Below are 72089 nucleotides of genomic sequence, written 5' to 3'. Positions count from 1 at the left end.
GAGTAGAGTTTCCTGGGTAAGGTAGGGGGGAAAAGTAAGTTAAAGAAGCATATATAAAAGAGGAAAACCCCAAGTACATTAAGACAGGACAAAAATGTTCACAATGGGAGAAAGTGGAACTTTGTTGCAGGTAGGTGAGTTGAACTGTGTTACACATAGCCTTCAGTGATTGGGGATGGTCCCCAAGAAGCTTGTTTCAAAACTTGTGGTATATAATAGTCTGGGTGACCCTAATAGAGGGAGCTTAGCAGAATCATTAGCCTGAAGTCCACTGAGGTCTACTGAAGGAAGGAACATGCCTTCTGACCTGCCATCACCACAAAGCAATTCCATTTGGTTGTACTACATTAATCTGAGATCTGTGTCTAGATGTTATATTAAGAGAGAATCTATTGGGCAAAAACAAGCAATTAGTAACAACCAAGAGAAAGAGAATTATTCTTCCCCAAGGATTATCCTGTACCAAAGATAGAACTGTATGAATGTATACATATATCAATGAGAACTCCTGGAAAGAGCTGTGTCTGCAAAGACTGGCTATGAAAACTTCATTGATATGGAGAGATTGCAATGTTGTAGTTTGTGAGGCTCATTGCCATCATGTGGGCTACCTGCAGCACCCTGAGTAGCCATTTCTTGGACATCTCTGTGGTTAAGATGATAGCTACATTGATATCTCTATCTGTATCTATATCTATATATCTCCTATGGCTGATGAATAAAGTCATTTTAGAATGTAGTAACCAAGCACATTCCTGGCTTTTGCCAATCTAAAAGTCAAGAATGAAATCACATAGCCATCTTGGGCCTGTATGATAACTTGCCCCATTTTGCTGTCAACGACCTCTCTGAGGTTTCCAGTGAGGTATTGGATTTATAGTTTTCTTTATTTATTCCGTTACTATGAAAAATACATGAAGCTGCTTCCACATTGTATCATGGAATTTTGGATAACCTAAAGTGTGTTCACAAACTCTCAAATTTATTAAAAAAGAAATTCTCTCTTTTTTTCTCATTTGAGCTGATGGCTTATGTTTTTCCAATCACATAAAAGCAATACTAAAGTCTAAAGAATTGATTATTTAGTTGTATCTGTATACTTATTCATTTATATTTGTGTGACCGGAACTCCACAAGAACATCAGGGCCAATCAACCAGGGCCCAGAGGGTCCAAAGGAGTCTGATGCAATCTCCAAGGACAATGCATGGTCTCAACCTAGGTCCTCTACATATTAGTACCTGATGTGCTGATTAGGCTTCATGTGAGCCCCCTAGTTAGTGGAGTGGACATGGACTACATTTTGTTTGTTGATCACTTTCCCCTGATGGAAATGCCCTAACAGATCACAGGGGAGTAACACAAATTCAGTCATCATAAGACTGTAGGAACTGGGGTGTGTAGGTAGGGGCAGAAAAGTGGAGGAGGATATGGAAGAGAGAGTAGGATTGGGAAGAGAAGAGGGTGGGGCCTATGACCAAGATGTTAATTTAAATAATTAATAAAAGTATTCAAGTGAAAAATATGGCACTAAGTTAGATGCTCTCCCTCAAAGCCCTCAGGGAGTTCTGTTGAGTATGGATATAAGGGATGTAATGAAAACCATTTCTCTGCCAGACATTTTTAGTTGATAGCTAAGATAGACAGAAATGGTGTTTCCTTTGATCATATTTCAAATGTGGTAATGCTGACAACTGAACCATGAATTGCCACATGCTTCACCCAACAATAAATCCCTGCCCAATCTATGGACAATATTGAGTTAAATGCTCTACTCTGCCTGGCCAAGGTAGGTTTCTCATCCCAAGTTCCTGATCCTTAAAAAATATCTCAGGCCTCACAAGTCTGATGTTTGGAGGCTCATGATGCCTTGTGTGGCAGCTGGAGACAATGTTGTTTTGTTTGGCATCCAAAGACTCTCAACCCCTGCTCACTGCAAAGTCTTTGAGAATGCCATGGAGAACCCCAGACTGGGTGCCCAGTAAGTCTCTGTCCTTTTGACTGATATAGAGACCATTTGTATTATACTTCCTGCTCAAATTTACCCCTCTCAGATCTCTTGTCATGTTCACAGCAGGTTGTCACTATAGAAGTTTAGCAGAATTTATGAAATTTTAGGCAGCTCCTATGAACAATGCTGCAGCTGCATGGTCAGTCCATATCATACATGAAAGTCAAACCTTGTTCTTTTCCACAGATACTAGATTCTCTGCTGAAGAAGGCATTACCTTTCTGGCTTCACACTGAAAATGCTAATCTCACAAAATTAGATTTAAATGAAATTCAAACTGATATCTACTAATACCTAACTAATACCTTACATTTTATGGTTCTTTCATTTAAAAGAACTTGCTTGTCAATCATTTCTCCCAGTTAGCAGACAAATCTTTCTCCTGGTAAATGCATGGAGACAAACAGTTTAAAGTTGATGGAATTTTTGAATGTCTAAGAAAGGGATTTAAGGTATGTAAATACAAGTTGTAAATGTCTGAGGAAGTGGTTTAAAGTATGTGAAAATGAGACTTAAAGAGTTTAAAATTTCAGAGTTTTAAAATATTAATCAGTGGAGTTTTGTTATGCTATGAAAAACACCAGGTGAAAGCACTGGTTAATCTCATAGCTACAGGATCAAACTTTATAATGTCCTTTCATTCCTGCTTAAGATATACTTCAGTGCTTCTCATTGTGCTGAAAGCTTATCTGTCATTACGTATTCAGAAAGAGGAAAGGCTGTTCAGTTTTTAGCTCAGAACCATCCTTTTTTGGTGCCCCAGCTTATCTGTAAAGCATCAGTCTACTCCAACTGTTTACAAACACTTGTTACCTATTTTTCCTACAGTAAGAATTTCAGTGTAGATTATGGATTGTGGTCATGTTCATATATTTAAAACTTTCATATCATTGTGTAAACTTTAAAAACTATGATTTAATTTCTTGAGACTTGATCTATCTATCAAAGGTCGAACAGCATCTAGATTAAGACATTGCACGGCGCGGAGGCCGAGGATTTCGCCTGGGAGCCTCCGACCGAAGCTGAGACGAAGGTGCTGCAGGCGCGACGGGAGCGGCAGGATCGCATCTCCCGGCTCATGGGCGACTACCTGCTCCGTGGTTACCGCATGCTGGGCGACACGTGCGCGGACTGCGGGACGATCCTCCTCCAGGATAAACAGCGGAAAATCTACTGCGTGGCTTGTCAGGAGCTCGACTCAGACGTGGATAAAGACAACCCGGCCCTGAACGCACAGGCGGCCCTCTCTCAAGCTCGGGAACACCAGCTGGCCACGGCTGCAGAGGCTGCCACGGCCTCTCGGCCCACATCCCAGCCCCCAGTCCCCCGCCCAGAGCACTGTGAGGGGGCTGCAGCGGGCCTCAAGGCATCCCAGGGGCCTCCCCTTTCTGCTGCAGCTCCGAATGCAGATGTGGTGGCGTCCACACAGTCAGCCCTCCTGCAGAAGCTAACCTGGGCTTCCGTTGAGCTGGGCTCTAGCAGCTCCTTGGAGACTAGTATCCAGCTGCGTGGGCTCATCCGGGCTTGTGCGGATGCGCTGGGCAGCCTGAAGCAGCTGGAGCACTGAGACCTATCCCCCCTCCCCCCACCCCCTTCCCCCGAGAAGAACCCTCTAGAAAAAAAAAAGACATCTGTCAATTAATAATTCAGTCATTTCTGTCTATTGTCTATTTCTGAGCATGGGCTATTTTCTTCCTCTTATGTTGGGATTCCTTCTCTTTCTGGTGCAGTGGGCTACTAGTTTCTCTATCTTGTGAAATCATTCTAAGAGTTCTTTTCTTTCAGAAAAAATTAGACATCCTGTTTTTTTTTTTTTCCTATTCAAGTACTCCATAACAATACAACTACCAGGACCTTAGGCTAGTATGTTTGTTTCCTGCTAAGAGATGAAATATGTATTGAGTTTTCACGAAGGTACTTTTCAGCAAAGGACTAACTTAATCCCAAAATTCATGTTCAAATGAACATATGTACCTATTATAGCATCAACTGGAAAACAGTAATATCAAAAAGCCTAATGAGTCCTCCACACTATCATAAATAACAACAACCTAAATCACAGTTTCTCAGAGAGATAAAATGGCAGATGGAAACTTCAGAAAGTAAAGAGATGAACAACAGAAAAGAAAACAGAACAAAGCAATGAATTCAACTAGGCACTGAGACAAGAATCAGCAGTCTCCAGCAGAACTTGGATGAGGGGGGATATAACAAACAGCTGTACACAGGAAAGACTGAGTACCATAAAAGACAAAACTGAGATTGTGAGGGAGAAGAAAGATATATAGAAAGGCTGCAAATGAAAATCATAAAACCTCCTGTCTAATAACAGAACACTGGGTTTCCAGCAGAGCTAACTAAGCAGAGGACAGAAAATGGGCACGAATGACATGAATTTCAGAACAGCACATTACAATAATGACGATAAATAAACAAGTTATAAGTATGACCACAGTGTCTAAACTCTGAGTTAATTTAAAGATACTAAAGCCAGAACACATGAAACCAGAGATTCTAAGATTTGTACTGAGGGCATAGGGATATTCAAGTTACTTTAGCAGAAACTCTCCAAGTCTCTGGAAAGAAACAGATATTAAAGCAAAAGACATTCAGATGGCCAAATAGATCTGAGAGGAATGGAAACTTATCTTGACATATTAGCATCAATATGTTAAAAATTCATGTCTGACCATGGAATCACACCATGGAGCAGACACAAAAGTTGGTGGTTTCTTTCCCTGATTTATTTCTGACTGGAAATACAACAAAGAGAACTGGAAATGTCTGTAGCTGCACAATGAAGCTGGAAAATGTGAAACTATTTTTCACATTGTTCTGTAATTAGTTCATCATTCTCAATGGAATTACACGTGTTTAGCAGATCATGTACTATCTTGTAGCCAGAACAAGTACTCACAGAAAGGTGTTCCATAAAGGAGTTGATCCTTTGACAAAAATGTTCTGGACCTCTCTGGGCTGAACAAGTGGGATGTGAATGGGGATAAATGTACCAAGAATAATGTCTGCCTCCATGTAAGTGCTGGGCTTCCAGTAATGATTACAATTGAGCAGAGACATCCCCATTGATGTATACACAGGTTGCAGGAAGAGGCTGAGGCAAAGCAAAGGAAGGGACATGTCAGGCTCTTCACTAAACAGAGACAGTCCCCTGCATCCAGGTTGATCCAAGGAGATTATTGGCTGAGGTCTGGAACAGGCTCAGACCTCCACATGTGAGGGAAGACTTTGAATGCTACAGCTGCTTCCTACAGTTGCTTCAGGCACTCAGGCTGTGCATATCCAATGATTCTCATGACAGGCCAGCGCACACAATGCAGCAAGTCCAGAAAACTGGGGGTCACAGTGCTGAAATATTTCTGTCACTGTAGCCAGCCTTGCTCAGAATTTTCTGTCTTTTCATTGTTCTATTTCCCTTTCATCCATGTGCTCTGGGGAATTCCATAGTCCTGGAGCTCTGCACCTGGTTCCTCAATGTGGGTGAAAAATATGTTTGATTGTTTTGTTCTTTCCAAACCTGTATGATTTCATCATGGTCCACAGTGACTTTGGAGAGCACCATAGTCTGAGACAGAATTATAGGTCATCAAAAAACAACTTGTTTGGTTGGGATTGCTATTGTGAAAGGTAGTTTGAACATCTGTTTTCTCCTACTAAGGGATCAGGGGAAGTCACTGGCATAAACTTGATTGTGTATCCCTTGACCACTTCCCCCAGTCGAGGTGGATTTACTAGGCCACAGTAAAAGAGGGTCCAAACAGTCCTGATGAGACCTGATAAGCTAGAGTCAAGTTGTAGGGGAGAGAGCCTCCCCTATCAGTGGACTAAGGGAGGGACATTGGGGGAAGAAAGAGAGAAGGTGGGACAGAGAGATGAGGGAGGGGGCTACAGCTGGGTTACAAAGTGAATAAAATGTAATTAACAACAATGATGATGATGCTAATGAAACAAGTCAACAAAACAGAATAGATGATTGTTAACAAAAGCCATAGCTGCATTCCACAGCACATACTTAAAATATTCAATTCAGTGCTTTTTAAGAAGCGGAACTGGTAATATCAGTTTCTAGTGTCTGCCATTCAGAAGTACTCCCTTGCAGCTATAATAATAAAGTTGTAAAAAAAGTAAATATATTATAGCCAAGTACAGATGATGATTTTCTACCTCACCCTTTTACAATATTATGAGTCTTAAGCCTTCGTCTCACAATTTGTGTTCTGCTATTAGTATACTCTTGCACCAGCCATTCCACATTCTCAATAATACACAATAATACACAATGTTGGGGTCTGAAACACCAAAACAATTTAAGAAGTTGCAAAAGCCCATCAAAGCAAGAACTTTATTTGAACTAGGGGGCAAAAACTGACCAGTCATGGGCAGTAACACAGATTTGGGCACTGACTAATTCTCTGAATATTTATCTTAGTAAATGTTTATGCAATGACAAAATCTTATTGTACTCAGGCTGCTAGGGATTGGACAGGTCCTCAGAACAGATTTGAGAGCTGAAATACGACCTTAAAGTGAAATTCTACAAATTTTTTATAGGATGGAACCACAAGTCAAGGGGAAGCAGAGCCGGTGGTAGCATTTTCCAATAATACTTTGACAGGAGGTTTTGACTGAGAAAGTAAACACTGGTGACTCAGCCTTATCCAGGACACCTGGGCTTAAGGTTTTAACTCAGCTTTTGCATAAAATCTCCTCCTGGACATCTGGCACCAAATTTAGAATTACACAGGAACAAAAGAGGGGGAATGGTGATCAGAGTGAATTTAAGTCATGACAGGAAACACATTCACAACTTCTGTGCTTTAGTTTAGATGATCAGCAACTTCATTCTTTACATTTTTTCCTGATTAACAGCAAACATGAAACACATGAATAATCAGGATAGGAGAAGGTTCTGGGGACTGTGAGTATGAAATTAGTTTTGAACATGGCAGCAGAAGTCCCGAGATGGCTGGACTCAGGCAGATGTCTCCTAACAACAACAACAGAATAATACTTCATCTATATGCTTTTTCTCCTCTCCTGTAATACTATTTCTTATTAATACAATTGATATGTATAATATAATTTATATAATTATGGTATTATATATTATTGTTATTATAATACAAGATATACAGTATAATGCAAATTAAATTTTGATAACTTGCTTTTGAAAAAGCCATTCATGAAAACATGGCCATGAATTTCCAAAACAGCAAAAAGTTCAAGAGGCTTTGAAGGGAGGAACATGAAAAAAAATGATGTAATGATTGCGTACAATATAAACAAACAAATGAAATAAAAAAATTGACATCTTCTATGTATTATCTTGCAAAATTTTGGTTAATGGAGTTTTTAAAATATATACAGATAACACACAAAAACATATCTATCTCTCTATCTATATATCTCTATACATATATACATATATATATATATATAATTTCAAACATAAATATGTATATATAATTTATATCATAAATATTATATAACATATATTATTATTATAAATTATTGTTTTATATAAATTATTATTTTATAAATTGCTATTATTCATAGATTATTATTATATTTTTATAAATTATATTATATAAAAAATACATATGAACACACTGAAATTTCTATGTAGGCTTGATTTCTCTATGTTCAGTGTGTTGCATAAGTATTGTATTCAGCAATAAGGCCTTGCAGTCAATTTGTGGAGAGCGACCTAAAATCTTGACAAAACCTGCATTGTTTGGGCATTGTAATAATACTCCTTTAGCCAAAACCTCAAGTAGATATAACCCATTCCCAGTATTGAAATCTTCATTTGATTAAAAGTAAAATCCTGTTGGGACTCTCATATTATTTCATCAAATGACTTTCAGAAATGTAAATATTTTAGGAAGCTTCTACTGTATTGTTACTACAGTAACATTCAAATGACATTTAATTTTACCTGTGTTTCCTTGTATTACATTCCACATTGCCCTCTTCCCTCCCCACTTCCAACTGATTCTTCTTTTTGAGCCCAGCATCCATCTATAAATATATTTTTTATTGTCTTATCCTAGGGAAAGCCATTTGCTTCTTTTTCTTGGCTCCCAGTTGGTTGGAATACTACATGGTTTTATGTACTGTAGCATGCTTATCATTCACTTTACAAGTAATGTTAACATGTAAGTAGATACAAGCCATATTTGTATTTTTGAACTCAGACTGATTTTTTTTCTAGTTTACCTGTAAATACACATTTGCTTTGAAATTATATGATTTACTTTTTAAAATGACTAAGTAATATTTTATTGTGTAAAAGTACCACATTTTCTTTATCTAGTCTTCTGTTGATGGGTGTCTGGATTATATCCAATTTCTGGTTATGTGGATTAGAGCAGATATAAAGATGTTTGAACAAATGTCTCTGTGGTAGGATGAAGCATCATTTGTATATATTCCCAAGAGTTGTATAGCTAGTTCTTGATGCAGAACAAATCCCATCCTGGTGAAGAACTGACCCAAGCATATCCTTAGTGGCTAGACATATTTGTACTCCTATTAGCAGTGTATGACTATTCTTGGTCATTGTGACTCTTTCTAGACTATATCTCAAACTACTTTTGATTTCAATTTTCTTGATATCTAAGGATAATGAACATATCCTTATCTTAAATGGACAGATCGTCAAGACAGAAACTAAATGTGGAAATAAAGAAACTAAGATATATCATGAATCAAATGGACCTAAGAGATAGCTACAGAACATTTCTCAGCAGCTCATGGATCCTTCTCCAAAATTGAACACATATTCATTCACAAAGCAAGCCTCAGCAGATATAAGAAGATTGAAATAAACTCTGAATCTTATCAGACCTCCGTGGATCAAAGCTGGACTTCAACAACAAGGGAAACAATAGAAAGCCTACAAAATCATGGAAATTGAACAACCCTACTGGTTCAGGGAAGAAACAAAGAAAGAAAATAGAGACATTCTAGTGTTCAATGAAAACGAAGACACAACATACCCAAACTTATGAGACACGATGAGTGCAGTAGTAAGAGAAAAGCTTAAGGATTTAGTGCCTTCATAAAAAAAATTGGAGAGATCCCATATGAATAATGTAGCAGCACTGTTGAAAGCTCTCAAACACATGGAAGCGAACACACAAAGAAGGAGTAGTGGACAGAAAATATTCAAACTCAGGATTGCAATCAATAAAATGGAAACAAAGAGACTGATACAAAGAATCAATAAAACCAATAATGGGTTCTTGGAGAAAATCAGCAAGATAGACAAATTCTTAGCCAAACTAACTGAAAGGCAGAGGGAGAGTATCCTAATTAACAAAATCAGAAACAAAAAGGGTGACATAACAGACGATGAGGCAATACAAAAAATAATTAGGTTCTACTTCAAAAGCCTGTATTCCACAAATTGGGATAAAGAAACAGATGATTTTTGATAGATTTCACATACCAAAACTATATCAAGATCAGGAAACAGTATAAAAGGTCTTATAACAGCTGTGGAAATAGAAGGAGTCATCAAAATCTCCCCCTCCCCCCAAAAAAGCCCAGGTCCAGACAGTTTTAGAGCAGAATTCTACCAGACATTCAAAAAAGAGCTAATACCAACACTCTTCAAAGTATTCTGCAAAATAGAAACAGAAGCAAAATTGACAAATTCCTTCTAAGAAGCCACAGTCACCCTGTTACCTAAACCACACAGACTCAACAAAGAATGGAATTTTCAGACCAATTTCATGCATGAACAGCAAAGGAAAATACTCATTAAAATACTCACAAGCTGAACCTAAGAACACATCCTATACATCATCAACATGACCAAGTAGGCATCATCCGACGTATGTAGGGATGGTTCATTATACAAAACTTCATCAGTGTAATCCACCATGTAAACAAACTCAAAGAAAAAAAATCACATGAACATCTCACTAGATGCATAAAATGCCTTTAACAAAAATCCAACATCCCTTCATGATGAAAGTTTTAGAGAGATCAGGGACACAAGGTCCGTATTTAAACTTAACAAAGGCCATATACAGCAAGCTGATTGCAAGCATCAAACTAAATGCAGAAAAACTCAAAAGTGATTTCAGTAAGATCAAGGACAAGAGGATATCCACTTTCTAGATACCTCTTCAAAATAGTAGTTGAAGTTCTAGCTAGAGCAACAAGACAACTAAGGGAGGTCAAGGGCATACAAATCAGCAAGGCAGAAGTCAAAATATTGCTATTTGCAGGTGAGATGGTAATGCATGTAAGTGAACTCAAACACTCCACCAGAGAACTCCTGCAGCTGATAAACAGCTTTAGCAAAGTAGCTGATATAGGATTGATTAAAAAAAAAAACTTCAGTAGCCCTCCTGTACACAAGCGAGAAATGAGCTGATGAAGAAATTAGGGAACCTACACCATTCACAATAGTCACAAATACTATAAATTATCTTGGTATGACTGCAACCAAACAAGTGAAAGATCTGTTTGAACAGAACTTCAAGTGTCTGAAGAAACTAAATAAGATATCAGAAAATAGAAAAATCTCCCATGCTCCTGGATCCAGAGGATTAACACAGTAAAAATGGCCATCTCACCAAAGTCATTCTACAGATTCAATGCAATCACCATCAAAATGCCAACAGAATAGCTTAAACAATCCTATACAATAATAGAACCCCTAGAGTTATCTCCATCCCTGACTTCAAGCTATAGTACAAAGCAATAGTAATAAAAACTGTGTGGTACTGCAATAGAGATAGAATGATTGATCATTGGAATTGAATCAAAGATGCAGGAATAAACACACATACCTTTGGTCAATTGATTTTTGACAGAAGCCAAAACCACACAATTAAAAAAAAAAAAGACAGCATCTTCAACAAATGGTGCTGGTCTAACTGTTTTTCTGCATGTAGAAAAATGAAATAGATCATCTTTATTTCCCTGCAAAAAATCCCTGCCCAAGTAGATCAAAGACCTCACTATAATGGCAGATACACTAAATATGTTATATTAGAAAGTGGGGAGGAGCCTGAATTCATTAGCACAAGAGACAAATTCCTAAACAGAATATCCACTGCTCAGTCTCTAAGATCAACAACTATTAAATAGGATCTCATGAAACTAAAGTAGGTCAACTAAAGGTGATCAAGGGCATACAAATCAGCGAGGAAGAAGTCAAAATATTGCTATTTCAGACTCATAAAAATTTCATGATATTGGCACTATCATGAATCAGAATATGTCAGGCTATACATATCATAGAAAATCACACTGATGAATTAAATGTTCAATTAGTAAATAAGAACACAAGCTAAAATGTTGATTGTCTTCCTCCCCGATGATCAGCGGGATTGCATCAACCCTAACCCTAACCCTGGCCCAAGTCAAGAGTATCCAAACCCTGAGAGAAACCACTGCCTGCCCATGTCAGTGACTTTCCTGTCATTTGAGGATCCTTTGGGCATGGCTCTTTCATTTATTCATATATTATTTATATATTAAATTATAAATAAATCATTTTTCTTTCACTTTCCTCCTTTCAAAGCCTCCTGAACACACTTTTTGGACTTTTAAAAATTCATGGCCACTTTTTCATAAACTGTTTTTATATAAGTAACATTTCAAAATTTTGTTTATCTTATAGTAACAGTAATATATAACCATGAAATTAGATCCAGCATATTTATGATAAACAGTATTAAAGAATAGCAGAAAAAGTATAGAAGTAAAGTATTATTCTTTTTAGTTGTTAGTAGATGTTTTTTTAGATCTTATTTACTAATTGAACATTTAGTTGCCAGAGTCAAGCCATCTCAGGAACAACCTGCTTCTTACTGGCAGGGTGAAAATTGAGTTCATGTTCCCTGGCCCCAGACCCAACTCTTAACCTTCTTCTTCAGGTGTTACCTGTTAATAGGTAAAGAAAGTAAAGAGGGAAGTTGCTGATCGTCTAAACTGAGGCACACAAGTTGTAAATGTGTGCCTGTCATGACTTAAATTGATTATGAACAGCTTTTCCCCTCTTAGTTCCTGTAAGGCCAGGAGGGGTTGTGATTGCAAAAGCTTAGTCAAGAACTCAGAAAGCATGTGTCCTGAATAGGGCTCAGTCACCAATGTTTATTTCCTTGATCAAAGCTCTCTGTCAAAATATGATTGGAAAATGCTACAGCCTTCCCTGCTCACCCTTGATTTGTAGTTCCATCCTATAAAAATTCTGTACAATTTCACTTTAGCATTGCAGTTCAGCTACAAAGTCTGTTCTGAGGCCCTAATTGATCAGTGGCCTGAATGCAGTAAGATTTTTGTCATCTGTTTGCATATTTACTATGAGGAATGTTTAGAAAATCAGTCAGTACACAAATTTGTGCTTTTGTCCCAGACTGGTCAGTTTTTGATGCATAATTCAAATAAAGATCATGTTTTCCTGGATTTTGTGATTTTTTGGATTGTTTTGGTGCTTCAAAATTCAACACTGGATTTATTTCAAAAAATGTAATTGTGGAGTACATGAGTGTGCTATTAGCAGAGCACAGATTGTGAGATGAATGCTTGAGTATCTTAATATTATGAATGGGTGATATAGGAAATGATCATGTAATATCTTTACTTAATGTAATATCTTTACTTTTAAAAAATTATAATTACTGGTGAAAAGAGAAGACAACAGATCAGGGAGTCAAGATAGACACATGGCTATTTTGTTTTTGAATGGCAGACACAGAGACTGACACCACCAGTTGCCAATCTTGAAATATTTTAAGTGCAGAACACAGGTATGAGAGGAAAATAGAACAATGAAAAGCCAGGAAATTCAGAGTGACTCTGGTTACAGTTAAAGAAATATCTCAGCACTGTGACCCATATTCTAATGTCTGGACTTTGCTTCAGTTTGTGAGTGGGTTTGTCAAGAGAACCATTGGTTGTGCACAGACTAAGAACCTGAAGTAACAGTAGGAAGCAGCTGTAGCATATAAAGGTTGAGGTCTTGGACAAGGTTGAGGTCTGAGCCTGCTGCATGACCGAAGCAAATAATCTCCTTGGATCAACATAGATGCAGTGCATTGTCTCTGTGTTGTGAAGACCCTGACATGTCCTTTCCTTTGCTATGTCTCTTACTACTCCTGCAGTCTCTATTTACATCAATGGAGGGGTCTCACCACAGCTGTATTGAGTACTGGCAGCAGCCCAACACATACATGAAGGCAGATGTAATCCTAGGTGCATTTATCCCCATTTACACCACAGTAGAAGCACCCATCAAATTCATGAATATTTTTGACAGCGAACCAAGTCTTCTATGGAAAGTCTTTCTGTGAGTACTTTGTGAATGTACAGTGGGTGTTGTGGCTACAAGACAGTACCTGTTCTTCTGTGAACATGTAATTTCTTTGAAAATATTGAACTACATACAGAGAAATGTAAAAGACAGTTTCAAACTGTCCTCCTTCATTACACATCTACAAATATTTATATTTCTCTTCCTTTTATGTCCAGAGAGGAAGAAATCAATGAGAGTTTCCACCACCCTTTATGTTTGCTCCACTGTAGAATTCCATGATCAGGCTTATATATTTTTGACACATTGACTCTAATACGTCAAAGTAATTTTCAAATCTGTCCACCTTTATTTGGGCATTTAAGTATCTTTTGCTTGAATGTTTATTTCCCCAGATTTGGCAATTTTCAGCTAAAATGAAGTTGAGTATCCCCACCTCCTTAATACAAATCTGAGCATCTACTGTTTCACATTCTCTGGCATTAGTTTCTTTAAAGTGTCTCAGAGTTTGGACACTGCAGTTATAGTTATGGCTTATTTATTTCTCACTGATACTTTAATGCAGTCCTCTGAAAGTCATGTCCTTCATGCATGATATTCTGTTGTCTACTTAGTTCTGCTGGAAACAGTGCCTTGTGTTGTGATTGGGGTCTTAGTAGTTTTCATTTCCAATATTAACATTTGTCCTTCTCCTCTAGAATCTGAATTTTGTCATAGGATTTGTCGTTTTTGGTACTGAATGTTTTATTTGTATTCCTCTTTTTGATCCCTCATCCACGTTCTCCTGTGCACTGTTAATTCTTGTCTCAATGCTCAGTCAAATTCACTGTTTGTTTTCATCTTCCTTTGGGTTATTCACCTCTTTACTTTCTGATGTATTCATTGGCCACTTTATCTCTCTGAGTACATTTGTGTTCATTTGTTGGTTATGTATGATATTATGGAGGTGTCATTTGGGTTTTCCATATTTCCTGTTTTTGAATTCATGGTATACTTGGCATATTTGTTCACTTGAGTAATGAAACAACTGAGAGATAGGTATGAAATACGAGTTCAGACCTTAAGAGAAGAGTTTATAATACTAAGTAAAGAAAATGCTCAGGCAGAGGCAAATGATAAAAACAAGAAAGCCAAACAAAAGTAGTTAGAAACCAAAGTTAACTAACCCAGTCAGTATACAGCAGAGATCAGCAGATGGTGATCATCCACAGGATTATCATAAAGCTGAACTGTGCTTTATGGAAGTGCTAGATCTGAGGAAATTTAAGGAAAGTATCACAAATTTTGGAACGCATTCACCATTTGTAAAACAAATGCTGACTTCCTGGTCAATCAGAAGTAGAGTAATGCCAAAAGACTGGGAGGATATGGCAAAGGCATGATTGCAATGGCTATCATGGAGAGAAAACAGGCTAGAGAGATATTACACAAAAAATAGAGCCAGAGGTGTTGGTATTTCTAAGGACCAGCTTCTTGGTGATGGCCAATATGCTGACATAGAGATAAAAGCAGAATATAATGAAGAAACCATAGCATTCTGTCTCCTAGCAGACTTAAATGCCTGGGACATATAATATGATAACCAAACAATAAATGAGGGTTGAAGCCCGGTGGTAGAAAAGTATTGTGTAGAAGCCTGTTAGGTTGAAGCCTGCTAGAATTTGATTTATCCATGAGTATTATATATGTAAATATATCCATCTGTCTGTATCATGTAATGTTTTACATGAGGGTATGCTATTTTTTTGTATGTAAGAGCCCCATTTATATTATCCATGTGATGTGTTTAGGAATATGAACAGTTCTATATGTCTGATCATTTATCTATGTGTGTGGATACTTTGGAACCAGCACCCTGAGCTTGCTGCAGTTTCTACAGAGGAGATGCTAGCTAAAATCAACATCGTTGTCATATGTAAACGTGAAAATTTGTTAAAACTGAACTTTAAGATTTTAATTTTATTCACCCTTTCCATCAAGCATATGTGCATGGATGCTGTTTGTTTACTTTCATCTTTCCTTTGTTTATGAATTCACAAATAAGTGGTAGATTTAGGACCTAACTATGAAGGTCTCGGCAGAAGCCTGTTCCTTCAGAGGAACTAATCTCAGCTCTGCTTTGACTAGAAGCTGCTTTTTACAATTTTTGTTAGAGTGAAAAAAAAATGTAGTCAGTTTTAGTTTTCCTCCTTAGCAAAAGTGTAGCTAGTCCCTAATCTTAGAAAATAAATATTGGCTTTCTCACCCTTACCCACTTCTTTTTCCTTTCAATTATCCTTCCTGGGAAGTTGCATGGTAACCCAAGTGATAAAGCGCACAGGGAATCTTTATCCTGTCCCAGATCATAACCTGAAACATGCCAAAGCAGAAAAAGAGAGAGAGAGAGAGAGAGATTAGCATGTGAACTTTAACAGTGTATTATACTTAAAATATTAGAAACACAAAAATATTATTAAATTTGAATTGAGAAAGATCAAATAACTTACAAAAGTGAAAGCCTATTAAAATAATACCAAAATGTTTGAAATAAACTTTAACATCAGAAGGAAATCAAAAGATATACTTTTACTCCTGAGACTTCATCACTGTTAGGCAAGATGTTCGAGTCAGAAAAGGTATGAATCAAAATTGATGGAGGAATAATTTTTGTGAGTTTATGTGTACAAAGACAGCTGTACAGACAAAATTAGCTGAAGCAATAGGATAACTAAAGGAACTTAATGGGATATAAACTGGAAAATAAGAAGTCAAACTATTGCTAATCACAGATGATATGATAGTATACACAAGTGCCCCCCCCAAATTCTACCAGGAAATTCCTACAGCTGATGAACACCTTCAGCAAAGTGGTTGATACAAAATTAAATTTAAAAAACATATCAGTACTCCTTCTGTATACAAAAAAATAACAGGCTGGGAAAGGAATTATGGAAACAGTGTCCTTCATAATAGACAAATAAAATGAAATATCTTGCTGTAATTCTAACCAAGCAAGTGAAAGACATGTATGACAAGAACTTTAAGTCTATGAAGAAAAAAAATGGAAGTGGGAACATTTCCCTTGCTCATGGATCAATCCTTAGGATTAACATAGCAAAATTGGCCATTTTACCAAAAGCAATCTACAGATTCAATGAAATTGTTATCAAAATTCCAACACAATTCTTTATAGACCTTGAAAGATCAATTCTGAACTCCATTTGGAAAAATTAAAAATTCACATTAGCTAAAATAATCCTATACAATGAAAGAACTTCTGGAGGTATTAACATCTCTCATTCTAAACTTTACTACAGAACATTAGTAATAAAAACTGCATTATACTGGCATAAAAATGGAGAGGTTGATCAATTGAATTAAACTGAAGACCCCCAAAATAAACCCACACAGCTACAGACACTTGATATTCGACAAAGAAGACAAATCTATAGAGTGTGTGTGTGGGAGGAACTTCAACAAAAGGTGTGGGGCTAACTGGCTGTCTGCATGTGGAAGAATGCAAATATTTATGCTGAAAAAAACTCGATCTAAGTGGATGAAAGACCTCAACAAACAAAGAGATACATTAAGTCTAGCAGAAGAGAAAATTGAAATAGCCTTGAATGTGTCAGTGCAAGAGGCAAGCTTCTGAACAGAACACTAACATCTCAGGCTCTAAAAATAAGCAATTAATAAATGGTTCTTCATGCAACGGAAAAGCTGCAGGTCAAAGGACAGTGTCAAGAAGACAAAATGGCACCCTACAGAATTGGAAAATATATTCAACAACTCTACTTCTGACAAAGGGCTAATAACCAAAATACATAAAGAACTCAAGAAATTAAACACCAGCAAACCAAATAAGCCAATTAAAAATTTGGTACAGAACAAAATACAGAATACTCAACAGGAATTTCTAATGGCTGAGAAGCACTGAGATTCCATCTTACACCTGTCAGAAACTACAATCAGGAACTCAGGAGACAGTATATGCTGGCAAAGATATGGAAGAAGAGGAACACTCATCTGTTGCTTGTGAGGATGCATACTTGTACAACCACTGTGGAAATCAGTCTGGTGGTTTCTCAGCAAATTGAAATAGTCTTACCTCAAGACCCAAGCAATCCTTCTCCAAAAGACTGTTGTCCAACTATGTCTGTAGCAGCTTTATTTATGAGAGGCAAGTATCTGGAAACAACTTAGATGTTCCTCAACCACAGAATGAATACATAAAATGTGGTAATTTTACACAATGAAATACAACTCAGGTATTACAAACAAAACACGAGACAAGATTGGGTATGTTCAGGGTGGTATTCATGGGACTCCTGAGTGTCTATGGGGTGACCCTAGCTGAGACTATTAGCAATAGGAGATATGCAGCCTGAAGTGGCCACCTCTTATAGCCAGCTTTGACTTCCAGTGGAGGGATGGGGACAACAACATGCAAACAGATGATAGAGATTATAGCAATCTTTTCTAACAGGATAATGACACAGGCCTGAAGAGTTTCTATATTCTTGAGGTAAAACTGTAAAAGCATACTGCTTGCCTTGCCAACTGGAAGCTAATTGTCCCTGATAGTCCTTATGTACATGAACTGAGAACAAGGCATTTCTTACAACAACAGCTGCATACCGTGTATCAGATGTGTTAATTGGTTCAAGAAAGGAAGAAACATCTGGTTCAGCAGCTGTAATCAGAGTCACTACCTGATTGAGTTTCAGATTATCAGCTGTCATTCTCCTAGGTCCATCTGTCGAGCTGAATAAGAGCATTAAAGGTAGATGTATTGAGAAACATATTCCAGTATGTCTCAAGCTTTTGATGGTGGAACTAATTGCTGCTATTTATTGACAAATGTGATACTTTTTACGTAGTATTCATTGGCACGGAAATTAAAATCTGTCATTTATCATTTTCAAGCATGATAACTCTCACTCTGTTCTAACCTGCATAACCTGCTTAAGCTCTATCGCCCCTCCATTGAGACCTATTTTAGTTCTTAGCATAACTGTAGCTCCTTTGTTAACAACTACTGAATCTTTAGCATATCAGAAGCCATTTTGCCTCTCTGTCTCCATGTTGATCATAAGGTGAAACTAAGTTCAAGTTCTAAGGCCCCCTACATGCCTGAGACCAGAATACAATTCAATAGTTCGATAATTGCTGCTTAGAATAACACAATAGATGATAAATGCACGTTGTGCTTGAGTTAAAGATAAATGAATGTTTTTTTAGGATTAAGAGCATAACATCCAGCAATGTAGCTGGAAAGGTCCTAAGAGCTCCCCTCCCTAAATTCCAGCCAATTACCTTAAAACGTTTTGTCTACATACAATATACTTGGAACAAATACTTAGACCAAAATTGATTATGTTTAGCTAGTTAAATGTAATAATAATGTAATGCTATCTCATCTTGTCTCCTCCACCTGGTTACCTGGTTGTCACCTGACTATAGCCTTTTGAATAAAAAAGCCTGCCTTAAAAACAAACTGGCATTATAGTCTGGCTCCTGATTCCAGATTATGGCCCTGACTGGTCAGTTTTTGTTTAGTATTCAATAAACTTTCACTAGTCTGAGTTTGGTGTTTAAGTGGTTAGTGAGTGGCTATTCCTGAACCCATAACAACTCCACAAGTCCAGGTGCCAATGTGAAAATTCGGCTACTTTTTATGTAATATACCCCAATTACACCTTCTCAGACTGGGTAATACCATTGGACCACTGGACCTATTGTAATTTGGGTATTGACCAAAACTCTATTAAGCACCTGACATCCAGAGGCTCCTGCTTTATGTGAAGTGCTGTAATATTTCTTGGTATCTCCAGGAATCCATATTAATTAAGAACTAGCATAAAATAGATACAAGAAAGATTGATTTTTTTTTCCTTTACCCTGGGGTGAAAGTACTCTTGTAAAAGGTAGTAGGTCCTTCTGCGGAAGGACTGCAGAAAGGCTAAAAGTAAAACTTTTAGGGGATTTGTCAGGCTCCTTCTTCAGGAAAACCTTGTAGTCCCTTCATTCAAGAGGTTCTGGATTCATTCACCACTATCCCCCACACTTAAAATCCATTCCTCATATTTCAGTTTGCCATCACACAGTTTTTTAAAGCAATTGACCACATTGAATTTTTGCACAAGGTAATAAATTCCTTTATAACATGAACTGAAGCAGTTAGCAAAGTTTTGCTTAAGGTGTTTTTATACATCACTAAACTTGGTAGCATTAGTGCACTTTTAGAAAAGTTCCTAAGTGAAAGCACAATACATAATACTGTACATTTACACATGCTTAAGCTTGTTTAAATAATTAAGCTTATGGTGTCTTTGCACAAGGCAATGTCAGCCACACGTGGAAGGCAGAGGCTATCTTGTTTAACACATATCTTTCACATTTCTGTGAGTTATGAGAATCAAATTTATGTTGTCATGTTTGCACAGCAAGAACATTGATTATCTAGCTGCCATACATATCACCTTGCTACAGAACTACTGCTTTCTGTTCTTGTCTTCAAAAATTGTGTAAGAATTAATTAAAAAGTAACAGAGCAATTACTATTGCACAGGAAATGAAGACATCAAATTTACACAAGTAATGTTTATTGCTTATTATTTCAATTAAGGACTAAAATAAAAAGAACAAGATATAGAAGAAAATTATGGGGATCTGTTCAAATAAAATGCTTGATTATTGGCTTGCCTTTACATATGAGAAGATTGATTCTTGGCCTATTCTTGTTCCCTGAGGAATTTCAGAGTGAATGCTCCATGGACTTTAAGATTCGTTATAAGAAAGTGCAGAGGAGGGTAATCCAAGATGGTGGTGACCAACCCACACCAGATTTGAGGGGCACAGGATCTGAAATGACAAAATTGTTGAGCAGAGGGGCAGCTGAAGCAAGAACATCAACTCTGAGGCTTCCTGAGTGATGTGCCAGGGAAGATTGTTTAGGGGGGTATTTGAGGAAAGTGGGTGGAAGGGTGGGACTGGGAAGAGAGGAGGGAGTGAAGGTTTCAGTGCGATGTAAAATGAACCAATCAATAAATTAATGAAGAAAAATATAACAGACCCGTTGTCATCAAAACTGACAAGATCATGAAAAAGATGAGGAAACTGTTCCATATTGAAAGAGACTAAAGAGATAAAGAAACAATGCACCACTTAAATGTACTAACTTCTTTTGACATTTATGTGAGTAATAACATAGTCAACAAAACCCAAATTAAGTGGGATACTGTGTCAATATGAATTAGCTGTTTTGATAACTGCACTGTCATTACATAGGATAATGTTCTTTATTGTATAAAATTGACACTAAACCATTCAGAGTGACAGGGCATCAGGTCAGCAGCTTCCTCTCAAAAAGTCTGATGTAAAACAGTAATTAACTGTGTACCATACTTGGAACTTTTTTCAAGTTTGTTATTGTTTCAAAATTGTTGTAGGGGAAGCTGGGCATAGTCTTTAACCCCTGCACTTGAGAGGCAAGGAAGGAGGATCTCTGTAGTTTCAAGACCAGCCTGGTCTACACAGGGAAGCCCAGGACAGCCAGGGTTCTGTAGAGCAAATTTGTCTCATAACAAAAACAAAAACAACTAAATAAAATTGTTGTAGGTGGAAGAACAATGTAACTAAAAACTGAACAAGATTTAAAACAAAACCGATTCTCCACACTAGCATTCTGAGTAAGACAATGTTTGTAAGAGACTGACAAGTGAAATGACGTGACATTTTGGAGCAGGAGGAAGATTCTCTAAGTACAGCACAATGTCTTCTTTTTTTTAGCCTGTGTGTGTGTGTGTGTATGTGTGTGTGTGTGTTCATGATGCCAGTGAAGCATGCATACTAGGGAACACATAGGAAGGTTAGAAGACAACTCTGTGCAATCACGTCTTGCCTTCCACCTTTTCATAAATTCAGGGATCGAACTCAGTTCTCCAGGCTTCCCCAGCAAGAGCCTTTATCTGCTGAGCCATCTCACCAACCTACAAGCGATTCTCTTGAGTGACCTCAATTAGGCAGTAGTGAGAAAAAAAATGTGAACGATTCCTTCTCTTAAACAAATTCGTAGGGATAAATAAACAATAAAAAGAGATGAGTAGAACAGCAGTACTCTAGTGCTACCAACGACCAACAATCAGCAAAACAACCTAAGCACCTCCTGAGACAAGGGGGTACAGGGCTGGTAGCTAAAATTCCTTGCAAGTGTAAAACTGGAATTACCATGAAATAAAAGAGCTTTCCCAGCTCTACAGTAACCTTGTTATTACATCCTGATTATCTAGACATAGCAACCCAAAGAAATACAAATAAGAAAATAAGTCCGCATGAATCCTGTAAACTCCTGGTTGTGCAAGTCCATCAAGGTATAAACAGCAATGTATATACCAAACTGTGTCTTAAGAAGAATTCTCTGATGGAATAAAGAGAACAATCAAATCACTTGAAAGCTAAATGAGAGAGAGCACCTGCAGTGGTTGGCTGGCTGTCTTAAGAAGAGTCATTTCATTTTGGAATGCCGGCACATATGTCCTGAAACAATAGTCCTAGAAATGTTTCAAGGTGCAAGGATCCTGTGGCCTTTCCAAGCAGCAAGTGTTCATTCCACTGGGATGTCCAAGCCCCCCTCCCCCGCTGCCCCAGGCCAGGCAGGAGGCAACACCAGACTCTCTGCACTTCCTTTCCTGGAGGCCTGGCCCCAGCATCACTCTTCCTCAGGATGCAGGGCGCAAGTGTATCCCTAGGAACTACACACAGTGTGCTCCCGCCCTCCCAACCCCTGCGGCCAGAGTGCACAGTCCCGGGTACCAGCAGTCAGCACAGAAGCTCTTGTCTGAATGCAGGCAGGCTCTCCCGACCCGCCCAGCCCCCGGCTGCAACGCCGCGGTCTCTCCCCGCGACCGCCATCCTGCGGGTCCCTCACACACGCCCACAGCCAGCCACGCTCGGCTGCACCGCGATGGCTGACACCGGTGAACCCGCTGCTTCTCCACCGCGGGACCCACCCCTCTCACTTCCCCACCTCCCAGCAGCTATGCCTGCTCCAGCAAAGCCCACTGGACAGCTGCCAGGGTCGGAAGGGAAGCCCAGGGCAGAGGAGGGGGGCGGAGCACGGGGGAAGGACAGAGGCAGAGCCCGGTGAGGGCGGAGGAAAGGAGGGAGGTGGGGCCCGAGGGGTGGAGGCGGAGCTCAGGGGAGGAGGCGGAGCCCGGGGATGGAGGTGGAGCGCGTGGAGGCGGAGCCTGGGTGGGCGGAGGCGGAGCCCAGGATGTGTCCGCCCCACACCCTTACCTGGTTTCTTCTGGTCTCAGCCACGACCGCTGCCACCGAGCCCGGGAAGCGGATTGCCATCGCCGCCCTCACCGCCGCCACCCACCAGGCCCAGGCGAGCTCAGCGATAACCCTTCAGCGTCTGTATTTATAGCGACCGCGCTTCCGTCACGCTTGACAATGGAGGAGCGCTCTGCGGCTGCGCCTGCCCCTACCCCGCCCCACCCTCAGAGGGCTCGGCCCTTAGCTTCCTCCGAGGCTGCTCGGACACGCTGCTAGGGAAGTGGGCGGCCTGGAGCATTCTTGCCACCAAGGCTGAGCTCTTAGAGGCCGGGCCTCTGCTTCAACGCCCCCCTCCCCTATTCTTTATTCTCCTGGAGCGGGGGTCTTTCCTTCCGCCTTCTCTCTCCCTTTTGCTGTAGGAGGATAAGGGCGTGGAGGGACGCGGGGTCACTTGCAAAGTTTGCTCTTTTCTGCTGCCTGCTTGCCACTGGCCGCGCAGCAGAGATTCTCCCGCCCTCGGCTGGAAGCTTGGAATTTGCACCGGCAAGGCTTTCTGGCTGCACGTTTCCTGTTTATGTTGTGCAGATTGGGATTTTAGAAACATGCCACCGAGCGGGCGGGGGAGGAAAAGACTTGCGCAATCTTCAGAGGCGCCTACGGTTTCTGGGATTCCTTGCCTGGGAATGTTCACCTTGGGCTTTCCTCTGAGTGCCCAAGAGAGTTGGGTTCCTCCTAGGAACAGGGCATCAGGGCATCCCTAGGATCCTCCTGAAATGTTCCTGTCGCTCCCCAGGGAGCCCTGCCCAGCTGAATTTCACTGATTTTTTTGTTTCAAAGCTCTGGTAGCTGAAATAGGTATTAACTTCCAAATTGCTCTATTGCAAAAGTGCAGTCAGATAAATTCATGGGGTTCTTTGTCCAGTCTAGAGATTATCCTAGTTGATTGAGTTTATTTTTTTATTTCTTTATTTTTATTTTTTATTTCCATTAGTTACAATTTATTCACTTTGTATCCCCCCTGTAGCTCCCTCCCTCCTCCTCTCCCAATCTCACCCACTCTCCCCCTTCTTCATCCATGGCCCTCTAACAGTCCACTGATAGGGGTGGTTTTCCTCCAATTCATTCTGATCCTAGTCTATCAGGTCTCATAAGGACTGGCTGCATTGTCCTCCTCCGTGGCCTGGTAAGGCTGCTCCCCCCTCAAGGGGAGGTGATCAAAGAGCAGGCCGATCAGTTCATGTCAGAGACTGTCCCTGTTCCCAAAATATCCACTACTGATGTTTTCAGATTTGGCTGGCACAACAGTTGGATGAGTTTACTTTGTCACTTCTTAATGATTATGAAGTTTTAGTAGTAGAATATGTATGCAAATTAAGACTGAAGTTTTCAGAAACTTTGGTTTAGAAATTATCTCAGTGAGGACATCATTTGCTGAGGGGTTTTATCCTTAATATATTGTATATGGTAGATGCCAATGTGCTTAGCACAACACCTAAACCTTCTTCTGCCAATGACTAGCAGAAAGCTAGTGACTAGAGCTGTGAACTCATAGAGTCCAAAGGGTCATCAGTTCAGCAGTGCCTTCAAATTTATCTCAAGCAATTGGCACAGTGAATTCAGGTGGCACTAACCGCTCTGGTGACTGCAGGGAATTTGAAACTCCTCCAGAACTCCTCTCATCCAGGAAGGGTTTGGATGAATTCCTCCGCAAAGGTTCCTGGGTGTGTCTGAGCTTGGAAGCATCTCTGGAGAGGAGGAGGGGGTCTCCATTTCCTCACCCTTAGTGTCTCTCATCATCTCTCTGTGCAGGCCTGACCTGGGCGCATTTGCCATTTATAAAACCATGAGGGTGTGCAGTTCTGGCCTGTGGTCTCCTTAAATGGCATAATCACTATGACAATATTCTCTCCTATTCTAATCTGATTACTATAATCCTAGAGAAACTTGTTTTTTTTTTTCAGAAGTCCCAACCCAAACATGAAGTTGTTGTCATATGCAGCCAATATGGGGGAAGGGGATTGGGTGGAGTGGGTAGGGTGTGTCTATGTGTGCTCAATGCAAGATTTCTTTGCCTGATAAGAAAAAGAGAATTCAGAAAACCTCACCGCTGGCTGGGGAAAGCAGTGGAAGTTGATTGCTTTGTTTTCAATGGCTGAGTATTATCTTTTGTGTAAATGTGCCATGGTTTCTTTATCCATTCTTCAGTTGTGGGACATCTAGGTGGTTTTCAGACTCTGGCTACTACAAATAAAACTGCTATGAATGCAGCTGATTAGGTGTCCTTCTTGTAGAGGCTCTTTTGGGTATATATCCAGTAGTGGTATACCTAGGCCTTCCTAATTTTCTGAGAGAGCCCCAGATTGTTTTCCAAAGTGCTTGTAAAAGTTTACACTCACACCAGCAAGGAAAGCATGCTCCCCTTTGTCCTTATCCTCACCAGGATGTACTATAACTTGAGATTTTATCTTAGCCGTTCAGACTGGTATGAGATGGAATCTCAGAGTCCTTTTGATTTGCATTTCTCTGATGATGAAGGAAGATGAGCATTTCTTTAAGTGTTTCTAAGCCATTCAAGATTTCAATGTTAAAAATTCTTTGTATACTTCTGTGCCAATTATTTAATTGGGTCATTTTTATTGGAGTTTGATTTCCTCGGTCCATTGTATAGTTTGGATATTAGCACTTTGTTGAAAATAGGATTGATGTGTTCTTTTCCTAATGTGTAGACTGACATTTAGTTTCATTGATATTGTTTCCTCCTTATAGAAGTTTTCAGTTTCATGAGGTCTCATTTATTAACTTTTGATCCTAGAGCCTGATCTGTTGGTGTTCTGTTCAGGAAGTTGTCTCCTGTACCAATGAGTTCAAGGCTCTTTCTAGCTTTCTCTTCAACAGATTTAGTGTGTCTGCAGTTATATTGAGGTCTCTGCTCCACTTGGATTTGCTATTTATTTCAGGGAGAAAAATATGTATCTATTTGCATTTTTCTACATGCAGAGATACAGTTAGACCAGCATGGTTTATTGAAGAGGCTGTCTTTTTCCATTGTACGGTTCCGGCTTCCTTGTCAAAAATCAATTGACCAAAGGTATGTGGGTTTATTTCTGGGTCTTTGATTCAATTCTATTGATCAACCAACCAGACTATCTCTATGCCAGTACCATGCAGTTTTTATTACTACTGCTGTGTGTTGTAGCTTGAAGTCCGGGATGGCGATAACTCCAGAAGTTCTTTTATTGTATAGGATTGTTTAAGCTGCTCTGTTTTTTTTTTTATTATTATTCCATATGAAGTTTAGAATTCTTCTTTCAAGGTCTGAAAAGAACAGTGTTGGTATTTTGATGTGATTATATTGAATGTGTAGATTGCCTTTGGTTAGATGACCATTTTCACTATGTTAATCTTATGGATCCAGGAAATTGGGAGATCTTTCCATTTTCTGACATCTTCATTTTCTTTCTTCAGACCATTGAAGTTCTTTTCATGCAGGTCTTTCACGTATTTGGTTAGAGTCACACCAAGATACATTATTGCATTTGTGGATATTATGAATGGTGTAGTTTCCTTAATTTCTTTCTCAACACATATGTCCCATATGTACAGGAGAGTTACAGATTTTTTTAAATTAATCTTGTATCCAGATACTTTGCTGAAGCTGTTTATCAGCTGTAGGATTTCTCTGGTGGAATGTTTAAGGTTGCTTACATACACTACCACCTCCTCTGCAAATAGCAATATTTTTACTTCTTCCATGCTGATTTGTATGCCCTTGATCTCCCTCAGTTGTCTTATTGCTCTAGCTAGAACTTAAAGTACTATATTGAAGAGGAACAGAGAGAGTGGGTATTCTTCTCCTATCCCTGAATTTAGTGGAATTGCTTTGAATTTTTCTACATTTATTTATTTTCTACAATATTTCTACAATTATTTATTTTGATGCTTGCAAACAGCTTGCTGTATATAGCCGTTATTATGTTTAAATATAGACCTTGTATCTTTTTATCTCTCTAAGACTTTCATCATAATGGGATGTTGGATTTGGTCAAACATATTTTCTCCATCTAATGAGATGACCATGTGATCTTTTTCTTTAATTTTTTAATATGGTGGATTATAGTGATGACATTTTTTATGTTGAACCATTCCTGCATCCCCGGGATGATGTATATGATGTGTTCTTGGATTCAGTTTGTATTTTATTGAGTTTTTCGCATGGAAGTTCATGCATGAAATTGGTCTGGAATTATCTTTCTTTGTTGGATCTTTGTGTGGTTTAGGTGTCAAGGTGACTGTGGCTTCATAAAATGAATTTGGCAGTGTTCTTTCTGTTCCTTTTTTGTGGAACAGTTTGAAGAGTATCTGTATTAATTCTTTTTTGAATGCCTGACAGAATTCTGCACTAAAACCATCTGGATCTGTGCATTTTTTGGTTGGGAGATTTTTGATGATTCCTTCTATTTTCTCAGTGGTTATTAGACTGTTTAAACTTTTTCCTGATCTTAATTTATCTTCAGTAGGTGAAATCTATTCAGAAAATCAATTTTATTTTGCTTTAGATTTTTGATTTTTTTTTGTAATACAGGCCTTTGAAGTAAGTCCTAATGATTTTTTTATTTCCTCATTGTCTGTAGTTATGTCCCCCTTTTTGTTTCTGATGTTGTTTATCTGGATACTTTTCTCCTGCCTTTCAGTTACTTTGGCTAAGTGTTTGTGTATTTTGTTGATATTGTCAAAGAACCAGTTTTTGTTTTATGGATTCTTTGTATCAGTCTCTTTGTTTCCAATGTATTGATTTCAACCCAAAGTTTGAATATTTCCTGTCAACTGCTCCATGTTGGTGTGTTTGCTTCCTTCTGTTAGAGAGCTTTTAAGTGTGCTGCTAAATTATTAGTATTGGATCTCTCCAATTGCTTTAGGAAGGCACTTCATTTATCAAAATGATGTAAGCTTTTCTATTAGCACTGCTTTCATTGTGTCTCATAAGTGTGGGTATGTTTTGCCTTCATTTTCATTGAAAACTAGAATGTCTTTTTTTTCTTCCTTTGTTTCTTCTATGATCAAGTGTTTCTCTTGTTGTTGAAGTCTAGCTTTAATCCATGAATGTCTGATAAAATTCATGGAGTTATTTCAATCTTCTGAGTCTTCTTTTGTGACTGATTATATGGTCAAATTTGGAGAAGGTTTCATGAGCCGCTGAGAAATGTTCTATAGACAACTGGTAGGCCCATTTGATTCAAGATGTTTGTTAGTTTCTTTTTTCGCCATTTACTTTCTGTTTTGATGATCTGTCCTTTGGAGAAAGTCGGTGCTGAAGTCTCTGACTATTAATGTATGAGATTCAGTGTGTGATTTAAACTTTAGTAATATTTCTTTTATGAATGATGATATCCTTACATTTCCATCACAGATGTTCATTATTGAGAGGTTGTAGTGGTGGATTTTTCTTTCGGTAAGTATAAAGTGTTCTTCCCCATCTCTTTTGATTAATTTTGATTAAAAACTTATTTTTGAGACATGAAAATGACTACTTCATCTTGTTTTTTGGGTCAATTTGCTTTCAAAATCTTTTCCAGCCCTATACTCTGAGGTAAGGTTTATCTTTATTCATCATTATTTTTCAAAACACCTAAAAACAGTCTCTGTCTAGTATCCCTAATGACCTATCAAGGCACACACTCAGAAGAATTCTCTATAAGACAATACACAGCCAACACCCTTTCCTAAGATCCAGAGATGAAAATAAAAGTGAAGAAATTAAACACCATAAACCAAAAAAATAGACAAGTCCAGATAGCAACAGCTAGAATCACAATCATGCCAAATCCAGATAACTAAACACCAGAGTGAAACCAAAATCATTAACACCATGACACCAAATCACCACAACCATCCTAGAGGAAATCAAGGTTATAACAGAGGATATGGGTAAAACCTCAATGATGTCTGTGAAAACAAACAAAAAAGTGAAATAAAACACTGAAGATAGCTGAAGATATTTTATTACAAAAGGAATCAATAAAATTAAAAACTGAGATGTGCCTAGAAATAAAAACTGAAGAAGTCTAACAAAAACTCAAGTGATAAGCCTCATCAACACAGTCCAAAACATGAAAAAGACATTCTCATAACTAGAGAAATTACTCTTTCTTAATTTCTCATCCATCAGATTCTCTGTTTATTGATTTTACTGAGCTCTTCAATCTATTTTTTGGTGAGTTTTGTGCAGAGTGAAAAATAGGGATCTATTTTAATTATTTTACATGCATACTTCCAGATTGACCACAACAATGAACTGAAAATTCTTTTTTTTTTCAGTTGTCAATGAAAGTATGCTGGACTTTGTGTCACTAGCATACAACATGAGAATTTTTCCCGTGCTGCAAATCTGTCTAAACAATTGTCTAGCTATATTTTAGGTAATTGGACTGGAGAATTCGATACTATGATGGAGCAGCTGAGAGTGGCCATTGTCACAGTAAATTCTACCAGAGTGGACGCAGGACTAGCCACAGGATTATCATTATGGATTGCTGCAGCCATGAATCATCTGAAGGAATGGGCGGGCATTGGAGCGTTAGCAGGCCTTCTGGTGTTGGTCTCCTTGGTTTGCCTGTGGTATATATGCAAGATTAGAGTCTCACAACAGAGTAATGCAGCCATGATCATTTAGGCCTTTACAGCCATTGAAGCAGGACAGTTTCCCTGAGCATGGTTGGCTACCATAAAAAGCTAAAATGTTATGCTCAGGATGCGAGGCTAAGCACTGCACTCAGGGTCAGCTGCTTTGGACCCAGAGAAGAGCATGTCTGATGCATGCAGGTTGATGCCCCAGGTCCCGCCTCTGAGAAAAAGGTATCGGTCGGGTCTGATGCTCTTTGGGTGGATGACACCTAAATGAACATCAGTACAAAGTCCCAATTTATTTCTAATATCAGAGATCAGACCTCTACTCTTGCCTGATGCATCTAAAACAAAAAGGGGGAACTGTAGAGAGCTGTGGAATGCTATGCCTTAAAGATGGAGCTGGTTTCCCGCCTTCCACCTTCCCGATGGTGAGTGCTCTCTGTCACGAACAATTCCACATTTGGCTAAGGCTGAGGATCTGGCTTGCTTCCATGTATGTGGACCTATCTGCATTGCCCACGTGGCACGCTGGGGTTGGCTACCCAGAGGCTATTTAAGCTGTGGGCTGGCTTTCCCCAGGGTCAGATGATTGTTCAAGGTTCCTGAATAAACTGCATTGAAAAAAAAAAAAAACCAAAAAAAAAACTTCAGTCTCTGAAGAAAGAAATGGAAGAAGATATCAGAAGAGAATTCTTAAAGAAATAATTCAAATGGCTGAGGAACATTTAAAGATATCTGAAAAGTCCATAATCATCAGGGAAATAGAAACCAAAAGTAGTTTGAGATATGGTCTAAAGAGAGTCACATGACTAAGAATATTCAGACATTGCTAGTAGGAGTACAAACATATTCTGCCACTAAGGACATCTTTGTGGCTTTTCCACAGCAAGATGGGGATTGTTCTACCTCAAGAATCAGCAATACCACTCTTTGGCATATATCCAAAGAATGTTTCATCCTTCCATGGAGACATTTGTGCAAACATATTTATGTTGCTCTAATCAGCACTTCCAGAAATTGGATATAACCCAGATGTCCATCAACAGAAGACTAGATAAAGAAAATGTGGACATTTGCACAACAAAATGTTACTCAGTCATTTTACAAAGTAAATTATGAAATTTCAAAGTAAATGCATATCTACAGGTAAACTAGAAAAAAATCAGTCTGAGTGTAATAACACAAGTTGAAAAATACAAATATCGCATGTATCTACTTACATCTTAATATTACTTGTAAAGTCAATGATAAGCAATCTATAGTACATAAAACCATGTAGGATACACACAGAAAAAAGGACTAGTGTCCGAGAAGAAGTAAATAGATCTCCCTAGGATAGGGCAATAAAATATTTATAGATGGAAAACGGGCTCATAAGAGAGAATCAGTTGGAAGTTGGGAGGCAAGGGGACATTAAGGAAAGTAATATGAAGAAAGACAGCTAAATTTAAATGTTATTTGAATGTTACTGTAGTAATCTAATCTAATTCCTAAGCAGAAGCAGAAGCTTCCTAAAATATATACATAACTGAAGGTGATCCAAACGAAAAAATAAAAGAGATTCCCAACAGGATGCCACTTGTCATCAAATGAGGATTCCAATACTTGGAATGGCTTATATCTACTTGAGGTGTTGGCCAAAGGAATCTTATGGGAATGCCTAAACAATGCAGACTTTTGTCAAGATTATAGTTTGCTCTCCACAAATGGATTGCAAGTCTTTATTGCTGAATACAGCACATAAACAACTCACTGAACATAGAGAAACTAAGCTGGTGTAGGTATATTTATCTATATCTAGGGAGATACACACGTGTGTGTGTGTGCAATTTCTTTACATTTTTTAAATTCCAGTAACCAAAATTGTATAAGATTACACATAGGAGACATTATTTTGTTTGTTTATATATAAGAATTAACATTACATCATTTTTTTCACATTCCTACCTTCAAAGCTTCTTGCAGTTTTAGCTCTTTTGAAATTTTATGGTCCTGTTTTCATGAATGGATTTTACATAAGTTAGATATCAATTTTGATTTGCATTATATTGTTTATATTGTATTATAACAATAATATATAATACAAAATTATATCACTAGTAAGTATGATAAGTAATATTTCAGTAAATTAGAAAAAGTATGGAGATGAAGTGTACTTCTTTTTGTTTGTTGTTATGAGACAGATGGCTGAGTCCAGCCATCTCAAGACATGTGCTGCCAAGTTCGAAACTAAATTCATATTTACAGGCTCCAAAACCCACTCCAATTCTGATTCTTCAGGTGATTCATGTATGACTTTTAATCAGGAAATAGTGTAAAGATGAAAGTGGCTGATAATCTAAACTAAGCACACAATTCATAAATTTGTTGCCTGTCATGACTTATATTGACTATGAGCAGCTTTCCCCCTCTTTTGATCCTGTATAATTCTGAATTTGGTGCCAGACGTCCAGGAGGAGGTCTGAATGCAAAAGCTGAGTTGAGAACCCTGAACCCAGGTGTCCTGCATAAGGCTGAGTCACTAGTGTTTACTTTCTTGGTCAAAACCCCATGTCCCTCCTCTAATCCACTGATAAGGGATGTCTTCCTCCTCTATCTTACTGTAGCTTATCAGGTCTCATCAAAACTGTCTGGATCTACTTTCCCTGTTGCTTAGTTTAGCCACTTTGACTAGTGGAAGTGATCAAAGAGCTATCAAACTGGTCAAAGTCTGACTGCCCCTGCTCCCTTTCCTAGGAGAAATCAAATGTTCAAACTACTCTCACAACAGCAATCCAAAACAAACAAGCTGTTTTTGGATGAACTACAATTTTGTCTCAGACTCTGGTCCTCTCCAAAGTCACTGTGGACCATGATGAAATCATACAGATTGTTGAAGAAAGAACCAAACATGTTTTTCACCCACATGGAGGAACCAGGTGTAGAGCCCCAGGGCTATGGGATTCCAAGAGTACATGGATGAGAGGAAAACAGAACAATAAAAAGACAGCAAATTCAGAGCAAGTCTGGCTACAGCAACAGAAATATCTCAGTACTGTGACCCTCAGATGTCTGGACTTTGCTGCAGTGTGTGTGCTGGCCTGTCATGAGAACCATTGTGTATGCACAGACTGAGAGCCTGAAGCAACAGTAGGAAGCAGCTGTAGCATTCAAAGTCTTCTCTGATATTGTTGAGGTCTGAGCCTGTTCCAAGGCCTAAGCCAATAATCTCCTTGGATCTGCCTTGACGCAGGGGTCTGTCTCTGTGTAGTGAAGAACCTGACATGTCCCTTCCTTTGCTTTGCCTCAGCCTCCTCCTACAACCTGTGTATGCATCGATGGAGTTTCCTCTGTTCACTTGTGGTTATAAAGGAGAGACCAACACCTACATGGAGGCAGATGTTAACCTTGCTACATTTATTCCCATTTCCATCCCACTTGATCTATCACAATACCTCCATATCCTTTTTGACAGAAAACCAACTGTACTATGGAAGTTCGACCTGTGAGTACTTGCTTGAATGTGCTATGGTTGTTCTGGTTAAAAGATACTACATGACCTGCTAAACACATGTAATTCCATTCAGAATAATGAACTAGATACAGAACAATGTGAAAAACAGTTTCACGTTTTTTTCTCCTTCATTGTGTCTCTGCAAACATTTCCACTTCTCATTGTTATGTATCCAGTGAGAAAGAAATCAGGGATAGAAAAAAGAACAACTTTTATGTCTGCCTCATGGTGTGTTTGCATGGTGAGACTTACATATTTTTGACACACTGACTGTAATATGTCAAGATAAGTTTCCATTCTTCTCAGGTCTATTTGGCCATCTAAATATCTTATGTTTGAATATCTGTTTCTTTCTAAAGACTTGGAGAGTTTCTGATAAAGTGAAATTGAATATCCCTATGTGCTCAGCACAAATATTAGAATCTCTGGTTTCATGTGTTCTGGCTTTAGTATCTTTAAAGTATCTGTGTTTAGACACTGTGGTGGTCATATTTATAACTTATTTATTTATAATTGATATTGTAATGGAGTGTTCTGAAATTCATGTCATTCATGCCTATATTCTGTCCTCTGCTTAGTTAGCTCTACTGACAAACAGTGTTCTCTGATTTGATTGGAGGTTTTATGATTTTCATTTCCAACCGTTCTATCTGTCTCCTCCCTCACAATCTCAATTTTGTCTTGTGATTTGTTTTTTCTGGTACTCAGTCTTTCTTGTGTACAGCTGTTTATTCTATCTCTCATCCAAGTTCTGGTGGAGAATGCTGATTCTTTTCTCAATGACCAGTTGAATTCATTGCTTGGTTCTGTCTGCTTTTCTGTTGTTCATCTCTTTACTTTCTGAAGTATTCATCTGCCATTTTATCTAAGAAACTCTGAGATAGGTTGTTGGTTATTTATGATACTGTGGAGGACTCATTAGGCTTTTTCATATTACTGTTTTTCAGTTAATGCTATAATTGGTACATATGTTCATTAAACATCAATTTGGAGATTAAGTTGGTCCTTTGCTGAAAAGTACCTTCTTGAAACTTCAATATATATTTCCTTTCTGAGTAGGAAACAAACATACTAGCCTAAGGTCCTGGTAGTTTTATTATTATGGAGTATTTGAATAGAAAAAAAAAAAGAAAAAAAAAAAACGCCCAGGAAGTCCAATTTATTCTGGAAGTAAAGAACTCTTTGGAATGCTTTTACAAGATAGAGAAACCATAGTTTAGTAGCCCACTTCAGCCGGAAAGAGAAGGAATCCCAACATAGGAGGAAGAAAAGAGCCCATCCTCGGAGATGGAGAAAAGACTGAATCATTAATTGACCGGTCTTAATCTCGATTCTGTTTGAGCTGTGATAGGTGGATCAAGTCTCACCTCCTTGAAGTTTAAATCATAGTTTTTAAAGTTTACACACAGATATACAAGTTCTTAATATCTTAACATGACCACAATCTATAATCTACACTGAAATTCTCACTGTAGGAAAAGCAGGGAACAAGTGTCTGTAAACAGTTGGAGTAGACTGATGTTTTATGTTAAGCTTGGGCACCAAAAAACAATGGTTCTGGGATAAAAAAACAAACAGCCTTTCTTCTATCTGCATATGTAATGACAGATAAGATTTCAGCACAATGAGAAACATTGAAGTTTGTCTTCAGCAGGAATAAAAGGACATTAAAATTTTGATCCTGTAACTGTGAGAAGTCTAGCCAGTGCTTTCACCTGGTGGTTTCCATAGTATATAAGAACTCCACTGATTAATATTTTAAAAATCTGAAATTTTAAACTCTTTAAGTCTCATTTTCACATACTTTAAACCACTTTCTCAGACATTTACAACTTGCATTTACATATCTTAAATCCCATTTTTAGACATTCAAACTTTCCATCAACTTTAAAGTGTTTGTTTCCCCCATTGATGCATTTACCAGGAGAAAGAGTCATTTGATAACTGGGAAAAATGATTGAAAAGTAAGTTCTTTTAAGTGAAATAACCATAAAATATAAACTGTTAGGTATTAGTAGACTCAATTTGAATCTCATTTAAATCGAATTTTGTGAGATTAGATTTTTCAGTGTGAAGCCAGCAAGGTAATGCCTTCTTCAGCAGGGACTCTACATATCTGTAGAAAAGAACAAGGCCTGACTTTTGTGTATGATATGAACTGACCATGCAGCTGCAGCATTGTTCAGAGGAGCTGCCTAAAATTTCATAAATTCTGCTAAATTTCTATAGTGACAACCTGCTGTGAACATAACAAGAGCTCTGAGAGGGATAAATTTGAGCAGGACGTATAATCCAAATGGCCTCTATATCAGTCAAAATGACAGAGACTTACTGAATATGTGGGACCCAAGCTGGGGTCCTCCATTGCTTTCTCAAAGATTTTGTAGTTAGCAGAGGTTGACAGTCTTTGGATGCCACACAGAACAACATGGTCTTCAGCTGCCACACAAGGCATCGTGACCCACCAAACATCAGACTTGTGAGGCCTGAGTTAATTTTTATGGAAAAGTAACCTACCTTGGCCAGGCACAGTAGAACATTTAACTTAACAATGTCCAAATGTTGGGCAGGGATTTATTGTTGGATGAAGCATGTGACAATTCATGGTTCAGTTGTCATCATTATCACAGTTGAAATATCATCAAAGGAAAGGCCATTTCTGCCTATCTTAGCTACCAACTAAAGATGTCTGGCAGAGAAATCATTTTCATTACATTCCTTAAATCCATACTCAGCAGAACTCTATGAGGGCCTTGAAGGAAAGCATCTAAATTATTGCCATATTTTTCACTTGAATATTTTATTAATTAATTCAATTTACATCTTGGTCATAGGCCCCACCCTCTTCTGCTCCCAATCTTACTCTCTCTCCCATTTCCTCCTCTACTATTCTGCCCCCTACTTACACACCCCAGCCCCTGTAGTCTTATGATTACTGAGTTTGTGTTACTCCCTTATGGTCTGTTAGGTCAGTTCCATCAGGGTAAAGTGACCAACAAACATAAAATATAGTCATGTCCACTCCACTAACTAGTAGGCCAGCATGAACCCTAATCAGCACATCAGCTACTTCTATGTAGAGGACCTAGTTTGAGATCATGCATTGTCCTTGGTAGATGCATCAGACTCCTTAGGAAACTCTGGGCCCTATTTGATTGGCCCTGGTGATATTCTTGTGGTATCCCTGTCACACAAATATAAATGAATAAGTATACAGGTGTAACCAACTAAATTGATTCTTTAGTCTTTAGTATCACTTTTATGTGATTGAAAAAAACATAAGCCCTCGGCTCAAATGGAAAAAGATAGAATTTCTTCTATAAATTTGAATAAATTTGAGAGTCTGTGAATACAGTTTATGTTATCCCAAATTCCACCATACAATGTGGAAGCAGCTTCATGAATTTTCATAGTAACAATAAATAAAGAAAACTATAAATCCAATACATCACTGGAAACCTCAGAGAGGACATTAAACAGCAAAATGGGGCAAGTTATCATACAGGCCCAAGATGGCTATGTGATGTCATTCTCATCTTTTAGATTGGCAAAAGCCAGTAGAGTTCTGGGTTACTATATTCTAAAATGATTTTATTCATCAGCTATAGGATAGATAGATAGATAGATATAGAGATACAGATGCAGATATATATATATAACTATCATCTTAACCACAGAGGTGTCCAAGAAATGGCTACTCAGGTAGCCCACGCTATGGTAATGAGCCTTTCAAACTACAACATTGCAATCTTACCACATCAATGAACTTTTTATAGCCAGTCTTTGCAGACACTGCTCTGTCCAGGAATTTTCATGTATATATGTATATATTCCTACAATTCAATATTTAGTATGGTATAATCCTTGAGGAAGACTAATTGTCTTTCTCTCGGTTTTTGGTAATTGCCTGCTTTTGCCTGGTAGATTCTCTCTTAACAGAACATCTAGCCACAGATCCCAGATTAATGTAGTAAAACCAAATGGAATTTCTTCTTGATGATGGCAGGTCAGAAGGCAGAATCCTTCCTTCAGTAGAACACAGTTGACTTTAGGCTAATGATTTCTGTTAAGCTCCCTCTATTAGGGTCACCCAGACTCTTATCTACCACAGGTTTTGAAAAAAAGCTTCTGAGGACCCATCCCCAAGTGCTGAAGGCTCTGTGTGACACAGTTCAACTAACCCACCTGCAACAAAGTTCCACTTTGTCCCATTGTGAGCACTTTTGTACTGCCTTAATGTACTTGGTGTTTTCTTTTTCATATGCTACTTTAACCTACTTTTTCCCCCTGCCTTCCCTAGGAAACTCTACTCATTCATTTAATCTGCAAGCTTAGAGAAACATCTTTCCTTTACTACTTTTTTACTACTTTTTTAGTTTTTGTAAAGATTTATTAATTTTTACATTATGTTTATGAGTGTTTTGCCTACATGTTTGTTTGTGTGCCACTTATGTAAAGGGTCCCTTCAGAGGCCAGTGGAGGACATGGATCCCATAGAACTGTTGATACACACTATTCAAACCTAAAACTGGCTACTGTGACTTGAATCAGGGTCCTCCATAAGAGCAGCAACTAGTCATAACATATCATTTTTCAAACCCAAGAACACTATTTTGCACATGCTTATTTATTCTTATTTCATTTACTCAAGAGCTCACCTTCTTATATATATGTGAATACCACAGGTGTCCCTGGTGCCCAAAGATGCCAGAAAGGATCTTATGAACTGGAGCTAAACATGTTTCCAAGGCCACCCTGTGGGCACTGAGATGCTAGCTTTTATTCAAAGTGATCTATCTATAGATAGATGCCCGGGCATCTGTCTATACCACAAAGAGACACTTTACCACTAGTAATGCACATAAACTTGTTAGAATTTTCATAAGTATGAAATTGAATCATTACAAAAGAAAAGGGTAAGAAGCTCTTTTTTATATTCCTAGTGAAACCTTAGTGACTCCTCTGTAACCCAGTGATTCCATGAGCTGAAATGTCATAAGCACATATGTATTCAGTAGTCATAAGATACAAACAAGTGATATTTAATGCACACAATGTACACCAAAAATATTTGAAACATTTAAACCTCTGAGAGTTTAGGAGCCGTTTGATGATGTTCCTGGGCTGTCATGAGCTTATTCACACAAGACTTACATGTCACAGGAAAAGTCAAAGGCTAGGATCTCTAGGTTCCTGTATTTGATAAAGACTTTTTTAGAAAAATGTACTGACAATACCCAACCTTTTGTTCCTCTGGTTTAGAGTGACTTGGAGAAACTATCAATATTTGCTGACCTTATACTTTGCCATTGAAGAGATAAATAAGGACTCAAACCTGCTTCCCAATATGACCTTGGGTTCCCACATCTACAATGCTTTTAATTCTAACAAAATAACCTTGGAGGACCCTCTGATATGGCTGTCTGGAAGGAGTGAGTATATCCCTAATTACAAGTGCAACACTCAATACAAACCTCTAGGAATCATTTCAGGAAACAAGCCGGAATTTTCTGCTGCAATTGCAACACTTTCAGAGCTCTACAATGTCCCACAAGTAAGTTAGAAACATATTTTAAGCACAATTACATCTTAGACTTGATGAAAACAAACAAACCAACAAAAGAACAATAACAGAACAAACAAAAGAAAACAGAGAAGTGGATTATGTTTACTGTAGGCAGATTTCAAATAGCAGTGAACGAATTACTTTGATATGTTAATAGTTAACAGATGGCAGAGTGTGGCAAAATGCATGAACAGTTAGTTCTGGGAGTTTCTGAGCAGATCACTTAGTAGTATCCATGATTCTATCTCCAAACAATGGATGATGTACTGTGGATACTCAGTCTGCATTTGATCATAAGTCAAATTCTACAGCAAAGATACGTAACTACCCAATCTAGCATATATACATCTCAAAATTCCTATGGTTGTCAATACCTGACATATGGAAAAAGAAAGTTCAGGACATGTGACTAAGTTTGGAACAATGTTTAATGCCATCAACGATGAAAATCTTTGAAGGAATTAATGATCTCATTCAGGAAAGTTGATCTCAGAATAGCACCCACGAGACTAACCACATAGCTGTATCATCATAATTGACTCTTGCCAGGCTACACTGAAGAAATGCATAGCATCTATCAGCACACATTACTACAAACAGAAAATGCCTGGTGAGCACAAGAGTCAGCAATAATCAAGATTAAAAAACCTACACGGTAACTCTCATTGTTATCACTCAGTTAAACAATTCATAATTGTAGTTTAAGCTAATGTAATAAAAAATAAAGACAATAATTTACATCTGTCTGAGTTTTGTCTCTATTGAGAGGGATGATACAATAACCCCTGGCAATGAGGCCCCAGGTAATCACAACTTGAATAATTTTAACTTGGGAAACTGAATCTCTGAAAACTGTTAGTCTCTTTCCATATTTGCTTTCCTAAAAGTGAAGGTTCTCAGAGGTGTTATGAGAATAGAAAATACCTGTTAATGCCTTCTGCAGTTTTCTCTACATCAGATATTCTTTTGCATTGTTATTGTAGCAAGAGAGATCTATCATTCCTTTCAAGCCAATGAACAGCTTATTGTTTACCTCTTGGCTGCTTCAGACACCTCAGTAACTTTGGAGCTCATGGTATTTGTAAAAGACTGTATAGCACCACATAATTTCGGGACAAGCTAATCTCACAGAAGACATCCTCCTTAACAATAGTCAGTCCTTTAACCCTCATATTTGAATTATAAAATCACTTCCTCTTAAGGGTGATGATTCCAAATGCCTGGAACTCAGAATCACTTTTTTTCTTTCTTTGCTTCCCAGGTCACATATGGACCATTTGATTCCATGCTTAGTGACAAAGATACATTTGCATTCCTTTATCAGATGTCTACTGAAGACAGAGGTCTAGCCCAAGGGCTGATCTCTTTATTGCTCCACTTTGGCTGGAAGTGGGTGGGGATCATTGTGTCTGATGATCAGAGAGGAAGGGAGTTTCTCTCTGACCTGAAAGTAAAGATGGTAACAGAAGATATCTGTGTGGCTTTTATAGAAAAACTCCCAGATAATTTGAATGTAAATGTAAACTATGATTATTGTTTGCAAAACTTGAAACAACATACTCAAGTAAATGTGAATTTATTCTATGGTGATATAGATGACTTGCTGTTCTGTGTAGACATTAGTATCTTTGTAACCAGAAAGAAGGTGTGGATTTTGGCAAAGCCACACTCGACATACTTAGAGTCTATAATAAATGAAAAGCATATTATGATAAACCTATTCAGTGGAAGCTTATCATTTTTAAAGAAGAGAACTATCCCTGGCTTCAAGCACTTTCTTGAGGCCCTTACACCCTCCCATTACCCAGGAGATGTTTACTTCTCTAAACTCTGGATTGACAAATTTAATTGTTCACCTCCTGCTTCGCAATGTGGAAATTTTAAACCCTGTCCTTTGAATAGTTCCCTAAAGACTAAGGATAAAATAAATGATATGATGTCTATTTCTGAGCCAAGCTATTCCTTATGGAGTGCAGTACATGCAGTGGCCCATGCCCTACATAAAATGCTATTGAGCAAAATTGAAATGGGATCTAAAGAAGACAGAAACACAGACTGGCTTCTACCATGGCAGGTAAGCCTCACTCATAAGCAGGCGAAGCTTAGAATCTTACATTATTAGTAAGTAATTTGCTGTGGTCAAGCCAATAAAACATTTTCATCTTATAATTTAAAGTACAAGTTAAAATAGAAAAGGGTTTAAGTTTCTCTCCATTTAGTTTGATGTTGACTAGAGGCTTGCTGTATTTTGTCTTTACTATGTTTAGGGATGTGCCTTGTATCCCTGATCTCTCCAAGACTTAGTTAAACATGAATGGGTATTGGATTTTGTCAAATGCCTTTTTGGCATCTAAGAAGATGATCATTTGGTTTTTCTCCTTCAGTTTGTTTATGATTGATTACAGTGATGAATTTCTGTCTATTGAACCTGCATGCCTGGGATGAAGCCCACTTGGTCATGGTGGATGATATCTCTTATGTGTTCTGGGTTTTGGTTTGCAAGTATCTTATTGAGTATTTTTGCATCAATGTTCTTAAGAGAGATAGGTTTTAAGTTCTCTTTTTTTGGGTCTTTGTGAGGTTTTGGTATCAAGGTGACTCTGTCTTCATAGAATGAGTTTGGTAATGTTCATTCTGCTACTATTTTGTGGAATAGTTTGAATAGAATTGGAGTTAGCTCTTTTTTTTACTTTTTTTAATTAATTACACTTTATTTACTTTGTATCCCCCCCTGTAGTTTCCTCCCTCCTCTCCTCCCAATTGTTCCATTCCTTCTCCTTTACCATGCATGCCCCTCCCCAAGTCCACCGATAGGGGAGGACTTCTTTTTCTTCCTTCTGATCCTAGTCTGTTAGGTCTCATCAGGAGTGGCTGCATTGTCTTATTCTGTGGCCTGGTAAAGCTGCTCTCCCCTCAGGGGGAGGTGATCAAAGAGCAGGCTAATCAGTTTGTGTCAGGGACAGGCCCTGTACCCAATACTATGGAAACCACAAGGAGACTGAACTGTCATGGGCTACATCTGTGCAGGGGTTCTGGGTTATCTCTCTGCATGCTACTTGGTTTAACTATCAGTCTTAGGGAAAACCCATGTGCCCAGATTTTTTGGATCTGTTGCTCTTCTTGTGGAGCTCCTTTCCCTTCCAGGTCTTACTAATTGCCACTTCTTTCATAAGATTCCCTGCAATCTCCTCAAAGGTCAGCCATTTGTCTCAGCATCTGCTTTGATAGTTTGTAGGGCAGAGCTTTTCAGAGGCCCTCTGTGGCAGGCTCCTAACTTGTTCCATTTTCTCCTTCTACTGATGTCCATCCTCTTTGCTGTTCTGGATGGGAATTGAACATTTTAGCCAGAGTTCTCCCTCTTGATTACTTTCTTTAGTGTACAGATTTTAGTAGGTTTATCCTATATTATATATCTATATGAGTGAGTATATACCGTGTGTGTCTTTCTGCTTTTAAGATGATCTTTTCCAGTTCCCCCCATTTACCTGCAAATTTCATGATTTCCTTGTTTTTTTACTGCTGAGTATTCCATTGTGTAGATATACCAATATATATATTCTGTGTCCATTCTTCAGTTGAGGGGCATCTGGGTTGTTTCCAGCTTCTGGATATTACAAATAAAGCTGCTACAAATATGGTTGAGCAAATATCCTCATTGTGTACTTGAGCCTCTTTTGGATATATGCCTAGAAGTGGTATGGCTGGATCTTGAGGAAGCGCTATTCCTAATTGTCTGAGAAAGCTCCAGATTGATTTCCAGAGTGGGTATTCAAGTTTACATTCCCAGCAGCAGTGGAGGAGAGTTCCCCTTTCTCCCTGAACTCTCCAGAATGTGCTGTCACTTGAGTTTTAGGTAGTAGTCATTCTGACATATGTAAGGTGAAATCTCAGGATTGTTTTGATTTGCATTTTCCTGAGGGTTAATGACGTTGATCATTTCTTTAAGTATTTCTCTGCCATTCAGTATTCCTCTATCGAGAATTCTCTGTTTAGTTCTGTTTCTCATTTTTTAATTGGATTACTTAATTTGTTTTATTTTAACTTCTTTAGTTCTTTATATATAGTGGATATTAGCCCCCTGTCAGATATAGGGTTGGTGAAGATCCTTTCCCAATCTGTAGGTAGTCATTTTGTTCTGAGGAGAGTGTCCTTTGCTTTACAGAAGCTTTTCAGTTTCATGAGGTCCCATTTATTGATTGTTGCTCTTAGAGCCTGTGCTATTGGTGTTCTGTTCAGGAAGTTGTCTCCTGTGCCAATGAGTTCAAGGCTCTTCCCCACTTCTTATTCTAACAGGTTTAGTGTGTCTGGTTTTATATTGAGGTCTTTGATCCACTTGGACTTTAGTTTTGTGAAAGAAAAATTCTCAACTTCATATGGAATAACAAGAAAACCAGAATTGCTAAAACAATCCTCTACAACGAAAGATCTTCTGGAGATCTCTGATCTCAAGCTGTAATATAGAGCAACAGTAAAAATAAATGCATGGTATTGGCATAGAAACAGACTGGTGGATCAATGGAACGAAATAGAAGACCCAGAAATAAACCTACACACTTATGGACACCTGATCTTTGACAAAGATGTCAAAACCATACAATGGAAAAAAGATAGCATCTTCAACAAATGGTGCTGTTCTAACTGGATGTCTACATGTAGAAAAATGAAAATAGATGCATACTTATCACCTTGCACACAAACTAGAGTTAGCTCTTTTTAAGGTCTGTTAAAATTCTGCACTGAAACCCTCTGGCCCTGGCTTTTTTGTAAGGGATACTTTTGAGACTGCTTATATTTGGGGCATATAGGACTATTTAATCTATTTACACAATCTTGATTTAATTTTGATAAATGGAATCTATCAAGAAAATTGTCCATTTAATTTAGATTTTCAAATATTTTGGCATATAGAGTTTTGTAGTAGACCTAATGATTGTTTAGATTTCATCAGTACCTGTCATTATGTCTCCTTTATCATTTCTGATTTTGCTGATTTGGATAGTTTATCTCTGCCTTTTAGTTAGTTTGATTAAGTGTTTGTCTATCTTGCTGATTTTCTCAAAGAACCAGCTCTAGATTTCATTGATTCTTTGAATTGTTTTCTTTGTTTCTAATTCATTGATTACAGCTCTGAGTTTGATTATTTCTAACCATCTATTCCTCTTGGGTGTGTCTGCTTGTTTCCCCCCCACCCCCAGGGATTTTATGTGTGTCATTAAGTTCTTTGTATGAGATGTCTCAACCTTCTTTCTGTCAGCACTTTATGCTATGAACTTCCTCTAGCACTGCTTTCATTTTGTCCCATAAGATTTTATTACTATTTCTCCGTAGTACAACTTGAAGTTAGGGATGTATAACCTCCAAAAGTTATTATACAAAAAAAGTTTTAGCTATTCTGTTTTTCATGTTGTTGTTTCTTTGTTTTTGTTTTGGTGTTCGATATTAAATTGAGAATTGTTCTTTTAAGGTCTTTGAAGCATTGGGTTGGTATTTTGATAGTAATTGCATTGAATCTGTAGATTGCTTTTAGTAGGATGGCCATTTTTACTACGTTAATGTGACCCGTCCATGAGCATGGACAATCTTTTCATATTCTGATATCTTTTTCAGTTTCTTTTTTCAGAGATGTGAAGTTCTTAACATAGAGGTCTTTCTGTTGCTTGGGCAGTTCTACCAAGATATATCATATTATTTCTGGCTGTTGTGAAAGATGCTGTTTCCTAATTTTGTTATCAGCCAATTTATCATTTATAGTCAAGAGGAATACTGAGTTTATGTGTTACTTTTATAGCAGACAGTTTATTGAAGGAGCTTATCACCTTTAGAAGATCTCTGGTAAAATTTTGTGGGTCACTTATATATACTAGTGTATCGTCTGTGAATAGGCATATTTTGACTTCTTCCTTTCCAATTAGGACCCCTTGATCTTTTTTAGTTGTCTTATTGCTCTAGCAAGAACATAAAGTACTACACTAAAAAGATTTGAAGAGAGTGGACAGACTTGTATTGTCCCTAACTTTATTGTAATTGCTTTGAGTTTCTCCCTATTGAATTTGACTTTGGCTATCAGCTTGTTGTATATTACCTTTATTATGTTTATGTATGGGCCTTGTATCCCTGATCTTTACAGGACTTTTATCGTGAAGTGGTGCACGATTTTATCAAAAGCTTTTTTTGTATCTAATGAAATGAACATGTTTATTTTTTTTTTCTTTCAGTGAATTACAGTGATGGATCCCTGCATCCTGCATCCCTGGGATGATACCTATTTGATCATAGTGGATGATGTATTTGATGTGGACTTGGACTGGTTTTACCTGTATCTTACTAAGTAATTTTGCATCAAAGTCCATAAGGGAAATGGGTTTGAACTTTTCTTTCTTTGTTGGATTCTTGTGTGGTTTAGGTACCAGTGCGACTGTGGATTCATAGCATGAGTTTGGCAATGTTTCTTCTGTTTGAGTTTTTTCAATAGTTTCTGAGGTATTGGTATGAGCTCCTCTTTGAAAGTGGTAGAATTCCATGCTAAAGACATCTGGTTCTTGGATTATTATTATTATTATTTTGGTTGGAGACTTTTGATGACTGCTTCTATTTTCTTAGGGGTTATAGGACACTTTAACCTGCTTACCTGATCTTGATTTAACTTTAGTAAGTGAAACCTATCAGGAAAATTTTCGATTTCCTTTAGATTTTTGAAACTTGTAGAATTCAGTCTTTTGAAATACTATCTAATGATTCTTTGGAGTTATTCCCAATTTTCATTTCTGATTTTGTTTATTTGGATACAGTCTCTCTGATTTTTTGTTAGTTTGTGTAGAGGTATGTCTATCTTGTTGATGTTCTCAAAAGAAACAGCTCTTGGTTTTTACTACGATACTGATTTCATCCATGAGTTTGATTATTTCCTGCTGTCAACTCATCTTGGGTGTGTTTACTTCTGTCTGCTCTAGAGATTTTATAGGTGTTTTTATGTTGCTACAATGAGAATTCCTTAATTCTTTTTAGGAAGACACTTAATGTTATGAAAGTTCTTCTTAGCACTGCTTTCATTGTGTCCCAGAATGTTGCCCCTTCATTTTCATTGAATTCTTGATAATCTTTAATTTATTTTTTCCCTTACTCAGTGGTCACTGAGTTGTTCAGTTTCCATGAGATTTTTTTAGGTTTTCTCTTGTTTCCATTGTTATTGATATCTAGCTTTAAGCCATGGTGGTCTGATAAGACATAAAAGGTTATTTCAACTTTATTGTACTTTTTGAGGCTCACTCTCTGTCAAAGTCAATGGGCAATTTTGGAGAAGCTTCTGTAAGGTGCTGAAAGAAGGTATATTCTTTTTGTCTGGGTGAAAATTCTGTAGATGTCTGTTAAATCTATTTGATCCATGCATATGTTAGTTTAATTGTTTCTGTATTTTCTGTCTTCATGACCTGTACTTTGGTGAGTGTGGGGTTTTGAAGTCTCCCTCTATTACTCTGGCTGTATTAGTGTATAATTTAAGCTTCAGTAATGTTACTTTTACAAATGTAGGTGCCCTTTTATTTGGAGCAAAATATTCAAAATTGAGACATCATCTTGGTGGATTTTTTTTCTATCATATGCATCCTTTTGCTATATGTGTCCTCCCATACCTGTTTTGAATAAATTCAGTTAAAAGATTATTTTATTAGATATTAGGATGGCTTCTTTCAACTTGAATCTTGGGTCAGTTTCCTTGAAAAACCTATTTCTATCCCTTCACTCTGAGGTAAGGTCCTCCTTTGTTTTTAAGATTTTTGTATGCAGCAGATTGATAAGTCCTGTTTATGCATCCACTTTGTTAGTCTGTGTTTTTTATTGAGGAAATGTGTCCATAGACGTTGAGTGATACTAATGATTAATGATTGCTAGTGCCTGTTATTTTGATTTTTAAGATTGCAGCAAGTTTTTGTGTTTCTGTTCTTTTGGTTTTGCAGCAGCTGTGTTATTTATTTTCTGTGTTTCTCTGGGTGTTGTTTACTTTCTTTGGTTTGGCTTTTCCTTCTAGTATCTTCTGTACAGTTGTAAAGCATAAACACTGGCATTTTCGAGTCCACAGCATGACCTCTCACTTGCTGTGAAGTCACTACAGTCAAATCCTTAGTAAAAATGTACACTGGGTGTCACCATTTTGGATCCTCTTCAAATCTACATCTTCTAAATGGAAATATTATTTTCTAGTGCTGGAGAAAGACACAGGACCTTTTTTCAACTAAGGACATGCTACACACTATACTATCTTGCATCTCATAGACAATATTTCTACTTGTGTTCAGTAGCTTTTGCATTATTTCTATGGGGAATAATTTTAATCTCACTAAACAACTGGGAAGACAAATAAACAAACTAAGCACTTTCAAAAAGAAAGCCATGTTACAGAGAGGGAAAATGAAATTCTCTTTAAAGTCAGCCAGTAATCTGTGTGGGCCACTCATATCATATGATGTCTCTCTTCAGCTGCATCCATTTCTGAGGAAAATTAAATTTATAAATGCTGCTGGAGATGAAATAAGCTTTGATGAGAACAAGAATATTAGGGAAACGTATGATATACAAAACTTTATTGCATATACTTTACGAAATGCATTGTTACTTAAAGTGGGAGAGTTTGTCTTCAAGAGTGCACAAGATCAAGGCTTTTTCATCAATGAAGTTCTGATTCAATGGCCAAGCAAATTAAAACAGGTCTGGAAATTTTTCAGTATTTAATATGAAGGGAATTATTTGTAAAGAATTATAAAAATTGATTGTGTAATGATTCTTTGAACTTTTAAAATGACTGTGAATTTTTAATTTCTTAGCTCTATTGTGACTATTAGCTTGTGTGTGGGTGTTCATGCATCCAAGCACATGTGCTTCTTAAATCCCAGTCAACTGTGGTTATCTTCTTCAGTTGCTGTCAACTTTATTTTTATCTGTGAAACCCTTGCTTTCTGATTTTGCTGAACTCAGTGGACAGAATTACCTAGGTTCTCTCTCTGTCTTCATGATCATAAAGTTTGGATTATAGGCCTATTTTCCTGTACCCAACTTTTCTTCCATTCTTTCATTGTGATCAAATTCATGTTTTCCTGCTTATGTGGCATGCATGTTAAATACTAAAACATCTCTTTAGTTCTGTTTGATGACATTAAATCAGAAATGAACTAATATTTCAGAATTACATGTATGTGTATACATACACATATAAATATACATACAAATGCACACATAATGAATTGAATTTGAATGTTTGTGTTCATTCATAATGCAGTGAATGAATGATTGAGTGCTCATGGTTATATAAAGGTATGTATGTGTGTTTCTATAAGTAAACACACACATGCACACGAAGTTTTGTAAATTTTCACATCTTAATTATAAAGGCTAGCCATTCACATAACTCATACACAAGCATCTCAATAATTTTACAAGGATGTGAGCTAGCATAAATAATTAATAAATTATGGATTTGGACACAAGACATTTCTCTAAGCAATGTATATGAGCTGCCCAATATGTGTCTCAGGAACTGAACTCATATTTCATTTCAAGAGCTATGTGCACTCTTAACAGCTGATCCAGTTATCCAGAAACACATTCCTGTTAATATGTACATATTCATTAGACAGAAACTGCCAAACCAGGGCAGAAAAGAGGTCTAAGATAGAAATACTTCCTGTCCTACAAATTTTCTAACATATAACAAACTAAAATTGCACTAGGAATTTATTAGTTATGTGATTAAGAATGCAACTGGTGAAAGTACCATTTGATGACGTCACTAATGTTTGAAAAGAAAGGCATAAAACAACCCCTAACATTGGGAGTCAAGGGTAAAAGTCACAGTAACAGATTATAATTCACCAATGGCCAAACCATTTTCATGAGAAAATTGAACTTTCTTTTGCAGCTGAATCAGAGTGCATGGGTGTTACTATAAGATTGAAAATATAAAGATAGAAATAAGTGTGCTTGGAGGCAAGTATGATTGGATACTTGTCTTAAAATCAAACTGTCCCAAAATTCATACTATAAAATAAGTTCTGGCTTTCTGCCTCACAGAAGAGGATATCTTGATGTCCAACACATTTCACACAGGATAGGCAATAGTGAGTCATAGTTTGGTCACCATAAAGGGATGTTGAACATTTAGTATTGGAAAGTGTGGTAAGTTTAAATCTCCATTCTACATTCCCACATTAAAACCTCAGAGTTCCTCATAAGCAAATGCAATTTTCATAGGTTACGTGTATTTAGCCTAAACTATTTTAAAGCGATGTTCGATACCGTGACCAGTTTTTCTGTGTTGCTTTCAGACTCCGCAATCTGTATGTACACAGAGCTGTGGTCCAGGATTCTGGAAAGTTTTGCAAAAAGACAGACCAGTCTTCTGTTTTTCTTGTGCATTTTGTCCAGAGCAGCACATTTCTAACCTGACAGGTAGAAAAATAATACTTTTACTCAAACTGTTAGGGAATGGAGACAGGGAAAGTTAAGAAATGACCTTGGTGTCATAATGTAGTGCTGTTCCCTATGTCTCTAACACTCATCCCTGAATCCATTTTTAATCATTGCTGAAGCCACATGATGTGTGAAGTTTAGAGTGGCAATTCTCATGTTATTGTGTCATATGCACCCTACTTTCAAAAACGTGCCTTTGGGTGCACAGAATGGCCATCTCAGCTCTTGCAGTGTTCCATGCTATGAGCTCTCCATTAATTGTGAGTTCTCCAGTTGTCCAGGATAGATTTGTATTTCTGTGATTAACAAACCTAATGATTCTTGCCTCAAAGTAACTCCAGGAAAACTACATATCTGATTGTTTCTGAATGCACAAGAAACTGAACTGCATTTACAACACAGTTGTTATTTTCAGTATCAACAATAGAAAAAAGCAAGTCTTTGTAAATGAAAACATGGCTGCCTTTTTAGGGTTGTGGTCAACTGTGTGATAACATATGTAAGTAAAATCATATGGAATGAGCAGGTTGCATTTTTATATACAAACACACACACCAAGACACAAACACATTTAATGAGAAAAGATCCTATGTATTTGAGAGTGAAAAAATATAAGGTGGGTCCAGGAGATGACTTAGAGAAATGAAAAAGAAGAGGCATAGTGAGGTAATTATATTATTTTTAAAATGAAAACTTTTACAAAAAAATTAAAAGTCAGAAGGAAAATACATTAATATATTGATGAGTATCTACTATTTATTCTATTAAAAAGGCCAATCCTTAGAAAACCATAATACAAACAGAATTTTTTTATGTATTATTGGAAATGATCAAATGTTGAAAATTAAATATTCTTTATATTCTAAGATCTAATGCTATCATAGGTTAAATTCCTTGCAGAGTGACAGAGGACTTCAATTCCTATGTTAAAAAGATATGGAAAGAGCAGCGATCCTTGCCTTGTTCCTGATTTCAGTGAAATAATGAAGCTTACAAAGGTCATGAATCAAATACCTAATAGAAGTCCTCAATTGGGATTGATTTGAGTTTCTCTCTGTTTAGGTTAATGTTGGCTATAGGGTTGCTGTATATTGACTTTACTATGTTTAGGTATGTGCTTTGTGACCCTGATCTCTCCAAAATTTTATACATGAACAGGCACTGGATTTTTGCAATCTATTGAAATGATCATGGAATTCTTTTCCTTCTGTGTGTTTATGTGGTGGATTAAATTGATGGATTTCTATAGACTGAACCACTCCTGCATGCCTGGGATGAAGCTTATTTGACAGTGGTGGATGATATTTTTTATGTGTTCTTGTATTTGGTTTTCGAGTATTTTACTGAATTTTTTGTGTCAGTGTTCATGATGGAAATTTGTCTGAAGTTCATGTCTTTCTTGGGTCTTGACTGTGACGTGACTGCATCTTCATCGAATTAATTTGTTAATGTTCCTTCTGTTTCTATTTTGTGGGATAGTTTGAAGAGTATTTGTATTTACTCTTCTTTGAAGTCTGGTCGAATTCTGAGCTGAAACCATCTGGCCCTGGGCTTTTTTGGATAGGGACTTTTGATGACTTCCTCTATTTCCTTGGGGAAGATAGGATGTTTTATTTACCTGATCTTGATTTAACTTTGCTAGGTGGAATCTACCATGAAAATTGTCCATTTTATATAGATATTAAGTTTTTGTGATGTATAGACTTTTGAAGTAAGACCTAATGATTCCTTCGATTTCCATGATTTCTGTCCTTCTTTCACCCTTTTCCTTTTTTATTTTGTTCATTTGGATAGTGTCTTTCTGCCTTTTAGTTACTTTGGCTAAGAGTTTGTCTCTCTGGTTGATATTCTCAAAGAATCAGCTCTTGGTTTTGATGATTCTTTGAATCATTTCATGTCTAGTATATTGATTTCAGTACTGAATTTGATTATTTCCAGCCCTCTACTCCTCTTGGCCCTGTCTACATCTTGTTGTATTATTCATGGTCTTTCAGTTGTCTTATTAGCTTGTATGAGATGTCTCAAATTCCTATATGAAGGCACTTAGTGCTATGAATTTTTCTCTTAGCACTGCTTTCATTGTGTCTCATAAGTTTGGGCATGTTGTACCTTAATTTTTATTGAATTCTAGGACATCTTTAATTACTTTTTTATTTCTTCCATGACACCTGTTATTGAGTAGAATTGTTCAGGTTCCATGCGTATGTGTAGGCCTTTTGCTCTTTCTGTCATTGTTGAGGTCCAGATTTAGAACATGGTTGTCTAATTGGATCCAAGGGATTATTTCAGTCTTATTGTATGTGTTAAGACTTGCTTTTTGCCTGAATATATGTTCAATTTTGTTGAAAGTTTCTTGATTTGCAGAGAAGAAGACATATTTGTGTCTGGGTGACCATTTTTGAGGACTTCTATTAGGTATTTGATTCATGACCTATATAAGCTTCATTATTTCACTGTTTAGCTTCTGTGACAATGATCTGTCACTTGGTGAGAGTGAGGTGATGAAGTTTACCATTATTACTTTATTGGGACTGATATGTGATTGAAGTTTTAGTAATGTTTCTTTTACAAATGCAGGTGCCCTTCTATTTGGAGCATAGTTGTTCAAGATATTGTTGTCCTCATGGTGGATTTTTCTATGATGAGGATGAAGTATCCTTCACTTCTCTTTTGATTAATTTTGTTTGGAAGGCTATTTTATTAGATATTAAGATGGTACACTTGCTCCTTGGATCCATTTGATTGGAAAACCTTTTTCTAGCACTTCACTCCAAGATAGTGTCTATCTTTGGGGCTGAAGTGTGTTTATTGTATGCAGCAGAATGTTGAATCTTTTTTCCATAAGTATTCTGTTAACATGTCTTTTTATTAGATTGCTGATTCCATTGATGGTGATAGATATTAGTAACCATTGAATTTCAGTTCCTTTTATTGTGGTGTTATTGTGGATAGTGTGTTTGTGTGCTTGTTTTCTTTTGATTTTTGTTCTGATATTATCTATATCATGTGTTTTGTGGGTGTAGTTGTTCTCATTGGGTTGGAGTTTTCCTTCTAGTAGCTTCTGAGGGTCAGTGATAGTGCATAGACATTGTTTTAATTTAGTTTTGTCATGGAATATCTTGTTTCCTCCATCTGTGTTGATTGTAAGTTTTGCTTAGTACAGTAGTCTGCTTTGGCATCTGTGGTCTCTTTGCATCTGCATGACATCCTCCCAGGCCTTTCTGGGTTTCATAGCCTCTGTTGGAAAGTCTGGTGTTATTCTGATAGGTCTGCCTTTCTATGTCACTTGATCTTTTTCCTTTGATGCTTTTGATATTTTTTCTTCATTGTGTAGATTTATTGTTTTGATTATTATACACCAAGAGGATTTTCTTTTCTGGTCTAGTCTATTTGGGTTACTGGAATCCTCTTGTATATTTAATGCTATCTCTTTCCTAAGGTTGGAGAAATTTTCTTCTATGATTTTATTAAAAATATATTCTGCACTTTGGAGCCTGGAATCATCTATTTAGTCTATTCCTACTATTCTTAGGTTTCATCTTTTCATGGAGTCCTTGCACTTTTCTAATTTTATGTTTTCTTTGGGAGGTATATCAGTTTCTTCAATCGTAACTTCAATACCTGAGATTTTCTCCTCCATTTCTTACATTTTGTGGGTGATGCTTATCTCTTTGGTACTTGATCTCTTCTCTAAATATTCCATCTCCAGGGTTTTCTCTGTGTTTCTTTATTGATTCAAATTCCATTTCCAAGAATTGAATAATTTTAATAATTTACTTCACCTGTTTAATTGTGGTTTCTTGTCTATGATGGCCTCTCTTTGTTTGCCTTGTATCTCTCTGTATTTCTTTGAGACATTTATTCTTTTCCTCTTTATATGCCTCTAATAAGTGCATAAACATAGATGTATTGTCCTTTTCCTGTGTTTCAGTTGCATTAGAATATCCATTGCTCTTTGGAGTGGGTTCTGGTGTAGCCAGGATGTCCTGGTTTGTCTTGACTGTGTTTCTAGGCTGGTCTTTAGCCATCTTGTTGTCTGTAGCCTTACCTATTTCTTCCTGGAACCTGCACCAAAGCCTGGATCCTCCTGTCTTTGGAGTTTAGAGTAATGTTCAGGAAGATGTCAAATATGGAGTGACTCAAGAATGGGTGCTGGCAGTTCAGATGCCAGCATCTTGAAGGATAAGGCACAGGGAAGTGTATGGACACATAAATATGTAGGTACAAGTGAATTGAAAGACAGGGGTGTGCATGTACTGGAACTCTGAATTTTGGGGTGCAGGTACTGGTACTCATCATTATCATGGAACAGGTGCAGGTGCCCCAAGTGGCATCTGTGGGATTCCTCAGAATAAAGCTGGGTTGTAGCTTACAGGCCTGCTCCAAACTGTGCTCCCTGTACTCAGATTCCCCTGAGCACTTTGGATCTGTGATCCCTGTAATTCTATTGTTCACCTGGTGTCCACAGGGTGACCAGAAGAACAGTGGCTTAGTGGCTGGGATGCTCTCCTAGTAATCCTGAAGCTGACCCACACAGAACAAGAGGTTTCTGAATTCTGGCTGCTAGAGCAGAGAGTCCCTGGATATGGGGATCCAAATTCACTAGAGAATGTGTAGGGGCAGGTGGCCCAATATTTGCTACTCCTGGATCAGTGAGATGGCCACAGAGGGCCTGGATCATATCGATTCCAATTCCTAGATGGCCTGCCTGTCCATAAGAGGAAGCCACAAAGTTGATGCTCTGGATCTAGCCACTTGTCCATATACTGGTCTCAGAGTCTCTGAATCTCTGCCCCTCAGATACAGTGCACACTGGTCTCCACCATCTTAGAGTCTTCTTTTTTTTTTTGTTTTGATCTTTCATTCTTCCTTTCTGTTGTGGTGGAAACATTTTGTGACCTTTTGAATTTCTTTATGGGTCTGTTTAGGTCCATTTAGGTTGTTGAATTATTGTTGAATTCATCTTTGAATAACGGTTGCTTGGGCAAAGCTAAAACTTATCCATCTCATGTACATTTTTAAGCTTACTGGAATATAGTATGTTTTAAAAATATTTCCTTAGAATATTCTGAATTTTATTGGTTTCTGTAGGAATGTTTTTCTGTGATTCCTGATTCTGTTAATTTGAGTACTCTATTTTTTCCTTAATTTATTTGAGATATGGGTCTGTCAATTTTCTTTATCTTCAGAAAGAGCCAGCTCTTCCTTTGGTTAATTCTATATATTGTTTTCTTTATTTCTGTTTCATTCATTTCTATTATAATGTTATTTCTTTTTATTATATTATTAATTATTTTGTGTGTGTACTATCGCAGCATCTGCTCACACCTCTCCTCCCAGACCCTCTCTCTCACCTCACCTCCAAATCCAATGTGCCTCTACTCCCTTTTTCTTCAAAGAAAGAAGTCTCCCATGGATATCAACCAACCTTGGCATATAAAGTTGGAATAAGATTATGCACAACTTCTGTCATTGAGGCTACACAAGGCAGTCCAATTAGGAGACAAAAGAATCAGAGACAGCTTTGGTCTTGCTGTTAGGTGTCCCCATAAAGACCAAGCTGCACAACTGTTGTGTATGTGTAGAGAGCCCTGATCTGCCCTATGAATGCTCTATTGTTGGGAGTTCATTCTCTGTGAGCTTGTGCTAGGAGCCTTTCTGTGGGGCAATCCTGAGCATGGAAAGGAGAGGTCTTTGTCTTCAGGGTGCTACAGAGAGCAGATGAGGAGTCAGCAATGAGAGAGAGAGAGAATTAGTCAGCTGAAGTTGTCAGAGAAATCTAGCAGCTGACTTCTAACATTCAGACCTTTCTTTGGCTCTGACTTATTGTTGAAAAGGCTCTTCTTGTTTATACAAGTTTCACAGTACAAACACAGATTAATGATTATACAAGTGGTAGACAATGGGTGTTTGATTTTTTTTTCATTATCCAGGGATAAAATCTCAGTTACAATATAAGCAGTACACACGGAATATATTTGATTATCATTATTAGCCCTATAACTCTACTTTAAAGAATCTAAAGAATGTCTCCTTCAAAGAAAACATATTTAATCTGTGAAAGCCTGCTTTCAGGCTCCCATTGTTTGCAGTATGAGTGTAGTCCAGAGAAACAGAAAACACTTTAACTGGTCTCTTTATGCATAGCAAATACAAATAAATAGCTCCCTTTACTCTATGTATCACCATCTATGCTACAAAGTAGAAAAAGTTTACTTAAGTCAATTTATCTTATTTACTGAGTTTTATTCGGTCAGGAGTGTACTCTATGTGACCTTCTATCTTTAAACTACATTTTCAGGGAGCGTTAAGCCTTTAATAAAAGATCATAAATCTAGACCTGAATCTCCAGGCCTCTCAGGCTTCGAATATTGCCTTTGGTTACCCTGCACCAATACACTGTTTGGGGCACATACCCCAGGAAAACTCCTGAAATAATGGCCTCATCTCTCTCATCTGCTTAACTCTGCTTAATAATCTCCAGGGCATAAAGAAGATTTTCAAACAGTGGACAGATAAAGTTAAGTTTAGTATTTTCATAAGGCTCAGGTCTCATCAGGGCTGGCTGCACTGATTCCTCTGTGGCCTGGTAAGGCTGCTCCCCGTTCAGGAGAGGTGATCAAAGAGCCAGTCAATGAGTTTATGTCAGTCCCTGTTCCCCTTACAATGCAGCCAGCTCCGATGAGACCTGATAGGCTAGGGTCAGAAGGAAGGGGACTTGGAGAGGGACATGGGAGGAGATGAGGGCAGGAAGGTGTGGAGGGAATGAGATACAGCTAAGATACAAAGTGAAGAAACTATAATTAATTAAAAATTCCTAATTTAAAAAAAGACTCAGACATAATTTTTCTGAAGGAAAAAATAGAGATTGAATCATAGTGCAGAAATTTCCCAGTAATGCAACACACACACACACACAAAACAAACAACCAGAAGTTAGAGATAGAAGAACAATGATTATAACAATCTGCTCATCTTTGCTGCAATAGCACCACGCAACTGTACTGGCTTCATGACTCTCAACAATTTCATTGAATATGGCTGTGTCATTCCCCCTTTCTGATTTAACATTTTTGTAGACTTATGGTATTTATGACATGCAGGTCATTTTTCAGTCTTCAGAATATTACTGGAAGAACAAGAGTAAAAGTTAGAACAATTCCCAGGATTATTCTGGAATTAATAATGAAAGACAAAGAGTCCTGTCCTGAGTCAAAGGATGTCAAAGATTATAGAAATTTATTTGCAACTTCCACAGCTGAGATAGGTAATGATTGGTCTGAAATTATAGCTGGAGTTTGTTGATGTATATTTATCGTCAAATCAGAACTGTTCCATAGGCCATGGAGGTGAGACCTAACTTATTCCCATGTTACCTTAGAAAAATTATAGGAGTGGGATAACAAATATCCACTGAAACAGTGAGTAACAAAAAAAATGAGAAGAACCCATGATGATGGAAACAAGGAAGTGTATTTTTATACATTGATGTCACCAAAATACACTGTACACATACTTAGAAACTCAAAGTGTAAAAAAAGATTTGAAGGCTCACTTGACAGTATTACTTTATCTGAATACGAGTAAAATAGATTTCACTGCCCTTGAGAAACAGTGATAAGCTGCTGAGAAGAAAGCTTATTTTTAATTAAACAGGATAAACAGTAGAAATGCGAATTATAAAGAGTTCATGTACTTGGCAGTAACAGGAAGCAGAATATACCAGAATACACACATCACTGGAAAGCACTTTAATGAATTAAATGTGCAACAAATAGATATTTATATAAGGTGAAATGTTGATCCAATTTCTCCATACAGATCAGAAGGAGTGCATCCCTTGCCCAAGTCAAGAGTACCCAAACCCAGAGAGAAACTACTGTCTGCCCAAGGCAGTGACATTTCTTTCCTTTGAGGATCCTCTGGGCATCACGCTGGCATGCATAGCTATGTCCTTCTCTGTCAGCACAATTGCAGTTTTGGGAATCTTTCTCAAACACCAAGAATCTGCCATTGTTAAGGCCAATAACAGGACTCTCAGCTACACCCTGCTCATCTCCATCCTCTTCTTCTCTGCCCCTTTCTCTTCATTGGCCGCCCGAACACAACCTCTTGCATACTGCAACAAATAACATTTGCACTTGTGTTCACTTTGGCTACTTCCACCATTTTGGCAAAAACTATAACTGTAATTCTGGCCTTTAGGGTCATGAAACCAGGGAGAACGATGAGAAGGTTGTTTGTCTCAGGCATCTATAATGCTGTCATCCCCATCTGTGTCCTGATCCAACTTATTCTCTCTGCAGTCTGGCTGGGAACCTTACCTCCTTATTTTGACACTGATGAACACTCTGTACATGCTCATGTCATCATTTTATGCAACAAGGGCTCAGTTACTGCTTTCTACTGTGTGCTGGCTTACTTAGGGACCCTGGCGTTAGGCAGCTTCACTGTGGCTTTCCTGGTAAGGAACCTGCCTGACACATTCAATGAGGCCAAGTTCCTGACATTCAGCATGCTGGTCTTCCTCAGTGTCTGGGTCATCTTCATCCCTGTCTACCAGAGCACCAAGGGCAAAGCTGTCGTGGCTGTGGAGGTCTTCTCCTTATTGGCCTCTAGTGCAGGGCTGCTAGGGTGCATCTTCTTCCCTAAGTGCCACATTATTCTCTTAAGACCTGATAAAAACTCTTTGAGATGTATTAAAAATAAAAAATGATCATTTTGATATATTAGTTTTCTTTTTACTAATAAAACCTATTAGTATACTAAAATTAAATTATTTTTAAATAACTTTTAAGTAACTTTTTTAAGTAACTTAAAGTAACTTTTAAGTAACTTTTTTCTTAAATGTATATTTAAACAAAATAAGAGCCCCTGACTTTGTAGAACAATCACAGACATTCTATTTTAGAATAGAAGCTGCTGCTGAAAACACATTTTAGTAAGTTATGCATGTTTTTTATTAATATTCATATTAATAATATACATATTCAAAATGTAATTACATGATAGTAATTGAGATAAATAGTACATGAACAAATACTTGTTTTCTTTGTTATTTTGTGGAGTATACAGGGCTTTGGGTGATATCTGAGATTTTTCTATAGACGAGGCATGAAAATCAATTTCTAGAAAGGGGTCCGTGGTGTGTCTTTTCTTTTTTCCAGAGCTGAGGACTGAGCCCAGGGCCTTGTGCTTGCTAGGCAAGTGCTCTACCACTGAGCTAAATCCCCAAACCCTCCGTGGCGTCTCTTTTAAACAGGTTGAGCCATTCCAGAAATCAGAGTAGAGAATTTTCTAAACAGAAATTATAAATCTGCTGCCTGACTCTTCTCTCTTTTCTTTGACATACATAAAAATGACTCGACATCCCACTCTACAAGTACTTGCTCAGTCACCTTCATTGCTATTCTGTTCACAATAGATAGGAAATGGAAACTCATAAATATGTTTATCATGATAAATATCATACATATAAATAGATGTATGTAAAAAAAACCATAATTTAGGTAACCCATATCCAGAAGACAAATATATTTCATTCTCTACTCTGGGGCATCTAGCTCCAAATGTTGATTTGTGAGTATTCATCATGGAATAACTATAGAAACAAGAAGGCATGGTGGGTAAGCAATATAATGGCAGATACAATTGATCCGATTGGGATAAACCAGGGGAGGTACTCTAATTATGAAGGAGGATAAATATAAAAGAAGGAAGTGGGTGAAATAATAGTAAATTTTTGAAAGAGTTTTAAGCAATCATACTGTGAATTATCTACATAAAATCCCTATAATACATGTAAGTCCATTCATGAATATAAACATGTTGCAATCTAGATATTTTCAATAATGCACACAGATAAGTATAGTTCACCACTGACCAAATTTTATGCTACTGCCATCTAACCTGAAAACTACAATCCATTTCCAGCCTGAAAAGATGTTTTTTGTTCGGTCTGAAATACCTGAAAATAACATGATACAGGAGGAAGTAGGAAAACGAAGAGGAGCCATGCTAACTCCTGAAAGTTTAATTTCCACCAAGTGTCAGATTCTTGGAGCATAACTGTATAGTTATTCTCAAGTGCCTGCTTTTTCAACAATACATAAGACATTGAAGACATGGCATGCATGCTTGTGGCTTCTTGTGTTCCCCTTAACATTCACCATAGTCCACCTAAAGAGGAATGTACACACCAATCCAGCCATACACCTTTCACTCTCCAATGGTAACTTGCCTACAAGATTTGCTGGTGTGCTTGTGGAACAAATTTCATGGAAATGACCAATTAATATTTGGTTGAGTTTCAGGAGGCCCACTCCATGAAAAGGAACCTTGATCCAACATGGCTTGGGTGGCCAGGAGCCTGCATCTACACAGGCCAGGGACATCAGAGAAATGTAAATTCTATAGTTGTGCTAAAGGAGCACAGCCATAATCACAGATCGATGCCTTACTCAGCCATCATAGAAAACTTCTTCCTGCAGCAGACGGGAACAAATACAGAGACCCACATCCAGTTGATTTGCAGACAGTGAGAGGCCTTGGACCATTCCACCCTAAATGAGATGTCTCCAGCAATTCCCTCCCCTAAGGGCTCAAGGAACTCTGTGCAGAGTGTAAGCACCAGAGGGGATGAAGGACACGAGGGTAACAAGGTCTTTTAAACACAGCAGGACCAACACACATATGAATGCACCCTCACCCACAAGCTAGCTTTCTATCACATTCCCCTGTTGTGGCTACCTTGCCATGCCACAGGGGAAGAGGATGTACTGAGTCCTGATGCGACTTGATATGGTGGACATAGGGTAGGGGTGATCCCCTTCTCTGAGGAGCCAGGTGAGGGGTGATAGGGGAAACAGGGAGAGTAGGACCAGGAGGAGAGGAGGGAGGAGTCTACAATAGGGATGTAAAATGTATCAATAAAAATTTAAAAAATAAAATAATAATAAACGATGGGGCTGGAGAGACGACACAGAGCTTAAGAGTGCAGGCTTCTCTTCCAAAGATCTGGAGTTCGATTTCCAGCACCCTCGTGGTGGCTCACAACCATCTATAGTGAGATCTGGCTCTTTTTTTCTGGTATGCAGACAGAATACTCTACAAATAATAAATTTTCAAAGAAAATAAGAAATGTACCATGGATCACCAATAAAGTTCCCTCCCCTCCAAATAGAACACTCACTACCTCTTTAAATAATAATAATAATAATAATAAATTTTAAAGTTAGTTTTCTTCAAGGGGCCACAAACCAGACTAACTGGTTAGCCCCATGAGCAGCAACAGATGGCAACAGAAATAACTCAAGGGCATATTTGTGAGTTGTCAAGGCTACAATATATATTCAGTTCTTTTGTATGCATATGGCTTCTGGTTTCATGCTTTCATGGTATTTCTGTGTGAGCGAATATCTGTATCTCTGCACCCACGTTTCCCTCATGAATTTTCTTTGCTCTTTTTATTAATAACATTAGACACCTCAGCGGTATTATTGATTTCTGGAAGATTGGAGCCTGACAATTTCCTCTTTATGAAATATGAAAGTGTGTGCCTGTGACATAAATCCACCTCCCCAAACTAATAATCTGGTCTGACATTTAGGGTTTTCTGATCATGGGTTTGGTGCATCTCTGTCCTTCTTTGCTATCACTGCTGTGGTTTTGGGTCAATTTGTGAAGTATTATGCTTGTCCTGGCCATTGTCAAGGGCAATCCCAGAATTCTAAGCCATCTCTTGATTGTCTGCTGCTACTGCTTCCTCTACTATTTATTCTTCATTGGCCACCACAGCACAGTCATCTGTGTCGCCCAGCAAGCCTCTCTGAGGCTCTGTTCATGAGTCATTTGGGGTGTATGTTTGAGAAAGAGAGAGAGAAAGAAAGGGAGACAGAGAGACAGAGACAGACAGACAGAGACAGAGAGAGAATATTGCTATATGTGTGTGTGTGGATATTGCTATAATTCAGAAACACTGACATGTTTGCTGGTATCAGTCGCCTGTCCTCATTTGTGCTTAGATTCGACTTGTTCTCTGTGGAGTTTGGTGGGAAGGTCTCTCCCATGTTGACAGATTTGCACACCCTGAACCTGACTGCCCACCTCATCATGGGAATGAGCACTTCCACAGAGGAGTGGTGTCGACAGAATCTGACTGACTGAGCAGAACTGAAGTGATGTGGAGATGTTTGTGGGTCCAGAGCCTAATAACAATTTGTCTTGGGCCATCTTTAGTACCTATTAGTCATTCCTTGCTAGCCTCTTTGTTGGACCTAGTGTACTAGGACTAAGAATACCTTTAGGATCATGATAACTAGAACACAAGCCTCTGCCAAGCCTGATGTTAAGAATTTCACCTGATGGCACTGGAGGCCCATAGCTGAGTTCTCTATGCTTTCCCATAACCCTTTATTCTAAGGTCTAACTAAAGAGCATTTATGGCTGTTCTGAAAGTATAAATCCTTCATGGGACTGCCTCTGTTGTGCCCAGTTTGTGAGACCACAAAGGATCACCAGGAGTCGAGCTGTTGCAGAACACATGAGGATCTTTTTATTACAAGCTATAGCTTTGGCCCACACCCTCAATGATTCAGCAGTTGAGAGTAGAGTACCTCGTGCTTAGGGTAGGTGGACTTGACTCCTTTCTTTTAGTGAGTGCCAACTCTCCTAGTCAAAACAGGCCTGGTCTAAGGAAGGCAGACACATACACAGAAATTATAAATCATTTTAAAGATTATTAAAAAAAAAGCCATGTATGGCATCACACACCTGTGACCATCAGTGGGGCAAGCAGAGGCAGGTGTCAGTTTCAAATCATTCAGGTTTGCAAAGTGAGTCCAGGACACACAAGGTCACACAGAGAAACCCTGTCTCCAAAAACAAGGGTTTGCACCCCCTGCCAGCTCTTCACACTCACATGTCTGGACATGTCCTAAGTTACATAGTATGACTTCAACCAAGCTATAAGAACATCCTGCCAAGCATGGTGGCAGACTTTTAATCCCAGCACTGGAGAGGAAAAGGCAGGAGGATCTCTTTGACTTTGAGGCCAGCCTGGCCTTCACAGCAAGTCCAAGACAGCCAGGGATACACAGAAAAACCCTGTCTAAAGAAGTCAATAATAATAATAATAATAATAATAAACCAAACATCAGAGCCACACCTGCTGGCAGTTTGCAGGGTTCCTTTCACAAGGAAGGCTCATAGTAGTTTATAGAAAAAAATAGTGGATGGAAGAAAGATTTAGATCTTCATTTCATTTCAATTTCTAAATCTCCATTACAAGAAATTCTTAATGGGTTGAAAATGAAAGAAGTCAAAGATGGCAGGAGAAACTACAGAAGACCCATGGCAAGGGCTAGGGGGAGACACAGGGTTCTATTTTTATTTTGTATAGAGAACATTTAAGATCCTTCTAAAGATGAATTGTGTGAAACACTTGAGGAAATGTTCTGCACATCAAGGTCATATCATCACGGTGCTTCTCAGTTGCACATTGCTTCAAAGTGTGCTTTTCTAGTTGTGATTGCACATTTACTTTTTAAAAGACACATATGTTGTGTGTGTGTGTGTATGTGTGTGTGTCCATGGATGATAGAAGAGGATAGTGGATCCCTTAAAGTTGGAATTACAGTTGATTCGGGGTTGCCTGACATCTATACATTTTAATATCTTATTAAATGTGTGAGATACATTAAACATACCAAGTTTGGAATTCTTAAAAGGTGATAATCCTCGCAAACAGATAAATGAACCATCTGCTTCAGTATTCTCATTTTAGCAGCCCAAGCTTTGAACCCCAGCATTCAGAAGGCTGACACAGGAGGATCACAAGTCCAAGGCTGGCCTCCCCACCTCCCCATGAAAAGGTGCAATTTACTCACCCATCCAGTTAGCTCAGCTAAGGCAGCATACAGCCTCCCAGTGGTCATGAGTAAGAAACATCCTGAAAACACAATGATAAATTTCATTCAACACATGGTGACATAAACTGTTGAGATATACTCGACAGTATTCATTCAAACTTATGTGTGACCATAGTAAAGAATCATTAAGACATTTGTTAATAATCTTTTCATTTTCTTCCTTGAAAAACAATGCCTCATTCTACAGATGTTCATAACACATTCATTTATATTTTAGAAAATTTAAGTAACATGAAGTAAAGAAAAGTGGGACGAGGGCTAGAGAGGTAGCTCAGATGTTAAGAGCATTGGCTGTTCTTGTAAAGGTCCTAAGTTTAATTCTCAGTAACCACATGGTGGCTCACAACCATCTATAGTAAGATCTCATGCCCTCGTATGGCTTGCAGTGGTACATGCAGGCAGAACACTGTAAAATAAATGAATAAATAAACCAATAAATCAATAAATTAGAAGAAAGAAGGAAAGAAAAGATCATGAACAAATTAATACCTTAAATTCCTTCTTAATGTTCTTGGATGAGGCTGAAGTGGTGGCTCCGAGGTTAAGGGCACTACTCGCTATCCTTCCAAAGGTTATGAGTTCAATTTCCAGCAACCACATGGTATCTCACAACCATCTATACTGAGATCTAATGTGCAGGCAGAATGTTGTATAAATAATAAATAATTCTTTAAAAAGTTTTGGAAACATGATCCCCCTACCTCTGCCTCCTGAGTGCTTACCCTGCAGGTTTGTTCCCCACACCTAGCTTTATCAGGCCACAGAGGAAGACAATGCAGCCAATCCTGATGAGTCCTTATACACTAGGATCAAAGGGACTGGGAGGAGGATCTCCTTTATCAGTGGATTGGGGGAGGGGTACTGGTAGGGGAAGAGGGAGAAACGGTAGGATTGGGAGGGAAGGGGGAGGGAGAGAACTACAAGGGGGATATAAAGTGAATAAACTGTAATTAATAAAAATAAAAAAAAAAACATGTAGCCTTGTAAGATGTTACTTAACAGACATAAAGAGGGGGAGACAAGTAAACAGATCAACTGTGCTTACCCCACCTCAGAGAAATTGTATGAACAGTTCCTAAATATAAAAAGAGTAGGCAAGCTGGGTGTATTTTATCATGCCTTTAATTCCAACAACCCTCAGGAGGCAGAGGCAGGTATATCTCATAGAGCTGGATGGTAGCCTGGTCTATGCAATGAGTTCCAGAACAGTCAGGGGCACAAAATATTCTCCAAAAATTAAATCAAACAAACAATAGATAGAAAGAACTGACAGCTCTTTGCTCAAGTTTCTACACAGAGCTATTCATTCCCTCTAGTTATGTACATATCTTCTAGAAACTTGAAGTGCCTCACTTTAAATTGTAACATTGATATGATCTTCCTAAAATGAAATATATATTTAAACAGTTACAAATAACAGATGAAAGCATCATCAATGTAAATGTTGATCAAAAATAGGCAACATAGGACATGAGATTTGGCTCAGCAGTGAAGCGGTTTTGCTGGTCTTGCAAATAACAAGTCCTGATTGCCAGTACTTACATAAATTTGGAAATCAGGAACCATAGGGAACTGGAATGAGTGGCAACAGAGCCATGCAGAATCCTGGGAACCAAACACCAAAGACAAGACTAAAAGGGGCAGATCTAACTTTATTATCCATTGTAACAGCCTGTAAATGACTGAAATCCCAATCAGAACCTCCTATGTCATCCTCAAGTACCAGGAACAATCAACGCAGTTGGTTCAACTATGAGGAAAAATGGGAGTTGAGTGGAGAGGCAAGGTCATGTTAGGAGACAGATTGGGAAAGAATCTTCACCAACCCTTTATATGACAGAGGGCTAATATCCAGTATATATAAATAACTAAATAAGCTGAAAAGCAGCAAACCAAGTAATCCAGTTAAAAAATGGGGAACAGAGCTAAACAGAGAATTCTCTGTAGAGGAATATCAAATGGCAGAGAAACACTTAAAGAAATGTTCAACGTCATTAGCCATTAGGAAAATGCAAATCAAAATGACCCTGAGATTTCATCTTACACCCATCAGAATGGCAAAGATGAAAAACTAAAGTGACAACACATGCTGGAGAGGTTGTGGAGAAAGGGGAACCCTCCTCCACTGCTGGTGGGAATGTAAACTTGTACAACCACTCTGGAAATCCAGCTGGCGCTTTCTCAGACAACTAGGAATAGCGATTCCTCAAGATCCAGCTATACCACTCCTGGGCATATATCCAAAAGAGGCTCAAGTACACAAAAAGGACATTTTCTCAACCATGTTTGTAGCAGCTTTATTTGTAATAGCCAGAAGCTGAAAATAGCCCAGATGCCCCTCTCAACTGAAGAATGGATGCAGAAATTGTGGTATTTCTACACAATGGAGTATTACTGTGCAATGAAAAATAAGGAAATCATGAAATTTGCAGGTAAATGGTGGGACTTGGAAAGGATCATCCTGAATGAGCTGTCCCAGAAGTAGAATGACACACATGGTATATACTCACTCATATAGACTTATAACATAGGATAAACCTACTAAAACCTGTACATCTAAAGAAACTAATTAAGAGAGAGGATCCTGACTAAAATGCCCAATCCCCATCCCTAAAGGCAAACAGATGGACATCAGAAGAAGAAGAAAACATGAAACAACCTACAAACCTGCCACAGAGGGCCTCTGAAAGGCTCTGTCCTGCAGACTATCAAAGCAGATGCTGAGACTTATGGCCAGCTGTTGGGAAGAGTGCATGGAATCTTATGTAAGAAGTGGGAAATAGTAAGACCTGGAGAGGACAGGAACCCCACAAGGAGAGCAACAGAACCAGAAAATTTGAACAGAGGGGTCTCCGCAGAGACTCATACTCCAACCAAGTACCAGGCATGGAGATAACCTAGAACCCCTGCGCAGATGTAGCCCACGGCAGTTTAGTGTCCAAGTGGGTTACATAGTAATGTGAAGAGGGACTGCCTCTGACATAATCTGATTGGCCTGCTTTTTGATCACCTCCTCCTGAGGGGGAAGCAGCCTTACCAGGCCACAGTAGATGACAATGCAGCCACTCCTGATGTGATCTGATAGACTAAGATCAGAAGGAAGGAGAGGAGGACCTCCCCTATCAGTGGACTTGGGGAGGGACATGGGTGAAAAAGGAGGGAGGGTGGGACTGGGAAGAGAGGAGGGAGGGACTTATGGGAGGATACAAAGTGAATAAAGTGTAATTAGTTAAATAAAATTTAATTAAAAAAATTCAGGCTTGGCATGAACACTCACTTTCTGTGTTTTTACCCATTCTGATTGAATAAAATCCTTATGGGATCTTTAGGAAGATGCGTTGCTATTGAGATGAATTAATTCCTGATTATATAATTCCTGATTTGATTCAAACAATTTTAGAAGTTAACTTGCTTAGAACTTCTAAAACAATTTTACAGTTTTATGGCTGCAACCACTTTTGTGGTTCTCCATAAGCCTCACTAAGAGAAGGGCTTGAGACAGATTGTGGCTTCAGATAAGCTCTCATTCTAGGGATAGCTCCATTCATTCTTGTATACAGCAAAAATACAGGCAAGTTTACATTTCTAAAAATGCAAATTATAATGGGGCAACCAAGAAATGACTAAATTAACTACAAAACTTGATGTCAATATATACAAATGGTTTCACTGTAATTCCGTATGCCTTGTCAGCTTATGGCATAAAATAATGTCAGTCCAAATTCACTTTGTATCTTGGAATGAAAGAAAGATAAAATTTTGGTCCTGAACTCACTACAAACTAAGAGATAGCTGGAGAATGTGTAGCCAGGTCAGTCCTAATTGAGCAGACATATATCTTCTTGTAATCTCTTGGACCCTGTTAACCTTTAACCCCTGTCAACCTTTGTCATTCTGAACTCACCATGAAATTCTATAATGGATACGCAAATACAAAATTTTTAGTTTTAATGAAAATACATGTAACCTGTTTCATTTTTTTAATTTCTCTTTATCTATAATCAATTACCTTTTTGACTATGAATTTACTCCTTTGTCTCAGAAATAAAAAAGCTAAGACCAGGCCATAAGCAGGACTGAAGCCCCCTGCAAGTTGCTTCATCCATGAGTTGTAAATATGTAAATATGTGCATTGATGTGTTTGCATGAAATATGTCTGTTTTTGTACATGTTACATGAGTGTATGTCAATTGCTGCCTGCAAGGTGCTCCTTTTGCAACATCCATAGAATATGTGCATAAATTTGTACAGGTTTATATATCTGATCATTTTTCTATGTGATTGTATGTGGGAACCAGCCATAACCAATGGACCAGGAAGATGTTCTCCCAAAGGCACCCTGAATTTGCTGCAGTTTATGCAGAGGAAATGCTAGCTAAAACCAACATCATCATCATCATCATATGTAAGCTTGTGGGAATTTGTTTGAAAAATTTCTTGTTTCAGTGAGTGTGTATGCCTGAGACCTCTTTCTTTTCTCTCCATTTCTCATTCATCATTCACAGAGGGCAGTGGGACCCTAAACCTCTACCAGCCCTGGGAGCCTGCCTCAGAGAGGACAGAGGATGGACAGTCAGCCCATAGTGGCCTGAAGAAAGTGTCTGAGTAAGCAAGCCTGAAGCACTTTGTCAGTCTAATTAAGACCACCTGTTGTTAAGCAATAACATTAGGGAAAGAGTAATTTTGGTGGGAGGGAGACCAGAAAGCCTTAAGTGGATCAAATGGTAAAGCACCAGGCTCCAAGTAAGGAGACTGGGGGTTAATACTTAAATAAAACTCTTTCTGACTTCCTCATCAAGATGCTCAAACTAAGTTTAGGTACACAGAAAGATACAAATATCAGTCTCTGACCCTGAATTCATGTGCCACAGTCTTTTCACCCTCAGTATTCACTTCTGGATTAGAAGTGAATTGATTAGAATTTATCAATTATTTTGAGTCTATAGTTTCATCACAAAATTTCTTCCTTCTTTTTTTCTCCCTCCAGGCCTTCCCACATACGCCCCTCCACACACACATACTCACCTTAAAATCAAAGGCTTCTTTGTTCATTGTTACTTCATGTGTGATATATACATGTATTTTGAAACATAAACTGCTTATTTTTTACAATGCTAACTATATGTATGTTTTCAAGGATGAACAACATTTCTTTATATAAGAAAACTAAATGTTCTAAGTAATTGTATTTAATTTATAGTTATATACAGGAATGAAAGTAACCAATAATAATCAATTTTAAAAAAACTAAGGAAACACCAAAATGAACAAAATAATGGGAATTTATAAACATCTTTCAGTAAAACCTCAGTAGTAAGAGACCCAATCCTACAACAAAGTGGCAAAATTCTTAGACAAAACATTTAGACAAAACAATTAGAATTTTTGCTGCATTCAAACAAGTTTAATACATCAATGACAGTGATTTTATTTGTTGTTTTTATTATTTTTTATTTTTTCAATTACAATGTTATTTCAAACATAATGTAATTTTATCACTACCCCATATTCCTCCTTTGAAACACTCTCATACACTCCTCATTGCTCTTTCACAAAATTGTGGTGTCTTTTTTCATTGTTATTACACGCAAACACAAACAAACAAACACAATTTTTGAGCATAGCATTAGAAACAATAACAAAGAAGCTGGAAAATGCTTGCTTAAAAACTACCCCATGCTCAAGAATAACTCCTAGCATTCACAATTCCTGAATGAAACCTCAGGGGCAGAACTAAGTTCCAAAATTTATCAAGCCACTTAAAATCTCCAGCTCCTAGTACTACAGCAAAGATTCTCACTTCTTCCCTCAAAAGACTGGCACATCAGTGTTCTGACTGTGAGAAAAATCCTGCTTCTGGAAATGCCTGTCTTCTCTCCATTAATTCCATGTCAACTTCATCAATTTTGATATAACAGACAGTACAGCATGCACTGAGGAAAGCAGAGAATCATAGGTTCATATTTTAACTCTTCATTCAACTAAACATTCAAATATAAATATAAAATATAAACTGGTAGACTTCTACATGTATAAAATCTAACAAGATTAAATCAAGATGAAGTAGATTATTTAAACAGAAACATAACAACCAAAATAGAAAAAGTAATTTAAATCTTTCAATTAAAAGGGGCAGGGAGGAGACCAGGGAGGGAGTGTGGGGTTGGGGAGGGATCGGGATACAGCTGGGACACAGAGTTAACAAAATGTAACTAAAAAGAAAAATTAAAATTAAAAAAAATCAAAAACAAAAAACAAAATAAAGTAGAGACTAAAAAAAAAGAAAAGAAAAGAAATCAGGGACATGGCCAGTCTGCCTACTCTCTCCATAAAAAAAAATAAAAGCGAGCAAGCATAGGTTTAGATTCAGCATGAATTCTACAAAATTCTCAAAGAACTCACTGCAATACTCCTTAAGGTATTCCACAGAAGGGAAAAGGAAGAAACACTTCTATATTTTGTTAAGACACCAGTATTATCTTGATAACAAAAAGTCAACTCCTGAAAATTAATAACTCAACCTAATACTGTGATAACTAATAACTCATGTTATTAAAGAACTTCTATATAGGTATACAGTTATCTGAACAAGAGACATACCAACTTACCGGACATATTATGACTAGAAGCCATGATTATAGATTATGTCAATATCTATGTCAAATATTACTTATTCCCATAACACTAACTTACATAGTACACTAAAGATTCATAATTCGTCTTGTATTTACCTATCATTGACTGAATGAAGAGATCTTGAAGAGACTTGCTCAACAATATTCTTGATGATACCCTATTTGAAGGTGATCTCCAAGGCTTGTTAAGTGTAAATGAGTCCTAAGTTTATATATTGTTTGTTTAAAACCCTCACATTACATTTATCACCAATACATTGAGATATGTCCCAGCCTCAAGAGCATTTTCTGTATTCTAAAATTTCATAATGGAAGCAGTTTTGGTTTTACCTTCATCTTACTTTACTAATACTAAATAATACTATATACTAAATTAAAAATTGAAAGCAAATTACTTTTCAGTTACTGTTGACTCTAGGACAGGGTATTTATTGTCCACAAAGGGATCTTCTTATGATCTTGTATCATAAATATAGATTGTAATTTTGGTGAAATGGCTACTTTGGATATGATCCCCTTGTTTATATCTTATGGTGTTGGACATATTCTATGAATTATAAAAAAAAATTGTTACTGAACTTGCTATATTTTTGCAATGATTACACTTACAACTTACAGAATTTTATCTCACAATGGGAAAACTTTTTGAAATATATTCAAATTTAATGTCTTCAAATTCGTGCTTTCAATCTCAAAATCATGTAAGATGACTATAGACATATATGCATATTTTGTAATAGTTCCTTTTCCATTTTAACTTATACTTTTAATTATAAGATGAAAATGTTTTATTGGCTTAACCACAGTAAATAACTTACCAATAATGTAAGATCCGGGTGCTTCCCTTGCTTCTGAGTGAGGCTTACCTGGCATGGTAGAAGTCCACCCTTGATTTTGTCTTGTTTAGATCCCATTTCAGGTTTCTTCAACAGCATTTTACAGACGGTATATGCCACTGCATACACTACATTTCAGATAGAATAGCTGGGCTCAGAATTAGTCATTACAGCAATTTCTTCTGGATTAGTCTTCATAGAAATATGTGCTAGGTATGGCTTACAATTTCTACACAGCAAAGCAGGATGCGAGGAATTAAAATTGTCAATTCAGAATTTATGGAAGTAAGAATCTCTTGAGTTCTGGGTGAGTATAGGTGCCTTGAGAAAAATGCTTTAAGCAAGGGATGGTTCTTATCTTTGAATATGAGAAGCTTTCTCTGAAAAAGTTCATCAAGTCATTCTTATTTATAGACTCTAAATATAATGTGCTGCGTTGCCATAGACTCTAAATATAAGGTGTGTTCCACACCTTCCTTCTAGTTGAAAATATTTTATTTGCCATGCAGAAAAACATCATTTATTTATACAATTAGAGACTATGTGCACATCTGCCTGTGTCTGGTTTGAGTTCAGCAAATCAACACCAAATAATACCCAAGTTTCAAATAGATGGGAGTTTTTCTGAAAACAAAAACAAAAACAAAAAAACAAACAAAAAAACGACAGATTGATTGATGTTCCTTCCTTCCTCCTCCACCTCCTCCTTTTCCTGTTTGCCCATGTGTGTATACCTTGAGGTCAATATTGGTGGCAGGATCCTTATGTACTGTGTCCCCAGCACCCTAACCACTAAGCACAGTACAACTTACCTGTTCAGCTCCTTACCCCCTAAGCGTTATTTATACTGACCTGTCTGCTCGTGCATCTGTCGGCCAGCAGAGGGCGCCTAGTACAAGGCCGTGCACAATCTCAGTCATGGGAAGGGTTAACCCATTTCCCCAGGATGCACGCAGGCGGAGTGGGAGAGGAGGCCTATGCCTCTCTCTTACTGCCATCCCCCTGCCTGTGGTCGGCCCCACGCACGAGCTGCTGGGCAGGCATATGAGCAGTGGATGGGGAAACGCCCGCAACGTCCCCTCGGATGCGGAATTCTGGCAAAGAGCTTGAATAGGAAGGATGCTGACCTGGAAAAACCCGCAAAGGTACTGGCGCACCGATTGCGGAAGTCCCGCCCCTTCCGGCTTTGATTCCGAATCTGCCCTGCAGAGAGCAGAGACTTCAGGACTTGGAGCCTCTGAGGCTCCCCTCCCCCACCTCCCTTTCCACTTCCCGCCATCTCCCTGGCCTCGGACATGGGTATGTAAACACACATGGGTATGTGTGTGTGTAATGTGGCTATGGGTTCTTAGAGGCCATGACAGATGTGTGAAGACTTGGTGACAGCTTTATGGGTTTTATTTTGTTCATTGTTATATGATGTTCAACGTCATGTTGCCAGTTTTGCTAACCACAAACATTCCCAGGTGAGTTCATTGAGCTTCTTCTATTTGGATTATAAACCTATTCTCATATAAGGATGGAAGAACATGAAATAATTTGAATAATAAATACTATTTTCAAATTAAAATAATATAATGCTGTCGTTTTTTGGAATGTGTTAATTCATTCTTAGGAGTAAAGACATATTCATAACACTTTCTCTGATCTACAAGTGAATGTCACAGAATTGTCTCAGGGGGCATCGTTGGTTGTTTCTAAGCCTGATGATTTGAGCACAATTTCTGGGTAGCCCATATTACCCCTATAGATTTTTTTCTAATATCTCTATACTTGGGCTATTGTATACACAAATTCACACAGCAGCACATACATAAATCATTTTTAAACGTATACAAGAGCCATTTTTCACTGGCCAAAGGACTCTTTGGGTTTCATGTCGAAAACTCGTGTGGAATGTAAACAGATAGTAAAGAGCAATAAATTGTCTTCTCACTGGCACATACATACAAACATTTTTCAATGGATGAAATTAAAGTAAAGGAGAA

General features: G+C 37.9%; 1 protein-coding gene and 2 long non-coding RNA genes across 3 annotated transcripts; all 3 read left to right on the top strand.

Annotated features, from left to right (window-relative positions):
- Window positions 1-2982: 2982 nt before the first annotated feature.
- LOC132651017 (protein ZNRD2-like) lies at window positions 2983-3606 on the top strand. The gene has a single exon (XM_060376338.1). The coding sequence runs from the start codon at window positions 3089-3091 to the stop codon at window positions 3575-3577; it is 489 nt and encodes a 162-aa protein (XP_060232321.1). The 5' UTR covers window positions 2983-3088; the 3' UTR covers window positions 3578-3606.
- A 21054-nt stretch (window positions 3607-24660) lies between these two features.
- Window positions 24661-32567, top strand: LOC132650998 (uncharacterized). The gene is made up of 3 exons (XR_009588967.1): window positions 24661-25649; window positions 27969-28010; window positions 31922-32567. It is a non-coding gene; the product is annotated as an uncharacterized LOC132650998 (long non-coding RNA).
- Window positions 32568-32652: 85 nt separating this feature from the next.
- Window positions 32653-40245, top strand: LOC132651007 (uncharacterized). Its single transcript, XR_009588968.1, has 3 exons — window positions 32653-32669; window positions 37941-38110; window positions 39506-40245. It is a non-coding gene; the product is annotated as an uncharacterized LOC132651007 (long non-coding RNA).
- The last annotated feature ends 31844 nt before the right edge of the window (window positions 40246-72089 follow it).

This window comes from Meriones unguiculatus, assembly GCF_030254825.1.
Source record: "Meriones unguiculatus strain TT.TT164.6M chromosome 13 unlocalized genomic scaffold, Bangor_MerUng_6.1 Chr13_unordered_Scaffold_37, whole genome shotgun sequence".
Taxonomy (NCBI): domain Eukaryota; kingdom Metazoa; phylum Chordata; class Mammalia; order Rodentia; family Muridae; genus Meriones; species Meriones unguiculatus.
Note: the sequence above shows the minus strand (reverse complement) of the source record. Positions and strands in the feature narration are given on the sequence as shown.

What these genes read in the sequence shown, in the direction of transcription:
- LOC132651017 (XM_060376338.1), top strand. Translation starts at nt 3,089, where the DNA reads ATGGGCGACTACCTGCTCCGTGGTTACCGCATGCTGGGCGACACGTGC.